This window comes from Cyprinodon tularosa, unplaced genomic scaffold, assembly GCF_016077235.1.
Source record: "Cyprinodon tularosa strain WSP-4 unplaced genomic scaffold, ASM1607723v1 ctg1026, whole genome shotgun sequence".
NCBI lineage: Eukaryota > Metazoa > Chordata > Actinopteri > Cyprinodontiformes > Cyprinodontidae > Cyprinodon > Cyprinodon tularosa.
Window position 1 is genome coordinate 90,612 of NW_024037812.1, and position 72,089 is coordinate 162,700.

The 72,089-nt window shown below is 42.6% G+C and overlaps 1 protein-coding gene across 1 annotated transcript; it reads right to left on the bottom strand.

The window, feature by feature from the left end:
• Positions 1-27,730: 27,730 nt before the first annotated feature.
• On the bottom strand, positions 27,731-58,243 carry dsg2.1 (desmoglein 2, tandem duplicate 1). The gene is made up of 14 exons (XM_038280360.1): positions 58,086-58,243; positions 52,163-52,291; positions 51,791-51,946; positions 44,603-44,744; positions 44,260-44,417; positions 42,503-42,637; positions 42,158-42,343; positions 36,111-36,577; positions 35,873-36,015; positions 34,443-34,664; positions 33,556-33,798; positions 31,637-31,764; positions 30,643-30,915; positions 27,731-30,015 (listed from the first exon to the last, which is right to left on the bottom strand). The coding sequence occupies exons 1-14, from the start codon at positions 58,128-58,130 to the stop codon at positions 28,957-28,959; spliced, it is 3,486 nt and encodes a 1,161-aa protein (XP_038136288.1). The 5' UTR covers positions 58,131-58,243; the 3' UTR covers positions 27,731-28,956.
• Positions 58,244-72,089: the final 13,846 nt, after the last annotated feature.

The window sequence follows — 72,089 nt, forward strand, 5'->3', positions numbered from 1 at the left end:
TGCTGCTTCCTTCAAGTGTGTGAGGTGATTTAGAAAACTAGCAACCCAGCATCAACACTCCAAAGCAGAGAATAACAGCTTACTAGCATAGACAATTGAGAGCAGAGAATCAACTTATTCGTCTGATAGACAGCAGGAGAGCAGAGTGGTCAGTGATGATCGAATCAAGAAAATGTCTAAATGGCAAGGGAACAGACTGATTTGTACTGAGGAGAAAGAGAGAGAGAGCCAATTACAGTGAAATATATTCCAAAAGAGCCAAGTGACTAGCTGAAGGCAGGGACAAATGCCTTGGAGTGAACAACAAGAGTGCAAAGTACCAAATGGCAAAATGTGGGAAGACCAACAGGCAGATCTGCTTTTACCACTTATCTTCACAACCAAAAAGTCGCTAAATGATGTTTTTAGTTGCTAGCCAGGTATGGCCAAAAGACACGAAATCTAGCGGCAAACTCGGTCAATCACACTGACAGTGAAACAAATATTTTGAAAAGATAATAATTGTACAACTTTGTGCACTTTTGTCTTCTATCTAAATATTTTCACAAAGGACACCAAAATGTTGCTATCTGCAGGCAGCTTGCTAGCTATGATGGCAGCAACGATGTCTGCCAGACAGGAGAGAGTGGTCAGTGACGATCGAATCGAGAAAATGACAAAATGGGTCAAAGACCAAAAAGTTATTAACTGACAGCAGTGACAAATGTCAGACTGTAAACTTTTTCGAAAGAAAAAGACAAAATGGGAAGATGCTGATAGTAACAGCAAAATGGAAAATATAAGAATTTCCAAGTAATGCTCAACTCAAGTGTGTGTGTGTGTGTGCGCGCGTTAAACTTCTTGTTGAATGATTTCAAATTATCTCTGAGTCTGAACTGAGGGAAAGGAAACCAAATTTTGAGCAGTCTCTCACGAGTTCAAAATACCAAATGAGGAGATTCTAAAAGAACAGACCGGTTTATGAAAGACTCGATGGGGGAGGGGCACAGCTAAGAATACTTGAGTGAGATTCTTTGATCCAAATTCGAGATAGAGCTTTTTGATAATGATAATTTGTCAGAGTAAGGTTGTGTAATCAAAATTTGAGAATGAGCTTTGTCAATCAATCAAGAATATTTGCATTATGTTCTGTGATCAAAATTCAGAAACAACCTTTAATAATTGATAAAGAATATGTGAGTGAGGTTGTATGATCCATCCAATTTGAGAATTAGCTTTGATAATAATGATTGAGAGCCTCTGGCCCTCTGTGGATCATGGCCGCGGGGCCAATTTTGCCTGGCCCCTTGGGGCCTCTGTGGGTCGTGGCCGCGGGGCCAAGTTGGCCTGGCCCCTTGGGGCCTCTGACCCTCTATGGATCGGGGCCAAGTTGGCCTGACCCCTCGGGGCCTCTGGCCCTCTATGGATCATGGCCGCGGGGCCAAGTTGGCCTGACCCCTTACGACCTCAGGCCCTCTGTGGGTCACGGCCGCGGGGCCAAGTTGACCTTGCCCCTTGGGGCCTCTGACTGTCTGTGGCTTGCGGCCGCGGGGCCAAGTTGGCCTGGCCCTTTGGGGCCTCTGGCCTTCTGTGGGTCGTGGCCGCGGGGCCAAGTTGGCCTGGCCCCTTGGGGCCTCTGGCCCCTTGGGGCTCTGGCCTTCTGTGGCTTGCGGCCGCGGGGCCAAGTTGGCCTGGCCCTTTGGGGCCTCTGGCCTTCTGTGGGTCGTGGCCGCGGGGCCAAGTTGGCCTGGCCCCTTGGGGCCTCTGACCGTCTATGGATCGTGGCCGCGGGGCCAAGTTGACCTGGCCCCTGGGGCCTCTGACCCTCTATGGATCGTGGCCGCGGGGCCAAGTTGGCCTGGCACCTTGGGGCCTCTGACCGTCTATGGATCGTGGCCGCGGGGCCAAGTTGGCCTGGCCCCTTGGGGCCTCTGACCGTCTATGGATCATGGCCGCGGGGCCATGTTGGCCTGACCCCTTGGGACCTCTTACCCTCTATGGATCATGGCTGCGGGGCCAAGTTGGCCTGACCCCTTAGGACCTCAGGCCCTCTGTGGGTCGTGGCCGCGGGGTCAAGTTGACCTGGCCACTTGGGGCCTCTGGCCTTCTGTGGCTTGCGGCCGCGGGGCCAAGTTGGCCTGGCCCTTTGGGGCCTCTGGCCTTCTGTGGGTCGTGGCCGCGGGGCCAAGTTGGCCTGGCCCCTTGGGGCCTCTGACCGTCTATGGATCGTGGCCGCGGGGCCAAGTTGACCTGGCCCCCTGGGGCCTCTGACCCTCTATGGATCGTGGCCGCGGGGCCATGTTGGCCTGACCCCTTGGGGCCTCTTACCGTCTATGGATCATGGCCGCGGAGCCAAGTTGACCTGGTCCCTTGGGGCCTCTTACCCTCTATGGATCATGGCCCCTTGGGGCCTCTTACCCTCTATGGATCGTGGCCGCGGGGCCAAGTTGGCCTGGCCCCTTGGGGCCTAAGATTATTATTTTTGCAAAAGTAGTTTTGCTTGGGTCGCGGCCGCGGGGCCATGTTGGCCTGGCCCCTTGGGGCCTCTGGCCCCCTGGGCCTGGGCCCGGTAGGCCCGGTCATTAATCCACCTATGGCCGTAGGGATGACTTGCTGTGGATCCATCAAAAATCATTCTGGTTTTTCCTTTGTTTCTGGCGGTCAGTCTGAGTCCCTAAGAGCACCAGTTCTCATCTTCACCAGTCCCTCCAAGGAAGCGCCTACTAACCAGGACGCTAAGGGATTGGGTTAGGTTGGTTTCTTCACCAGCGTTAAGATGAAAAGCTCTAAACTGCTCAACCCCTTTGCAGCTGGGCTTCCCCACAGATCCCTACCTTAGTCGTTGGGTCCCTGTGAAGGTGACTGGGCTTCTTGCTGAGGAAAATCTTTAATCAGCTTACAACGACTCTGGTGGATCCAAGTGTCTCTCTCTTGGATCTTCACAGCGGTTGGAGTTGCTAGTTGCACAATGTAGGGTCCTTCACACCTTGGAGCTGCCCAATTTTCCCCTTGATGATTTTAATCAGCACTCGGTCTCCAGGCTTCAGGCTTTCCTGTGGGGAAACAAAAGGAGCTCTGGGCAGATTACATGTTCTTCAAAACATGTAAGACATGCTCTGCAAAAATTTTTAAAGTAGTTATTTAATCCTGCAGTTGGATTAAATACTTGTTGTACTATACTCAATTCCCCTCCTCTGGAGACATGATAAACTCATGGCTCAAGATAGCTGCTGCTTTCAATCAGAATCAGAAAACTTTAATAATCCCAGAGGGAAATTACTTGTGTTACATGCTCAAGTTACAGATTTATATATATATATATATATATATATATATATATATATATATATATATATATATATATATATATATATATATGTCATGATTGGTTACAGAGTAAACCCAATATGCAGAACACACACGGAGGCTGATGAAAAGTTTAACAATGTTTATTGACAACACAAGCACAAGAATATTGCACTGGAACTGGTTCGGGCCTGGGGGCAGGTTCACTGGAGTCTGCAGGGATGTCAGTTCATTTAGCACATGGACTGATGAGTTATGAGTCTTAGATCAACTAGATCAACACTGCGGCGTTGAGGCAAGGTCTGAAGGCAGGTTAAATAGTGGTTGGTCCTCTGATGATGAGATGGGCCACAGGTGTGTTGGAGGCTCAGCTCAGGAGGACCCACGGCGCACTCTGCTGGAGGAAGGTGGTACAGCTCCAGATCCCAACAGTACCCCCCCCTCAACGACCGCCTCTTGGCGGTCCAGAAGAAGTCGACGGGAGGGAGCGCTCGTAATCCTCTATCAGAGACGGATTGAGGATGTAGGAGCCAGGAACCCATTGGCGATCCTCCGGACCGTAGCCCTCCCAATCGACGTGGTACTGCCATCCGCGACCTCGCCGACGGGAGTCCACGATCCGGCGGACGGTGAAAGCAGTATGTCCATCGACATCCAGGGTGGGTGGAGGGGAGTCGGATGGAGGGCACAAAGGGCTAGAAACAACTGGTTTTATCTGGGAGACATGGAACGTGGGATGAATGCGGAGACTCGAAGGAAGGTGCAGGCGTACGGCAGAGGGGTTTATAACCTGTGCAATCTTGTAAGGGCCAATGAATCTGGGAGACAACTTACGAGACATTCCCTTGAGGGGAATGTCCCAAGTGGAAAGCCATACCTCCTGACCAATGATGTACTCTGGGGCAGGGCGTCTCTTAGAGTCCGCAAAGCGCTTGGAAGTCACCGATGAGCGGTTGAGAGCGGCGATGGTGTCCCTCCAGACTCGTTGACAGCGACGGATGTGGTGATTGACAGATTGAACCGAAATCTCTCTCTCGTCTGCTGGAAAAAGAGGAGGCTGATATCCGTGACTAACCTGAAATGGAGATTGACCGGTGGAAGCAGACTTGAGGGAGTTGTGGGCATATTCGATCCATGTGAGGTATTGACTCCAGTCAGTGGGGTTGTTGGAGGTCAGACAGCGGAGAGTCGATTCGAGCTGTTGGTTCATTCTCTCTGTCTGACCGTTGGACTGTGGATGATAACCAGAAGTAAGTGATGACTTACAATTCAGGGCTGCGCAGAAAGCCTTCCAGACTTGGGAGATAAACTGTGGTCCGCGGTCGGAGAGTATTTCCTGGGGTATCCCATGGAGCCGGAAAACATGCTTGACTAGGAGCTGTGCAGTCTGAAAGGCCGTGGGAAGTTTCCTGAGAGGAATCAGATGACATGACTTCGAAAACCGGCCGACGATGGTAAAAATAGTTGACATACCTCTGGAGATTGGGAGACCAGTGACAAAATCTATGGCGATGTGAGACCAGGGACGAGTAGGAACAGGAAGGGGATGCAACAGGCCAGAGGGCGGTTGATGTGAGGTTTTGTTTCTGGCGCATATGGAGCAAGCCAAAACATACTCCTTCACATCCTTGTGCAACGTAGGCCACCAGAAACGTCTAGAAATCAAGGCGATAGTTCGACTCACCCCCGGGTGAGCGGAAAACTTGGCTGTGTGCATCCATTGAATCAGGCGGGATCTGACAGATGAAGGGACATAGGTTCTGTTAGGAGGACTGTTACCTGGGTCAGGTTCAGAAGCCAGGGCAGAGTTTATGAGATCGGAGATCTCCCAGGAAACCACTCCAACAGTACAGGAGGCAGGAAGAACGGGTTCAGGCGTCTCGGATTGATCAACAAAGTATAGACGAGAGAGAGAATCGGGTTTGATGTTCTTGGATCCAGGTCTGTAAGATATAATGAGGTTGAACCGAGAGAAAAACAGAGACCATCTTGACTGACGAGGGTTAGCTTGTTTGGCGGACTGGATGTATGCAAGGTTTTTGTGATTAGTCCAGACTAAGACTGGGTGTTCAGCCCCCTCGAGCCAGTGTCTCCACTCCTCCAATGCGAGTTTGATGGCCAGAAGTTCTCGGTCCCCAACGTCGTAGTTTTGTTCCGCCGGTGAGAGTCTACGGGAGAAAAATGCACAGGGGTGAATCCTTTGATCAGAGTCGAGTTGTTGGGATAACACGGCACCAACACCAGAGTCAGAGGCGTCCAATTCGAGGATAAACTGCTTGGCAGGATGAGGCTGGATTAACACAGGAGCTCTGGAAAACAAAGTCTTTAGTTTTTCAAATGCATCTTGTGCCTCTGGAGTCCATTGGAAAGTCTTTTTGACTGAGGTTAGGGTTGTGAGAGGAAGAGCTGTCTGACTATAATTCCTGATGAAGCGACGGTAGAAGTTGGCAAAACCCAGGAATCTATGCAGCTGTCTTCGGATGGCTTAACCTGCCCGCCCTCGAGCACAAACCCTAAAAAGGTGACAGAAGGTTGATGAAACTCGCATTTTTCAGCCTTTACAAAAAGCTTGTTCTCCAACAATCTTTGCAGGACCAGGCGGACATGTTTTTTATGCTCGGAAAGGTTCTTTGAATAGATCAAAATGTCGTCAATGTATACAAACACGAAGATATTCAAAAAGTCTCTGAGGACATCGTTGACGAGGGCTTGGAAACATGCAGGAGCGTTAGTGAGACCAAAAGGCATGACCAGATATTCAAACTGGCTCAAAGGGGTTTTAAAGGCTGTCTTCCATTCGTCACCTTCTCTTATCCTGAGAAGGTGATATGCGTTTCTTAAGTCGAACTTGTTGAAGACAGTAGCCCCTTGTACTGGCTCAAAGGCTGATGCTAGTAACGGAAGTGGGTATTTATTTTTAACAGTTATTTGGTTAAGGCCTCTGTTGTCTATACAAGGTCTTAGGGAACCATCCTTTTTGCCCACAAAAAAGAAACCAGCACCCAACGGAGAAGAAGATGGACGGATTATTCCAGCAGCAAGGTACTCATTTATATATTTTTCCATGGTTTCTCGTTCTGGTTTGGAAATGTTGTAAAGTCTACTGCTGGGCAGGGGAGCTCCTGGTAATAGCTCAATCGCACAGTCATATGGTCTGTGAGGTGGAAGGGACGTAGCACTGACCTTACTGAAGACAGGAGCCAGATCATGGTACTCGGAAGGGACAGAAGTAAGGTCAGGAGAGTCCATCTCCCCCCTACCCCTAGGAGACTGTACAGCGGGAGCTGCAGAACGAAGGCATGTTTCATGACAGGAGGTCGACCACGACTCAATGTGGCGTTCAGCCCAGTTGATATGGGGATTATGTCGTTCCAGCCACTCAAAACCAAGCACCAAGGGAGAACATGTAGAGAGAAAAACAAAAAATGTCAGAGTTTCACGATTATTACCTGAGATCAAAAGCTCTAGAGGTTGTGTTTGATGGGTAACCTGATGGAGTCTCTTCCCATCAATAGCAGAGACACTAAGTGGTTTGGTTAAAGGGACAGTTTCGATCTGTAGCTGCAGAACCAGGTTAGAGTCTATTAGATTACACTCACATCCAGAGTCGATAAAAGCTGACAATGTGAGATTCTGGTTAGAGAAAAATAAGGTGGCTGGAAGCATCAAATGAGGAGATTTTTCAGTTTTCAAATGGCCCGTCAGACTCCTCAGTTCCTCTGACAGGCCTTGGCTTTTGACTTAGCTGGGCATGAAGCAATGAAATGGCCAGTCTCACCACAGTATATGCACAATTTGCCCCTGAAACGTCTTAGCCTTTCCTTAGGGGTTAGCCTTGTGTGTCCAACCTGCATGGGTTCGGCTTCCGTCTCAACAGAGTGAGAGACCTGGACAGGCATAGAGAGAGACTGGGTCTTAGGCCTCGGCTTGGTAACGGGTTCTGTGGGTCCAGAAAAAACAGAAGCATTATTCAATGCAGGGGCTGATACGAAAAAACTGACTCTTTTGTCTTGAGCTGTTTCTAGCACGAAGTCTGTTGTCCAACCTAATTGTTAGGCGGATTAAATCCTCCAGACTAGCTGGTTCATCAAGAGTTGCAAGTTCATCTTTGATATTGTCATTCAATGCCTTAAAATATGCACTTTTAGGAGCACATTCGTTCCATCCGGAAGCTGCGGCTTTGACCCGGAAGTTGATGGAAAAATCTGCTACTGAGGACTTTCCCTGTCTTAGATTCAGCAGAGCTCGAGAGTCAATTGTTTGATCAGAATCTTGATTAAACACCTGGGAGAATTCAGAAAAAAACTCTGAAAAAGTTTGTCTGAAACTGGTGTCGGAAGTAAATCTGGCCTCCGCCCACTCGAGGGCTCGCCCAGTGAGTTGGGACAAAATAAAAGTTATTTTCTTTTTATCCGTAGGGAAACTGCCAGGAGAGTTCTCAAAAATAAGACGGCATTGAAACAAAAAACCTTTACAGTCTTTCTGATTACCTGAGAACTTTTCAGGGAGACTAGGACGGAACTCAGGAGATGACGTCACCGCCGGTGACCCTAGAGGCGGAAGTGGATCCGGAACTTGACGTGCCGCCGACGCGGCATTATCACTGCCCATATAGCTAGCATAGTTTTGGAGCATTAGGTTTTGGTAATCAACCATGGTATGCAACTCACGGAGGGTTTGAGATTGTCCATGGATCTGGGCTTCTTGTTCCTCAAGCCTTCGATTGAGGTGATCTGCTGGGCTTAGTGTTTGGCCGCAGTGTTCTGTCATGATTGGTTACAGAGTAAACCCAATATGCAGAACATACACGGAGGCTGATGAAAAGTTTAACAATGTTTATTGACAACACAAGCACAAGAATATTGCACTGGAACTGGTTCGGGCCTGGGGGCAGGTTCACTGGAGTCTGCAGGGATGTCAGTTCAGTTAGCACATGGACTGATGAGTTATGAGTCTTAGAGTTTGCTGAGGAATACCTTGAAGGAGTCCGGGTTTCTCTTTGAGAGAGGAAACTGTTGGGTCCAGAGACTGTTTGTTCAGCAGAGTGCAATAACTGCTTCAGCGTCTTACTTCTGACTTTGAGGGCAGACCTTGATTTGGGTTTCCAGCTCTTAATCAAGAGCTGCAGGGGAATCCAGAGAAGAGTCTTCAGGTTTGGCTCACGAGGGCAGGCTAGGCAGGTTAAGCTCATCCAGAGCTTCAAGGAGAGACAGGATTCCTGTGAGGCAAAAACAAGGAAGAGTTAGAATCTTATCTCAACTGGAGATAGCAAAGATTCTCAGGTTTACCAGGCTCAGGTTGCTAACAAAACTAGATCAACACTGCGGCGTTGAGGCAAGGTCTGAAGGCAGGTTAAATAGTGGTGGGTCTTCTGATGATGAGATGGGCCACAGGTGTGTTGGAGGCTCAGCTCAGGCAGACCCACGGCGCACTCTGCTGGAGGAAGGTGGTACAGCTCCAGATCCCAACAATATATATACATATATATATATATATATATACACTATATTGCCAAAAGTATTTGCTCACCCATCCAAATTATTGGAATCAGGTGTTCCAATCACTTCCATGGCCACAGGTGTATAAATTCAAGCACCTAGGCATGCAGACTGTTTTTACAAACATTTGTGAAAGAATGGGTCGCTCTCAGGAGCTCAGTGAATTCCAGCGTGGAACTGTGATAGGATGCCACCTGTGCAACAAATCCAGTCGTGAAATTTCCTCGCTCCTAAATATTCCACAGTCAACTGTCAGCTGTATTATAAGAAAATGGAAGTGTTTGGGAACGACAGCAACTCAGCCACGAAGTGGTAGGCCACGTAAACTGACGGAGCGGGGTCAGCGGATGCTGACGCGCATAGTGCGAAGAGGTCGCCAACTTTCTGCAGAGTCAATCACTACAGACCTCCAAACTTCATGTGGCCTTCAGATTAGCTCAAGAACAGTGCGCAGAGAGCTTCATGGAATGGGTTTCCATGGTCGAGCAGCTGCATCCAAGCCATACATCACCAAGTGCAATGCAAAGCGTCGGATGCGGTGGTGTAAAGCACGCCGCCACTGGACTCTAGAGCAGTGGAGACGCGTTCTCTGGAGTGACGAATCGCGCTTCTCCATCTGGCAATCTGATGGACGGGTCTGGGTTTGGCGGTTGCCAGGAGAACGGTACTTGTCTGACTGCATTGTGCCAAGTGTAAAGTTTGGTGGAGGGGGGATTATGGTGTGGGGTTGTTTTTCAGGAGCTGGGCTTGGCCCCTTAGTTCCAGTGAAAGGAACTCTGAATGCTTCAGCATCCCAAGACATTTTGGACAATTCCATGCTCCCAACTTTGTGGGAACAGTTTGGAGCTGGCCCCTTCCTCTTCCAACATGACTGTGCACCAGTGCACAAAGCAAGGTCCATAAAGACATGGATGACAGAGTCTGGTGTGGATGAACTTGACTGGCCCGCACAGAGTCCTGACCTCAACCCGATAGAACACCTTTGGGATGAATTAGAGCGGAGACTGAGAGCCAGGCCTTCTCGTCCAACATCAGTGTGCAACCTCACAAATGCGCTTCTGGAAGAATGGTCAAAAATTCCCATAAACACACTCCTAAACCTTGTGGACAGCCTTCCCAGAAGAGTTGAAGCTGTTCTAGCTGCAAAGGGTGGACCGACGTCATATTGAACCCTATGGATTAGGAACGGGATGTCACTTAAGCTCATATGTGAGTCAAGGCAGGTGAGCAAATACTTTTGGCAATATAGTGTATATATATATATATATCCAACTACACAATATAATAAAGATAAAAAATAAGAATATGGGGAGCTTCTGTTTCCACGGGTTCTCTTTAACCCTTAAGAGTAGAAAACTACAGGTATGAGCTTATCACCATGATGCTGCAAACACAGAGGTCATATAACTTGCTTTACCGTCAACTGTTTGGATGAACGTTTTTTGATTATTTTGCAGAGCTAAGACAGTTGCTGAGAAAAGCTCTACTTTTAGCTTTGTGAATTGGTGTTCTGCTTCTCTGACATAGCTACTAGTGTGTCATAAATAAAACTTAAGAAAAGCTGAGTTTTTTTTTCATAATGTGGAATCTAAGCCCTGCAGTAATTGCACAATTCTAAAAAGACATTCTTTTAGGTTTTTACCTTCTTCTGAAATAACATGGCTCAAGCAACAAACTTGTTTCTGCACCCGCCAAAATTTTTATAACTAATTTTATACTGTCCTTTGCTTCACATTTTAGCAGATATTGTTTTATCCTTAGCCTGAATTAGGAACTATTTAATCTGAATCTACAGTTGTCAACAGCCCAATATCAATTCTTCCTGTAGACCACAAAGAATTTGTAATATCTTTGAAATCATTTTCATCAAATTGTGATCGCAAAGAATGCTGAATTATTTTAACAAATGCTAAATCTTGAACCTGGGGTTTTACATCGAACAGAACTTTATAAAGCTGTTTCCATAGTTGGAAAAATAGACATGGAGCAGAAATACTAAGCATGTAGCATAAAACACAGAAAGATTTAGTTGCAATGCCATTACATGTATTATTCATACAGCCTTCATTCCCCCCAGCGTGGGGAAAATTGCAATGCCTAATTTTCCATCAAGTCTCACTTTAACAGATTAATGGGGTGAGTTGGTGATATTACTACAAAAACATGCAACCTTGCAACCTTTTTCCTGTTTGAAGGTCTTCTATTTCTATTGCCCTTGACATACATTCCTAGGATGTTTGACCATTTGCTGATTTTACAAAAATTAGCCTTTTAGTTGGTTTTAGCATTTACATTATCTTTAACACAAGTATTACAGGCTCCTTAATCGCATATAAGTCTAACTGCCTGTCCATTAATTGCTAGAACTATTCATGTTTTTTCTTTTAATGCATTTAATATCCCCCATGCTCCATACACCTCTACAATTGCAAAACCAACTAATTTCTTTCCGGAAGCTGACCCATCCACATACACATAGCTGCACAATCCACTTATTTAACCCCTCTATTTTTTTATTCCCTGTATGTAGCTTGCATGGCTAAAATAATTTTCTGGCGGGTTATCTATTTTTAATTTTTTGGTTCCGAACCTAATAGTTTCGGAGACCCTGCAGGCGCATTAGGAAGGCTGTCAGTTGGATCAGTGCTGCAGTCACCGTTCCACTGACATCCCCCCCGCTGCTGCAGATTCCCTCTAAACTGTGTTTCATTATATTTTGGACGCACAAACAACTTAAAAAACCCACAAACATAACTTTAAAGACAGAAACACATAACATTAAAAGATGGACAAACACAACATTAGATATATTTATTTAATTTTAAAAAATAACATATCTACTTTGCACATGTATTTTACCAACACCTCGCCATTTGGAGCTCATTTATTTATTTATCTATCTATTTATTTATTTATCTATTTATTTATAAATTTTTTATTTATCTATTTTTGCACTAGTGTTGTTTCTAGCTGGCACATAACATTTCTCCATTGATCTACTTCCACACACCATCTATTTCATACTTTTACTTCCACTTCAACAAGTATTGGATCAATCTGACACAAACTTTCCATACCCCTTATAATCTTCTCTATACCCTTTCCTAAACCCATCCTTTTTTATTCTTTTACCTCCCTGGCTCACTTTAGTTATTTTATCATTTATTTCTTATTATTTTTGGAATAGAGGCGTCCCTAAAACCCAATTTTTTTTTTCAAAACCATATATTCAACTGTTTAATATTTGTTGGATCATGCGCTTCTACAAACTTCTAATCGTAGATTTTAAATTATCTCTAAATTTATTTTGACCTTTACCCATTTTAAAGAATTTAGTCCGTTACAAACACCTAGAGTATTCTACGCACTGGATGTTTATTCAGCAGGACAGTACCCAAAAACTGTTGTGGAAATATCTGCTTCTAACTTTTCAGGTGAGAAATTCTTGCCTCTGCATCCACAAGAGCTGTGCTGTATTAAACCCCTGCTTTTTTAGTATGAAACAACAGAACCTGACAGGTTCGATTGTTTCCTCACACACTCTCACACAGTCACATCTATTTTAAGGGCTATTATATATATTTTTTATTTTAACCAATATAGACGCAAAATACCTATCGTTACTCGTACACTTTGGAGTCTGAAACTCCAGGCCCTCGCATGCACCGGATACCTAGATGCTTTATCTGTCAACAAAACTTGGTTTCGTCAAATATGCCTGCTGCGGCAGCTGCAAACCTTACTATCTCGAGAGCAACACAGAGTCCCAAACTCTAACGCACAGAATACCCAGATGCCATATCCGTCAACAAGACTTGGTCTCGTCAAATATTCTTGCGATTACAGCTGTAACTTAAATGGTCCCAGACCAACTTTTGATCAAAAGCTTTAGGCCTACCCTTTGTTGTTTAGATCAGTTCCTCTGGAGTCGTCACCGAGATGCCCAGGGCAGGGCTGAACCAAACTGGCTCCATCCAGCGAAGGGGGGACGGCTGTCAACAGATTCTTGGCCTTGGTCCCACACAGTCCTGGACAATTGGATTTTGACTCCCGGGTTTCGGCACCAAAAATGTTAGGTTCAGAAAATGTCGGTTTGTAAAAGAAGAACTGAAATACACAGTAAGGGATTTTCAAACAACAGCTCCTGCAAGAGCTGAGAGAAAAGGCCCAACCCAACTTCAAGCTTTCTTTCTCCGAATCCTCTCCTGCAGCCGTCTTTTATTAACAGAACATAACACATGATTACAAAACAGTATTACAGGACACCAGAGGGACCTGAGGCTAGACAGGGGACAACAGAGGGACCTGAGGCTAGAGAGGGGACAATAGAGGGACCTCAGGTTAGAGAGGGGACACCAGAGGGACCTGAGGCTAGAGAGGAGACAATAGAGGGACCTGAGGGACCTGAGGCTAGAGAGGAGACAATAGAGGGACCTGAGGCTAGAGAGGGGACACCAGAGGGATCTGAGGATAGAGAGGAGACAATAGAGGGACCTGAGGTTAGAGAGGGGACACCAGAGGGACCTGAGGCTAGAGAGGAGACAATAGAGGGACCTGAGGCTAGAGAGGAGACAATAGAGGGACCTGAGGCTAGAGAGGGGACACCAGAAGGATCTGAGGATAGAGAGGAGACAATAGAGGGACCTCAGGTTAGAGAGGGGACACCAGAGGGACCTGAGGCTAGAGAGGAGACAATAGAGGGACCTGAGGGACCTGAGGCTAGAGAGGAGACAATAGAGGGACCTGAGGCTAGAGAGGGGACACCAGAGGGATCTGAGGATAGAGAGGAGACAATAGAGGGACCTGAGGTTAGAGAGGGGACAATAGAGGGACCTGAGGGACCTGAGGCTAGAGAGCAGACAATAGAGGGACCTGAGGCTAGAGAGGGGACACCAGAGGGACCTGAGGATAGAGAGGAGACAATAGAGGGACCTGAGGCTAGAGAGGAGACAATAGAGGGACATGAGGCTAGAGAGGAGACAATAGAGGGACATTAGGCTAGAGAGGAGACAATAGAGGGACCTGAGGCTAGAGAAGAGACAATAGAGGGACCTGAGGCTAGAGAGGGGACACCAGTGGGACCTGAGGATAGAGAGGGGACACCAGTGGGACCTGAGGATAGAGAGGAGACAATAGAGGGACCTGAGGTTAGAGAGGGGACACCAGAGGGACCTGAGGCTAGAGAGGAGACAATAGAGGGACCTGAGGGACCTGAGGCTAGAGAGGAGACATTAGAGGGACCTGAGGCTAGGGAGGGGACACCAGAGGGACCTGAGGCTAGAGAGGAGACAATAGAGGGACCTGAGGGACCTGAGGCTAGAGAGGAGACATTAGAGGGACCTGAGGCTAGAGAGGGGACACCAGAGGGACCTGAGGATAGAGAGGAGACAATAGAGGGACCTGAGGTTAGAGAGGGGACACCAGAGGGACCTGAGGCTAGAGAGGAGACAATAGAGGGACCTGAGGGACCTGAGGTTAGCGAGGAGACAATAGACGGACCTGAGGTTAGAAAGGGAAGGCTAGAGGGAACTAAACCTGGAGAGGGAAAACTAATCTGGTTGGTTGGTGGAGAGAGGCTAGGAGAAGTCACTCCTAAGCTTCCTGTTGTCTCGGCTCATCTCTGATCTGTAGCTTGTTTGGAAACCACTCTCTGTGAACTCCTCCTATCCTGGAAAGATCTCTTTTTTTGTGGACCAGGATCTTTTTGTCTTTTTGCCCTGTTTTTAAACTTGACTCTGGAGGGAGGAACTTCTTTTCCCTCCAAATCTAAGCATCTTCCTGGTTCTGCCTGAATCTCTACCCTTGCTGGGGTAGATACGATTCCCATGTTATCTGAGCATACCTCCTGATCTCCTACATGGAAAGGATTGTACTTCCTCAGTACATGGAGACTGAAAACAGGCTGTTCGCTGACGTCGTTACTATTCATTGTGTGCTTCATTCTTTTTCTGCTGGACTCTTAGAGCACCAAGCATTATGGAGGCCGGATCTGCATACACTAAATTCCTCTCTCAAAGTAAACCTTACTCTTGTGGGGTATCACTTGAGTAAAGTTTCCATTATCTTTGAATAATTTTTTTTGTGTTTCCTTTTTTATTGTTTCAGTTAATATTAAAATCAGCAAATTACTTTCCGTTAAAAATTACAATTATTTAAATTAGTGTTAAGTTAATCATAAAAAACATCTTAGATTAGTTTGTCTCTTGGAACAACAAAACAAAAACGTCTTCAGATGATCTGTAGAAGCAGTTTTATTGTCCTATATCAGATCAGAATCAGAATATATCCTACAACATGGCCCTATACTTACTTAACAACAAAACTTAAAGGTCAGTTTTGAGTCTTAGTAACACCATGGTCTCCAAGGCTGCATGAGGGGGTTTGGCAAAAACAGAGAATAGCTGTATAAACATTTCTTGAGGGTCGTAGTGACTTTGACGCAAATCAGCACACGTGAATTCCAGTAAGATGTCGACACAATATTCCTGTGCATGTGCAGTTACGTAATGCGATGTGGAAACTAGGGATGCACGATATTGGAATTTTGGCAGATATCCGATATGCCGATATTTTAAAATGCATGCGGCCGATAACCGATACCGATATTAAAACTGAAAAATAAATCATGTAATATTCATTCCTTGTGCAAAATTAGAAAAATACTCCAACTTGTGTTATGTATAACAAGTCAAATTCAATGACAGTTAAGATGTGCTGACAGACAATCACTTAAATTCAAAATAGACTGAAAACAAGCTGATTATGTAGGTACAAATTAGAAATTACTAACTCAAATTAGTAAATCTGCTCAGTGCAAACAAAATGCAAAAAAAAAAATGCAAAAAAAATGCAAAAAATTTTGTCAGCTTCAGTTCTTTGTCCAGTTCAGTCTTCACAGCACTATTTCAGCTCCAAACATTGCATAACAGAGTAGGTGATGTGCAAATAACATGTGCAAAAATGTAAATAAGTAACATACATTAGTTACAGTTGTTTTAACAAAACAAATAGGATATGTGCGTTTTATCCTAGAACAACCTGATTTTCTTTTCACTGAGAAAAAAACTTAACCCAAAAACAGGGATATTTGGTTATTACACAAATGATTGTGTATAAACTCTGTCCACACTGAACATGGAGAGAAGTGCATTGTATAAGTATTCTGCAAACACAAATAAAACAACAGATATCTCTGATAGTGAATCTATATCAGTTTGTGGCCAGATGTGCTGGACAGACAATCACTTGAATTCAAAATAGACTGAAAACAAAGCTGATTATGCAGGTACAAATTAAAAATTACTAACTCAAATCCTAAATCTGCTCAGTGCAAACAAACTCAAAAGTGCAAAAAATGTAGTCAGCTTCAATTCTTTGTCCAGTTCAGTGTTCACAGCACTATTTTAACTCCAAACATTGCATAACAGAGTAGGTGATGTGCAAATAACGTGCAAACATGTAAATAAGTAACATACACTAGTAACAGTTTTGGTCCTCCATAACAACACATACTGCCCTTTTAAAGTCCATAGAAAAATACTAAAAGACAGATAGGCAAATGTAAGTATTTTAAAAGTCAAGAGTGAGAGGCAGGTTTTTTTGGACAAAAATAAGCATCTCTGCCTTTTCACAAGCTATGGGGTTTCTTTTTTCATCAATGATATGTGAAACAGCACTGAACAGCCGTTCGCTGTCAACACTAGAGCTGGGGGCACTGAGGTACTTGCATGCAACCTGAGCAAGAGCTGGGAAGCTGGCCTGGTTGGAATTCCAGTACTCCAAAAGACTGGCGGTTCTGGAAATGGTGGGTTCACCCAGGTATATGTGTACCTTTTAAAACAAAAAAAGAAAGCAAATATGAAATTTTATTGCAAGCACAAACAGTACAATAAAGTGCAAATCTTTTTTTTGCATTTATTTAACTTTACATTAGTAATTATTCTTAGTTTTTTCACCTGTGATGCTGTCTCGCTTGTGGAGGCATGCTCTGGGGAAATGCTCTCTTCGATGATTTCGTCGTACATGTCCAACAGTGATCCAGTTCGGGCCTTCTTCTTTGGTGGGAGGTCATCTGTACTGGCATCTCCGTGCTCACTACAATCTCTGACACTGTGACCCATTTCTTTGATGGCGCTTAGTAACAGGTTGTGCGCTCCCTCCTTCATTTCTCTGTTGAAGTAACGATCTTTAAATCTTGCATCCAGCATGGTTGCGACAGCATAAATTGCTTTTCTTTGCACACCATCAAAGCGAGCACAGACAGCTTCCAGCAGAGTACTTTTGGCTGTCTGCACACCTCTGTCTGACTCACTTGTCTTGCTCAGCAGCCGAATCAATGCCACTACGGCTGGGATGACCTCTGAAACAGATGCCTGTGCAGAACTGATCTCTCTGGTCAGTTGCTCGAAGGGTGCAAGTAGGCTGATCATATTTTCAAGAATTCCCCACTGGTTTGCTGTCAGAGTCACTGGGAGGTCAAAATCAGCAGCAAAGCTCTCTTCTGCTCCACCAGGCTCTGCATCATGTAAAAAGTCGAATTCCACCGCGTGGACACGTCTTGTTGAAGCCTTTTAATTGGCATCCCAAGCTCATTCTGTACATCTTCAAGTCGACTGCAGGCTAGTTGTGAATGTTTGAAGTGCCCAAATATTTTCTTAGCCACGGCTACAACGTCTGAGATGCTGCGCTGAGACAGCACGCCTTCATTCACGGCGAGCTGCAAGCTATGTGCCATGCACGGCAAACTTGGTACACCCAAATCCATCAATGCCTTAGTCACATTATGCGCATTGTCCCTCACAACAACGTGCACATTCTCCTTTGAAATTTTCCACTTTTCAAGCATGCCTTCAAAAGCAGATGTGAGCGCAGCTGCGGTGTGGGATCCTCTGCACTCTTGCGCATGAAGAACAGCCTTTTTAAGCTCGAAGTTTTTGTTAATCCATTGTGCTGTAAGGCTTAGCATGCTTACAGGGCTAACACTTGATGTCCAGATGTCTGTGGTGAAACTCACCCAATTGCAATCGGCAATTAGCTTCTCAATGCGGGTGAAAATTTCCGCTTCCAACTCTGGCAAGGCTACATCCGAAAAATACCTCCGACTTGGGACCATGTAGCAAGGTTCAACGTATTCCAAAAATCTCCTGAATCCAACGTCTTCAACGAATGAAAAAGGCTGGTTATCCAGAGCAATACACTCCATCAGTTTCTGAGAGATGCCTTTTGCCCTTGGGTGATCGCGGCTGAATTTCTTGGATTTATTCAAGGCTTGATGGAGAGACTGCTGCTGGAGAAGCTTCGATACGCCGCCGCTGGTAACCTGCTTCTCTTTTTCCTTTCTTGCCGCCAAGAACTCGGTGTAACGGTGGTCAGGATGATGGCTCTTGAGATGGTTAATCAGGTTAGTGGTGTTGAAAGACTTTTTTTTAAAATCCTCCACGCATCACTGATGCTGAGCAGTCATTGCAGATAGCAGTTTTGCTATCAGTTTCCGAAACCTTAAAAAACATCCACACCGCCGACATTTTGTTTTCATCTGCTACAGTAGCTGCCCAGACGTGATAAAGGTGCGCCGGTGAACACAGCGTTGTGACGTTTGTATCCTTGCGCGGGAGGGGTGTGGGCAGCAGAGGAATGAGGACAGGGGAAAAAACATACAGCAGGTTCATTACCAAACAGCGACCTGATCGGTTAAATATCGGTGGGGTGGCCGATGTCCGATATTCAGTTTTAAGGCCGATATAGGCCGAAACCGATAGGGGGCCGATTATATCGTGCATCCCTAGTGAGTACTATAAAGGCTGGTTCAGGTGGACTGAAGGTTGGGGGAATTATAACAGATGTGACAATGCATTGCTGAATGTATGAAGTTTTAAGACAGCTGTATGAATTCGGTTTTGTAAATAAATGTCCCCCCCTCCAGATGATGGAATGGTGTGAATCGTTGGCCTTCTTTCTGTCATAAGGGAATTCTACCAATGAGCTTCCATTAAAAAAACACTGAATAAAAACAGGCTTTACAACTGGAAAAGCACCTTAAGAATTGAATTCAGGAATATTATGTAAATGTGAGATTATGTGATCCAAGTGCATACACTGTCCAATAAATCTTAGATCTAGATGTCTTTAGAAATGTTGTTATATAGCACAGAAAGTCAGAATGCAGATTGTATTTACAAATAATGTAGGATGACACTCAACTTGCTTCCAGAGGAAAAAGGGTTTTTGCTTATATTCTCATTATTACTATACTGCTATAAACTTTACTACTTCTTACTACTCTTGTGCATGAAAACCCTGGTTAACAAAATTTGGGAAAAAAGGCTAAGATAATAAGTGACAATATTTTCAGTGTTTAAATTTTTGGGGCAAAGATCACCAAATTGCCCCCAGATGATGCCTCCACCCTGTGACAAAATGGCTGAGCCTCGGTATGCTGTGGAGCCTGAGAAGAACGCCTGAGAGCTGAGAGCGGTTTGACTATATTATTTATTGTCTTTCCTTTCATAATCTAATTCCCATGTAAGAGGAACCTGTTTAAGGGTCGCATTGTAAATTCAAATTATTATTTTACCCATGTTTTTCTTTCCTTGTGTCGTTAACATATAATTGGGGATTGATGCATTTCGAGGAAAAGGACCCAGGAACTCTGTAATGAGAAGGACCTTACAGAGGAATAGAAAAGGTGATGAAGTTTGACTGTATTTATCTCACACTTAGCTGTGTTAACAAGTATTTAAATTGCAAGATTCCTGAAATAATTGTGGAGCGATTTTAAGATGTAACACCGATTGCACAGTAGGATTGGACTGCCATTTTCTTTGAGTAAAGTTTTTGTTATCTTAGGAAGGTAAGATGATTGTAATTTATTCCATGTTTCTTTAAACAGTTAAGATGATTCAACAAATGATAGACTTTTTATTTGTTGTTTTGGCCTGAGGTCCAATCTGAAGTCCTACAATCATGTTACATGACTTATTTCATTATTATCAGAAAGGTTAATTCTATGAGATTTAAATTTTACAGATTATTGGAGGATATTTGGAAATATTAATAATAGCAGATAAGAGAGAAGATACACCAAGAGACAATAGGACATTACTGCAACAATCAAAAGTTCTCTTATTTTAATTTGAACATTAATTACAGAAACTGGACTCATGAAAAACAGGATGTGTTACATCTCTAGATTTAATTTCAAGATACTGGTCATTTTTTTCTTTCCTCTCAGGATCACATCTGATAGTGAGATTTAAGGACACTGGGACAAGGACTGCCCTCACTCTGGATCAGCATCAGCCATGGACACATGAACGATATGCGAGGCCCAGGGGAGCAGACAACCAAGGAGCAGACTGACTGAACTAAAATATTAAGGGAGGTACATCATAGAGTAATGAAAGGACAAGAGGACCAGCGAACTCTAGCTACACGTCGAAAGAATGCAACTCCAAGCATAGGTGGATTAATGACCGGGCCCCAAGGGGCCAGGCCAACTTGGCCCCGCGGCCGCGATCCATAGAGGGTAAGAGGCCCCAAGGGGCCATGATCCATAGAGGGTAAGAGGCCCCAAGGGGCCAGGTCAACTTGGCCCCGCGGCCACGACCCACAGAGGGCCTGAGGTCCTAAGGGGTCAGGCCAACTTGGCCCCGCGGCCATGATCCATAGAGGGTAAGAGGCCCCAAGGGGTCAGGCCAACATGGCCCCATGGCCATGATCCATAGACGGTCAGAGGCCCCAAGGGGCCAGGCCAACTTGGCCCCGCGGCCACGATCCATAGACGGTCAGAGGCCCCAAGGGGCCAGGCAAACTTGGCCCCGCGGCCACGATCCATAAAGGGTCAGAGGCCCCAGGGGGCCAGGTCAACTTGGCCCCGCGGCCACGATCCATAGACGGTCAGAGGCCCCAAGGGGCCAGGCCAACTTGGCCCCGCGGCCACGACCCACAGAAGGCCAGAGGCCCCAAAGGGCCAGGCCAACTTGGCCCCGCGGCCACAAGCCACAGAAGGCCAGAGGCCCCAAGGGGCCAGGTCAACTTGCCCCCGCGGCCACGATCCATAGAGGGTAAGAGGCCCCAAGGGGCAAGGTCAACTTGGCCCCGCGGCCGTGACCCACAGAGGGCCTGAGGTCCTAAGGGGTCAGGCCAACTTGGCCCCCCGGCCATAATCCATAGAGGGCCAGAGGCCCCGAGGGGTCAGGCCAACTTGGCCCCGATCCATAGAGGGTCAGAGGCCCCAAGGGGCCAGGCCAACTTGGCCCCGCGGCCACGACCCACAGAGGCCCCAAGGGGCTGGGCAAAATTGGCCCCGCGGCCATGATCCACAGAGGGCCAGAGGCTCTCAATCATTATTATCAAAGCTCATTCTCAAATTTTGATTACACAACCTTACTCTGACAAATTATCATTATCAAAAAGCTCTATCTCGAATTTGGATCACAGAATCTCACTCAAGTATTCTTAGCTGTGCCCCTCCCCCATCAAGTCTTTCATAAACCGGTCTGTTCTTTTAGAATCTCCTCATTTGGTATTTTGAACTCGTGAGAGACTGCTCAAAATTTGGTTTCCTTTCCCTCAGTTCAGACTCAGAGATAATTTGAAATCATTCAACAAGAAGTTTAACGCGCGCACACACACACACACACACACTTGAGTTGAGCATTACTTGGAAATTCTTATATTTTCCATTTTGCTGTTACTATCAGCATCTTCCCATTTTGTCCTTTTCTTTTGAAAAAGTTTACAGTCTGACATTTGTCACTGCTGTCAGTTAATAACTTTTTGGTCTTTGACCCATTTTGTCATTTTCTCGATTCGATCGTCACTGACCACTCTCTCCTGTCTGGCAGACATCGTTGCTGCCATCATAGCTAGCAAGCTGCCTGCAGATAGCAACATTTTGGTGTCCTTTGTGAAAATATTTAGATAGAAGACAAAAGTGCACAAAGTTGTACAATTATTATCTTCTCAAAATATTTGTTTCACTGTCAGTGTGATTGACCGACTTTGCCGCTAGATTTCGTGTCTTTTGGCCATACCTGGCTAGCGACTAAAAATCATTTAGCGACTTTTTGGTTGTGAAGATAAGTGGTAAAAGCAGATCTGCCTGTTGGTCTTCCCACATTTTGCCATTTGGTACTTTGCACTCTTGTTGGTCACTCCAAGGCATTTGTCCCTGCCTTCAGCTAGTCACTTGGCTCTTTTGGAATATATTTCACTGTAATTGGCTCTCTCTCTCTTTCTCCTCAGTACAAATCAGTCTGTTCCCTTGCCATTTAGACATTTTCTTGATTCGATCATCACTGACCACTCTGCTCTCCTGCTGTCTATCAGACGAATAAGTTGATTCTCTGCTCTCAATTGTCTATGCTAGTAAGCTGTTATTCTCTGCTTTGGAGTGTTGATGCTGGGTTGCTAGTTTTCTAAATCACCTCACACACTTGAAGGAAGCAGCACCGATCATAAACACACAAACAAACTCACACACACACACACACACACACACACACACACACACATAGTTGGTTTATCTGTTGTGATAGGCAAAGAGCCAATGTGCAAAGAAAGAAGGGAAATATGGATCATAAACGTTTAAGTGGAGGAGCTAGAAAAAAAGTTCAGCAAGAAAAGAAAAAAAAGGAATCAGTTTTACTTGAGAGTGTTCCAAATATCTCCAGCTTCTTCAGTACAAAGACATCTGCTGAAAGCAATTTTATAAATGCTACTGCAAATTCAGCTAAGGTTAGCAATGCACCTGAGCTAGCATGTAGCTCCCAAGATCCTGAGACCACTACAAGTGTAGACACTGAACCAAATGCTTCTGATGCTTATGATTCAACCAATTCAGCAGTAGCCAGTTGCTCGGATGAATGTGAGGTCACTGCGCCTCTGGACAGCATAGAAAATGAGCTGAATCTTTCTTCAACACCATCTACAGTGACAACTCTACCTAGTGATCCCGCTAAATGGGCTGAGACCCTCACTTAGTCAATGAAGGAAGTTCTTATTCAAAGAGGTGCAAAATCATTTCACAACCGTCACAGCCATTATCCAGCTTCTGTGAGGAACAGTGGGCTAGGAGGCAAAACCCGATGCCTAAACAATGAACATTTTACTTCACACTTGCCCAATGGACGAGTACAAAGAGAGTGGCTGATGTACTCTCCCTCTACTGGTAATGTTTACTGCTTTGCATGCAAACTGTTTTCCCCAAAAACGCATTCTTTTGTGACAGGCTATTGTGATTGGAAACACTCAGAAAGATTTGGTGAACATGAGCGAAGTGCTGAGCACATAACCTGCATGCAAGCAGTCTTGAACCGCGCCAAAGGTGCCACAGTTGATACAGACCTGTTCAAACAGTTTCAGGCAGAGAGCAGCTATTGGAGGCAGGTGTTACAAAGAGTTGTTGCAGTCATTAAATTCCTTGCAGAAAGGGGCCTTGCATTTAGGGGTAAAAATGAATCGTTAGGGTCTCCTCTCAATGGGAACTACCTTGGTATTCTGGAGGTCCTGGCTGAATTTGATCCCTTTCTAAAGGATCACATCAGAAAGTTTGGGCAGATGGGTCGAGGTAATACCTCATATCTGTCCTCCACCATTTGTGAGGAATTCATTGAATTGATGGGTGCAAAAACCAAACAGGCTATAGCAGAGGAACTGCAAGCAAGCAAATACTACTCTATCATTGTGGATTCAACCCCAGATTTATCTCATGTGGACCAATTGACATTCATATTCCGTTTTGTTAGCAAAGAGGGCAGTGTTGTTGAACACTTTGTGGGTTTGGAGCCCATTACTAGCCATACAGGTGAAAGTTTGGCTAACTGTGTCATGTCTGTGTTGGAAAATCTAGGGTTAGAGCTGTCAAATTGCAGGGGGCAGGCTTATGATAATGCCAGCAACATGTCAGGGAGGTATAATGGGTTGCAGGCTCACTTAAAGAAAAGCAACCCATTAATACACTATATTCCATGTGCAGCTCACTCTTTGAATTTGGTGGGAGTCAACAGCATTGACAGATGTGGAAATGAAGTCTCTAAGTATTTTGACTTGATTCAGTCTATTTACAACTTCACAACTGCATCCACACACCGATGGGACAGGGTATTTGGCAATTCCAACATAGATCTCACACTTAAAGCTTTATCCAACACACGTTGGAGTTGCCGTGCAGAATCTACCAAAGCACTGTGGCAGAACTACAGTAAAATAAAAGCAGCACTACAGGTTATTTCCACTGATGACACAGAGAAACGAGACACACGAACTGAAGCTGACAGTCTAGTGCGGAAGCTGGATTCACTTGAGATGGCCTTCATGGCAGGCTTTTGGGACACTGTTCTGTCCAGATTTCAGGCCACAAGTCTGCAACTTCAAAAAGCAGACATGGACCTTGGTACAGCAGTTAGATTGCTGGAATCTCTGCGCACCTTTGTTCTCTCCCAAAGAGATATTTGATCATTTTGAGCAGAAAGCCTTAAACATGTTGGGTGGCACCCCATCTTACAGGGCTGAACGGACGAGGAAACGTAAAAAGTTTGCTGATGAATCAGCATCCCCAGATGTTGTGCTTGAGGGAAGGCAACTGTTTCAAATAGAGACATTTATTGCCTCTATTGATCAACTGAGTTCAAGCCTTAATCACCGTCTGGATGCCTACAAACATCTGAACAATTGGTTCAGTGTCCTTTTCTCTTTGGATACAGAGTCCAATGCTTCAGTCCTTCACAAGGCCAAGATTCTCACTGAATCATACCCATCTGACCTCAATGAAAGTCTTGGACAGGAGCTTATACAGTTCAAATCTTTTATACAGCTCAACAACACTGATGAGGAGAGGACCCCTTCAGGACTGCTCAAAACAATAATACATTTTGGACACAGCCTACGTTTCCTAATACATACATTGCGCTACAGATTTTTCTCACTCTACCGGTCAGTAACTGTGAGGGAGAACGCTCATTCTCTCTTTTGTCAAGAGTAAAAAATGAGCTGCGCACAAGAATGACTCAGAAAAGATTAAATGCGTTATCTCTAATGGCAATTGAGAGTGATCTGACAAGAGAGTTGGACTTCAATGATGTGGAGGATGAAAGCACGAAAGAAACCCCTTGCTTAAAGGTGCACTGTGTAAGATTTTTAGGTTATTTCCAGAATTCACCCATTCACTAATGTTAGGCTACCTGTTTTCATGAATACTTACCACCACCATAAAATTCTAAGTATCCATTATGACTTGGAGAATTGCACTTTTGCCATTTCTGGGAAGTGTCACCTGGATTGTGAAGATAGGATTGACTTTAGGCAGAAGCTTGGTGCTTTCTCTGGCAAACTGAACCTCAAGCTTCATTCTCTGCAGCTTTGCATTCTTGTGCAGACTTTCATCCACAAGGAACTTTTCAACTTCCCCACTATCGTGAAGGGGCCATCAAAAGATTTCAGTGTGTCCAGCATGTCTAGTCTCTTACTCTCCTTTCTTTGAGCCATCTCTTGTTTCTCATCTGCCCTACTCTCGAATTTTGCCTTCATGGATTTACTCCAGTTGAGTTCAACCTCCCTTTTTGCTTGTGCTGCTGCCTTGAAACCTCTGAAGCTCCTGGCACTTCTGTAAAATTATTGACCTATTGACTGCGTTCAGTGTGCCCAACTTCTTCAGTTTGTAGTCCACCTTGCCACATTGTCTCTCCATCCCAATGTTGTGCACAGGGGTGCCATCAATGTTACTAGCCTGTTCACTGACAGGGTCCATTGGGAAGGTCTCCTCATCCATCCTCTGCCTGGCCAGGACAGTCTTCAGATGGGGCAGCATGAGATCTGTCAGCTGCTTCACTTCATCCAAGTATTCGGCAGCCAAGTCTGACACTGAGTTCAGGACATGTCCAGTGCCTGTCCAGCCACTATAGCATTCTTGGAAATGGGCTATCTTGACCTGCATGCAGCCCTTGTACCATGAACTGGCCTACACCTTTCTTTGTGGTGCTCTCCGATGCATGTTATCATTTTACCTTTCTCCTTCTCCTCAAGCTTAACCACAAATAGATACAGACTTTGAGCCTCAATTTGCTGCACAGCTGCCGTTATGCCAAAGTGTTTTCCTAAGATATTATTTTATTTTTAATGATAGAAGGGAGGAAAAGGGGGCAAAAATCATGTCCGATTTAGTTTTTTGGGTGGGGTGGGGGGTTTATTTCATGATAGCTACCAACTTCCAATACATAATATCTCTCAAATGACCCAATGAACCATCACTGAAGTGGGCATAATCATTTTCCAAAATGTTTATTTTTAGGCCATTTATCCCCTCCCCCTGTGTCTGTGTGAAACCTGTGCTTGTCAGTGTCTGTGTGGAATACCTAATAGTGTGTGTGCAGTATGTGCACTCTTCTGTACAGGACAGTGTGCATGTCTGTTCACAGTATACAGTATTTCTTGCATAGTGCGTGCCTGTGTGTGCGCCCGCACGCGCGGGGGGTTGAGGGGCCAAGTCCATGTCAGGCCCAGGGGGCCAAAATTTCTTAATCTGCCCCTGACTCCAAGGAGCGACCAGCAGATGGATGACCGAGAGGACCAGATGTGATGAAAGCATCACAGGAGGGAATGGGATCCTTCTCCAATTGAATTAGATAAGTCCAACACTACGTACTACAATAGGATTGGAATAATATGAATATTATTTTCTGTGATTAGTTGATATTTGCTGATAAGAACACTAATTGTGGTTTTTCTGTCTTACTCATTTTGAGGGGATGGATTGTAAAGACCGGTGAGCCCAGGCATAAGACTGCAAACCTTCGACTTCCGCCTGCAAAATACTAAAGGAACCGCTGATCTGTGTTCATGCCTTTAAAAGCCAAGGACAGAGCCTTGATTTTTTTTCAACAGGAAAGAAGACAACACAAGTATCGATTATTCTTGTATTCTGCAAATATAAACCTGATGATTGTAACATGCCATTGCTTTGCATAATAACCTGTATTACTGTTTTATTATGTCACGTTTCATGTTGTGACTGACTTATGACTGACTTTTATTATTAATTATGATACTTAGTAATGGTTAGTTAATGGTTTCATTTAAAGGTTTATATCCCCCAACTTCCATCCATATCAGGCTGTGTCCGTAATGTTAAAATTTTGTTTTTTTCACTTAAACTTCACACACATGTAAGTGCACTTAGTCACGTAGTATTCACATCACCATGTAACATCACAAAGTATTTCATCTGCAATGAACTACAGGGGGGAATATGTAGAAGCAGTTTTATTGTCCTATATCAGATCAGAATCAGAATATATCCTACAACATGGCCCTATACTTACTTAGCAACAAAACTTAAAGGTGAGTTTTGAGTCTTAGTAACACCATGGTCTCCAAGGCTGCATGAGGGGGTTTGGCAAAAACAGAGAATAGCTGTATAAACATTTCTTGAGGGTTGCAGTGACTTTGACGCAAATCAGCACACGTGAATTCCAGTAAGATGTCGACACAATATTCCTGTGCATGTGCAGTTACGTAATGCGATGTGGAATTTATAAAGGCTGGTTCAGGTGGACTGAAGGTTGGGGGAATTATAACAGACGTGACGATGCATTGCTGAATGTATGGAGTTTTAGGACAGCTGTATGAATTCGGTTTTGTAAATAAATGTTCCCCCCTCCAGATGATGGAATGGTGTGAATCGTTGGCCTTCTTTCTGTCATAAGAGAATTCTACCAATGAGCTTCCATAGATCAGAATAATATTTAGACTGATTATATAACATATCACTATGCTCTAGCTGAGGAAACAATTATTAAAGAAAAACCACATCTAAACAGAAGAATAATATTTATTTATTATCACACTTGTTCTTTAGCTGCAACTAGAAATAGCAGACATACAAGTCTTTCTTTAAGCAACAACATTTACCAATACTTTTTGACAATAAAAAAAAACAAACCAAAAAAACATTTCCAGAATTTTAAGTGTTTAATAGGATGGCAAGAATTTTTACACCCAAGGAAATAATCTTGTCACCAGTGAACAAGAGACAGATCTCAGTATTTTAGTCAGCATAATAAAAAAAGTAATTTTAAAGAAAATACCCTGACCAACATGAAACCTTATTTAAGTGAGTGTGTAGGTGTGTGGGTGTGTGTGTGTGTATGTATGTGTTACCCTGTCCCAGATATATCCTATATTTTGGGGACTCATATATACTTGTGGGAACCAATGGCTGATCCCTATGGGGAGAAGTTCTCTTTTAGGGGCGGGGCTTAGGTTTAGTTTGGGTTATTGTTAAGGTTAGGGATGTGCTGGTGAGGGTTAGGCCACAGGAATACATGCAATATGAACGGATGTCAATGAAAAGTCCCTGCCAGGATATTGTGACACAGCATGTGAGTGTGTATCAGTTATCTTAACCATGCTAAGCTACAGAGTGACAGCATAGATATCTGTAGACGGTGACAGCGTTCCATTTCCTCGAAGCAAATATCAGACAGTATCTGTGATAAAAGAATATAATCTCCCCTACGTTTACACGGCTTAAGCAGCTGGAATCAGCTCTTTACAGTTACCTTTATTTTCAGCAGGAATACATAAGAGTATTTCTAAAACCTGCCGGGTGTTTAATAAGGTGCACAACAGACAAAGCTTTAATTTGATCAGTAATAAACTCAGCTACCTGGGGGGGTTTAATATGTCTCGTTACTTTGTGCTAGAAGTTGCATTTTTGCCTAAAGCTAAATATGACACATTATTTCAGGATTTTAGGCAAGATTACGGTTTACTTTTTAATGCAATTTAAATCTTAAAACTCAAGAAGAGCCTACATTACAGTTTAACTTTTGTCCCATATGAGATCCACTCAGGATGTTGTATAGTTGTTAATATGATTGGCTGTTAGTATCTATACATTCTGGATCTATCTACTTTAGGTAAGGGAAATTTAAGGGCCATAGTAGAAACTTCTCATTACTTTTAAATTCCAGGCATCTTTAGGCTATGGAAACATAGAAGCTATTCCCAAACAAAGCCTGTGCAGTTTCAGCTAACTTTACAGGACATAAGAACAAAGGTAACTGCGCTACAACCTTTGGGCACTATTGCTTAACCCAAACACCTGCTTTAGATAAGCTCCCATCACCCTAGACCACACCATAGGTGATTTTTGCCTGCAGTAGACGCAGCGTCTCTAGTTCATTACTCTGTTCTTCTGCCCAACAACTACTCCATTGTTGGTGGATGTAGTAAGGGTGTAGGAAGAGGTGCTTCCCTCAGAGCCGCCGGATGCACCACTGATCACATGAACCCTTTGACCACGCGAGACTTCAGACTTTTGGAAAGAACCTTTTCCACCCTGACTCTGCTGCCCTCTGCTGTTTGACTCCCGCTTCTTAATGATTGTCTGAGATCCTGATAACTCGTTTAGTGTCGCACCACCCTGAGCAAGGCTAACCTGGTTACCGTTTAGTACTCTCACAGATCCAGCAGGGACATTGCTTTCAACAAACATCATGTTTTGGGAGCCAGAGATCAGGTTCCCAGTGGTTCCCTGGTTCCCCCTGCTGTCAACCAGCACTGCCCCAAGGCTCTGGGTTTGTACATTGGGCATCATTGTCTGACCTTGAACAATAACTCCCTGGGATGAGGCGATATCAGTGCCATTAACCATTACCATGTGCTGAAGACTGGAGGCAGGTGCCTCAGCTAGTATCACTGCATTCTGAAGGGGCTGCTGAACAACATAGTGCATGGGCTGCATCATAGGCGCGGTGGTAAAGTAGACGGGTTGCTGTTGGTTTAGAACTACCATCTGGTTCTGGTGCGCCATCCCTGCCTGCACTGAGGTCATCCCTTCCTTCACTGCGGCCTTGCTCTCCCTGATCTCAGACTGCTCCCTTCTTTCACTGGCTAACCTCTGCTCGGTTCTGGAGTTGGCCGACTGCACAATGGACATATGGGACAACTCTTGGCTGGTCAACAAATCTGGCTCTGACACTCGAACGTTGCTCACAGGAACATTAGGTAGAGGAGTCTCCGTTTGTGTCGTCATCTCAGATTGGACTATTTTGCCACCACATATTTCAGCAAGCTTTTTAAACCTCGGTCCAAAATCATCAAGGAAACTCAGGTCATTGTCTGAATCCAGAAGACTGCAGCATCCCACGGAGCCAGCAGGGGAGCCCTCTCCCTCATAGTCGTACACCAGCTGGTTATCTGTTATCTTAACGTTCTCATCTCCACTGGTCTTCTGTTGTTGAAAGAAGAGTTAGTCAGTTATCAGAATAAAGCAAAAAAAAAGAATAACAAAGATTTACTCTAAAATAGTTCCTTAATGACGAAGCCATCTTTAACATTAGTTAAAAACAGAGATTGGGGGAACGATTGTTTTCATCTGTCACTCAACTAACAGAAAATAAATCTCTATTGGGATCAATCTGCTTATTTACTTTTCCTATAGTTTGTCTCTTAATTCAATCCTAATTTTTCTGATAATTGTGATCCTACATTATTTGTATAAATAAAATGGCAATTAATTCCCTGGTAACAGCTTGTTTAATAAGTACCTTGATTAGCAGACTCCTCTGATCTTTAACCTTCCAGCAAATGAAAATCAAATGCTGCTAAATGGTAAATGCTCTTATATATTTATACAGCGCCTTTAAAGGCCAGGAGACTCAAAAGCACTTTACAGTTACAGTTACCTCTGTGCTCAGCTACCAAAGCCACTAAGTTTCATGAATGAACACAGCTTCCATTACAATGGCTGCATTGATATAACAGAAACACCACATGTTGGACCAAAGCAGCAGAGAATGCACAAATATTTCAATCAAACTGACATGATTTATATTTTCAATAGAAAATGAGGTTTCACCTGGATGTAGTAGAGTGAAAGGAAGCTGTCTGGTAAAGCCAAGTCATGATATCCTCTTGACTCTCGAGTTTCGGACTCAAAGCCACTGCCTTCCCACATGTTCATCCCCATTTCGTCTCTGAAGCCATTTGAGGACACACCTTGGAACATGCCCTGATTCATGGAAGCCACCGATTGCTGCATTTCAAATCCAGCCCCTGGCAGAGCTTCTACATATTGTAGATCCACACCCTTTATATTCTGTGTTGGAAAGTTCAGCAAAGCAGCAGCTTCCTGCAAAAGATCAACGCAACAATTATTGGAGCAAAATCTTTATGTTTTCTGTCAAATCGGGTAATAATAATAATAATGAGTGTTACACCGATGCCATTTATTGGCCCGGATACCCGATACTTGGCTGTGCAGTATCAGCCGATACCAATACCATTTGTTTGAAACTGATGTGTGTGTATCTATGAAGAACTGCAGACTACTTGGATGTAAAATAATCACCATCATGGCTTTGTTAAGCTGCTGCCTACCTTTGTGAAGCAGGAAACAGACTAATACAAAGTGAATCCAGTATAACTTTTTATTGTCTACCTGGAATGGGTGACAATAGTTGAAGAAACTTTTGGCTCTTAAAATGGTATCGGTGTCCTATTTGTTGGTACTCGCCGATACCGATACCACCATTGCAGTGCTGGATCAGGGCCCGCCTGATACTAGTATCGGTGCAACACTAATAATAATGTAACGTTATTGATCTCACATTTGAGAAATTCACTCTTCATTTAACCGCTCCCATTGGGGAGCAGTGGGCTGCCATTGTGCGGCACCCGGGGAGCAGTGTGGGGTTAAGGGTCTTATTCCGGGACCCAGAGAGGGAGTGGGGCTCAAAATTTAGAACCTCAGGATTCCAAGCTCTATGCCCTAACCACTATGCCACCACCCCCCATATCATTAACTTAGATCATAAATATCTTTCAAAAATATCTAAGAATGTTTGTCTCACCACATTGTCTCCGGGGGCTTCAGTGTCGTAGTGAATGAGATGAGATTTTGTCGAAGGCACATCAGTAAAGAGGTCCTTATATTTAGCCGCACTTCCACACTGGCAGAGGATCATCAACAAAGGAATGACTGGAAGAAAAGTAATTTAACATAATTAACTGAGAGAAAACTAACAGCTTACTAGTTTATAGGATCATGTTGCCTCTCTGCCCAGCTTACTGACATTACAAACAGAGAGAGATGTAAAGAGAGCTCGGCAGTAACACAGAGGGGGGAAGCCAGGACATGATATTGAAGGATATCAAACTGTGAGATTTCATCCATACTACTTAACAAAAGAGCTCGCCAACACTATTCTGGCTAATGTTCACATTCTTTCGTCAGCTATTGCTGACAATGCAAGTGATGTAATTAGATTAGATCATTAATCTTCAGACACCAGTGCTTTTTTCTAGCATATGGTGATGTTAGCCATGCCTCTGCTACAATCCAAGTGTTGCTAAGAGTTTGTCAGATTTTTATTTGCATCCAGTAAAATGGTTGCATGGTGGAGCAGAGCCAGACGGTCCTGGGTTCGATTCCCAGCCTAGGGTGTTTCTTCATGGTGTTTGCATGTTCTTCATGTTTTTTCCCCCTCTGTTTAAAAAAACATGTATTTTGGGTTAATTGATGTCTCTAAATTGACCTGTAATAGACTGGCAAGCTGTCCAGTGTTGACCCCACCAAAAGACTGCTGGAGAAAGGCAACAGTCCCAATGTGACCCTGACATATGAGCAGGAGAAGAAGGTCAGACATGCATGAGGCTTAAAACTTTTCTGTTTGATAAAGCTTCTAGTTAGAGTGGTTCAGGTTATCCTGATCTATCTCTATAGTTCTGCTGCTATAGGCTTAGACTGCTGGAGGACATAGGGACCCCTTTTCCATCATTCTGCTTCATTCTATCTCTGTTCTCCCACTCTGCAGAATCTGTTAGTTCAATCTCTAACGTTCTGCTCTCTCTGCTTTTTCTCATAGTAGCTTCATCTGGTCTGTTCCTGTTTGGCTGTGACTCCATCCTGGAGAGAAATATCAGCTGTGCTGCTGCCATCAACACCTTTGTTTCTAGATGTTGGAGCTTGGCCTGTTTTCCAGTGTAGTCCTGTTTCTCTGACTGTGACTAACTGGATGTGCTCTCTTCATCCTCTGACATGGGAGCTGGCTCGGAGCTCGTCTGCCTGGCTGTGTGTTTCCTGGACGGGGTCGCCTGTGGAGCTGGTTGACAGTTGCCTTTTGTATCTATGCTTCTTTTTCTATGTCTGCTTCTGTCTCCTTGAACCCCAGTGGGCCTCAGCAGATGGCCGCTCACACTGAGCCTGGTTCTGCTGGAGGTTTCTTCCTGTTCAGAGGGAGTTTTTCCTCTCCACTGTCGCTACAAGCATGCTTAGTGTGAGGGATTGCTGAAGAGTCAATGAGTCGATGCAATCAGCTGGTTTTCCTTTGATAGAAAATTTTGAACCAATTTCATTGGATGATCTGGTGAACTGTAAAGTGCTTTGGATGACATGATGTACATTGGTGCTATAGAAATAAATTGAATTGAATGGAATGTACATAGCAACATAGCAACACCCTGTTTTAGCCACCATGTATAAACAAGCTGTCCAGAGGCCACTTGTGCCAAAAAGAAATGCACCAAGATCAGAAGAGGGAGCTGAGTCAGCCCTGTTAGGTTGTTTTAAGGTTCTTCCAACCATGTGGAAAGGACACCAATATCAGTAGTGACTGTACCCAGCTCAGTGTGGGCAAATCATCATCGTCCTACTAACTAAAGCTAGATCACCAGTGGCTTTAAGGAAAGGCTTAAAAAGATAATGGGGACTGAGAGCTGCTAAAGGGTAAAAGTATGATCCTTAAAGTAGTTTAAACTCCACCATACTTACGCAGTAAAAGCAACAGTCCCAGAAAAAGCAGGCCGATGGCTGCAGCTCCAAGCTCCGACAGTTTCTCAGTCCCACCCATGTAGGCTCGGTTTGCACAGACAACTCCATCCTCGCAGACACAGACATGGACATCCAACTTTTGTGGGGTTTCACAAGACTTTCCCTGCTGGTCTTTCACCTCCACCATCAGTTTATAGACACCAGGCCAAAGCTCCTCCTCCACCCTCAAAATAGCTGCACTCTCTGTTGGATCCAACAATGATTTGATCATCGGAGTTCATGAGAGATTAAAGAGAAATTTGCTTTTCTTTAAAAAAATCATACATTAGAGAGGGTCATATCAAAATAGAAGCTATTTAAAAAAATAAAACTAATTTTAATATGTCAGAAACATCTTGAATCACAAATTTCTTCCAATAGGGATAACAACATTTATAATTTTTTTTAATTAATTTTTGTAAATTTTTAAGTGCTATGCATTTCAGGCAGACAAAGTAAAAGACATAGCAGGAAAAATATATCCCCCTTTTGAATGCAAAATGTGAAGTTATAAAGAGCATCTTTTGCTGTACTGCAAACCAGCGACCCCCTACCGGGGAGGCCTGCCCCACGCCGGTGCCCCAGGAGACAATGGATGTTTTGAAAGAAATTAAAATAGTATTACACAAGATTTTAATTTAAAGGAGAAACAAGAAAACTTCTTGTTTGTTTTTTTCTGTTTTTTTTGCATTTAAATATCAAGAATTTGTTCCTGGAAGTAAAATCAGGTAAAACAATCAAGCACTAGGTGAAAGTCACAAAAATCTGAAACTCTAAAAACACAAACTGTTTGTCAGTGTTATTAATAATTCATTCAGATTTTCTCTGCAAATGACATATTGTGTTACCGTTGTAGCGCTCCACGTGCCATTTTCCCTCTGTGCCTTTTGGGTTGATGATAAACTCAAACGGCGCTGCATTAGGAAATGCATCTTCATCTTGGGCATTAACAATGACGCTGTCTTTGGTTGTGCACATGGACTGGACTTCACTGGTCAGCGTGGGGCAGTGGTCGTTAAAATCCTCTACTTGGATGGCAATAGTGCCAGTTGCTGTTTTATCTGGCATATCTGCCATGGTGAAGCAAAAACAGTCCATCATTTACAGTGTAGGTTCGGACTTTAATCTCAGAGACGGAGGAAAGGACAGAGTATTACATTTTTATACTTCATTGAAAATACTTAGGTTATCCTGAGCTATTTTCTGCATTTTTGCTGCTATATGCTTAGACTGCTGGAGGGAGTAGGGACCCCTTTTCATCATCTTGGACAGGGCCGCCTGTGGAGCTGATTAACAGTTGCCTTTTGTATCTATGCTTCTTTTTCTATGTCTGCTTCTGTCTCCTTGAACCCCAGCCGGCCTCAGCAGATGGCCGCTCAAACTGAGCCTGGTTCTGCTGGAGGTTTCTACCTTTTTATAGGGAGTTTTTCCTCTCCACTGTCGCTACAAGCATTCTTAGTGTGAGGAATTGCTGAGGCCTTGAGATGACATGTGTTGTGAATTGGCGCTATAGAAATAAACTGAATTGAATAAAATTTCTCCTATAAAGAATGTTCTTAAGCAGATTTTTCACATTTTAGATCCACATTTAGCACATTAGCTCGGTAACTTGATGGCTAAAAAAAACAATATGCAGCGCAAGAGTTTTCGCTCTCCAGCAGCAGACTGGGGGGCGGGGTCTTGCACATGTGATGTCATGCTTCAACATGCCCATAGATGCCCCGTTAGAATTGAAAGACAATTGTTAAACTCCTAAAGGTGATGCTTTATCCAGAGCTAAAGTGTAACAGTTCTGTCAGTATTAGAAATGAAACTTTATCTTCTGTTTCTAACAAATGTAAAACCCTTAGAGGAAATAGTGTTTGCCTTGTTGCTATAGATATATTGTGGCATATTAGATTATATAGTGGCAGGAATTGTGCTATAATTATTGTTCACAGATTGTTCACACTTCTATAGAAGTAGTGATTAAAAGAAGTTACATGAAATATCAGGGGTTTCTAAATGAAGCTAAATGATTATAATGATTCTAACCTAACATTTAACCAATCTGATGGTTGAATAACCTAAATAATTTATTAAATACAAGAAAAAATGGATAGTTTTTTATAAATTAGATTGTGATCATTACAGAGCCTGTAATTGGGATTTAAAAATGTAATAATGTTCTACCACTAGTTGATATAATTGTTGAGTAGTTGTGTAAATGTTAGGGCAAACACCAACCTAGTTTTTTTTTTAGTCTTAATAAATTCGGACTCTGATAATAAAACTGTACCTTCTGAAATGCAGAGAATTTCAGCAAAATATGTTCCGTTAACCAGCAATGGAGATTCCCTGTCAGGCACCTTCATCAGTTTTATTTCCGCTGTCTCAGGGTCAATGGTAATCCAGTTGTTAGGGTCGTTTCCTTTTAAGTATCTAAACACAATATATAGAAAATATTATATAAGTCAATGTGACAAAAGGAGCTTTTATTACATTTTCTAAGGTCTTAGATTTGTTTAATCACTGACTTGACGTTCTCTGCTGGTTTCTTAGTGTCTTTATCCATTGCAGGATAACTGGAGATGACTTGACCAATGGTGAAGGACTCGCTTCCTTCTGTGACTGGAATAGCTTTGACTGCTGGTTCAAAATGTGGTCCTTCTGCCTGGTTCTTCACATTGATTTTGATTGGATAGGTTTTGAATTTTCCACCGGATCCACCGGTTCCAGAGGAGCTGCTGGAGCCACTGGAGCTGCTGGCGCCGCTGGCGCCAGAGGCACCACTGGCTCCAGTGGCGCCGCCGGAGCTGCTGGAGCCGCTGGCACCGCTGGCACCAGAGGCACCACTGGCACCACTGGCACCACTGGCACCACTGGGACCTCCTCCAAAACCAATACTAGCTCCACCATTGGGAATAGATCCGTCAAACATGGGGGCCTTGTTGCGCACCGCTAGCCCTAGGTCCAGGTTTTTTACATCCTCAAAGTCCACAGCCTGGAAAATAACAGAGAGAAACAAAAACTTGTGGAGTATTTACACTGTGGCATGTAGAAATAAACGCATTTGGCCTTGTAGTATCGATTCTGGCATCTGTACACCCTGGAGGCCAAGACCTGCTCTCCACCAAATCATTTTTGAAAGGCAAGTTACACAATGCTAACATGGGGAGAAACAGCGCAGATGCAGATTATCACTTTTTTGTTATAAGTTTAATGAAATCTTATGTCTATTTGCAGTTTTATAGGATGTTCTTGATTCTGGGAATAGACATTCCAGACAATCCATCAAAAATGAAAAGACTTGAACCTGAAGAGTAAAGAAACTATACCCTTTCTCTTCTTTAAAACCAAATTTTTTCAAAGTTTTCCTCCTCCTTAAGTGTTTTGCCCTCTTCTATTGATAAAGGAAGAGTAAGCAAGGCAATAAACATTGATGAAGCCCTATAATAATTTGTACTTTCAATGCATCTGATGTCAGAAATTTTTAGTCTATTGCTTTTGTTTTTAAAGTTGATTTTAGATTTAAAGGGGGAAAGATAATGTTTGAAGCCAAGTTGTCCTAAAATTTGTCAAGTATCTACTAGCGCTGGTTTCCAGTTTCACAATATTACTCAGTATGAAAAAGTAGTTGTTTAAAAACTGCAGATTTTTGTAATACCATCAATAAGAGAAAGTGGTTAGACTTCTTATACCCCTGTTTAAACCCAGGAACATCCAGCTGTTAGGTACAGTGGGAATTGCTCACTGACTGGTTTCGACCGGGTCAAACGACTCGGAAAACAACCTGGGCTAAAATCGCCTTCAAACAGGTCAGCTCCATTTGGGATACAGTGGGAGCACCAGACCCAGGTCCATCCGCTAATTTATGTGATACCACTGAGCGCAACGAGCCTAAGTCAAAACTTTCAGTCAGTTGCGTCCGATATAGCAAGGCGAAACAACTCTGCTAGCATTCGATAAACATGAAGTAAGAGAGATTAGGAGGGACAAAAGAGCCAAATAATACAGCACACTTAAAATACCCTAGCTTCCTTAAGCAGGGCATACACTGTGTGAGTTTTTGCCCTTTTTGGGCCAATTCTCCAGTCCTGCGAGAATTTTTGGGATCGGGCAGGGTTTCGGCCTCATCGTTCATCCTGTAATTAGCCTCTCACGGCCACCTCCCAATCGGGAATCTTAGGCCGCCCTCGTGAGGAGTTCATGGGCTATTGAAGCAGAGCTATGAGTGTCTAAGAGCTGATTTACCAGAACTTTGCGTATTGCGCATGTGCAAACGAGGGAATTCTTCATCTTTTAGATTGCCGAGAGCGACCAACTCAATCTCTCGGCGCTGAGTTGAACGTCTATTTTTTGGACGTAAAGTGTGTGCAGGTAGATCACATCACAGCATGGGGTTGTATAGGTTAAGAACAGTCGGAGGAGTGTTGACCTAGTGGTTAGAGCAGTGGGCTGTGCTCTGAGACGGTTGTAAGAAGGTTGTAAGTAGTTCGATCCCCAAAGACTGCCACTCTGGGTCCCTGAGCAAGACCATTAACCCCACACTGCTACCCTGGTGCCGCACAATGGCAGCCCACTGCTCCCCAAGGGGAGGGATTAGATGCAGAGTGAATTTCTCCATTGTGAAATCAACCAAGTTCAATTTCTATTTCTAACAGATTTTGTGAGCCGTGAACTTGTGGTTTCGTTGTACAGTTTGAGCTGTAGCCAAGTAGAACGATTTAAAATATTGTACAGTGTATGCCCGGCCTTACACATTGCTCTCCATTGTTCACTTTCCTGATTTCTGTCAAACTAATGACATCATCAATGTTAAACCGTCGTGATGTTGTCTCCAGATGCTAGGGCATCTAGGGACCTAACCCTCACTGTTTGCCGAATTGAAGGTGCAGTTTAGCTATGGTATCTTAAAATGAACGACTACCTTTGGCATCAGGCATTAGTGAAACTAATTCTACTGTAGTAGACAGCTTGGTGATTGTTAAAGTCGCAAGTTGCAGCCATGCTATTTTTCCTCCCTCGTTCATACTTGTTTCCGCTGTTTTTTGCATACTTGTGCAATTTATAAATGTTTTTATCAATGCTGCTTTCCTTACCAAGGCTGCACTTTAAAAAAATGAAATAGTCTAGAGAGCTGTACTAAACTAAATTTCTTTCTGTTTATACTTGTGTGCACAAAATAACAAATAAAATCTGTCTAAGCCTATGTCTAAAAAATATTCTTCCTGTAAGAATGGAGAAAAAAACAAGGGATCAGCTGGATGGTAAAATATAGGTCAGGTCACACATCGGAAACAGATGTGAGCCTCCTTGCTAAATATTTAGACCAAGATTGGGATTTAAAAAGCAAATGTCTTCAAACTGCATTCTTTTCAGAAGATCATATAAGGTAGAGCATTATAAGCCTGATCCGGTGGTGGAGAATTACAGTCCAGACAGATGTTACTACTGGGCCTTTATTGTGGCTCTACCTTTCTTACACCTCATACAATATATTTAAGCTATCGAGCTATTTTCTATGTTGGTGCTGCTATATGATTGTGCTGCTGCAGGACATAGGAACCTCCTTTCTTGTTTCTCTGACTGTGACTAACTGGATGTGTTCTCTTCATCCTCTGACATGGGAGCTGGCTCGGAGCTTGGCTGCCTGGCTGTGTGTTTTCTGTGGAGCTGGTTGACAGTTGCCTTTTGTATCTATGCTTCTTTTTCTATGTCTGCTTCTGTCTCCTTGAACCCCAGTGGGCCTCAGCAGATGAGCCTGGTTCTGCTGGAGTTTTTTTCCTGTTCAAAGGGAGTTTTTCTTTCCACTATCGCTACATGCATGCTCAATGTGAGGGATTCAGTGACAAAATGTAAGCCAAGGTCATCGATGCAGGGTCATCCAGGAGGAGCATGTCTTGCAAGACAACAATTGGATGCAATAAAATGTTTTTTCTAACCAATCTGTATTCTCTCTGTAAAGTGCCTTGAGTTGACATGTGTTAGGGTAGTAACAGTAATTTCTGCTAGACTGAGAGAAATACATGCATGAAAGCGGCCTCAGTGAATATAGACAGATTTGCATCAGGACTGAGAGTGATGGTGAAGGCTAGCCTCGTGAGACCATCCTGATCTCGCGAGCTTTCAAGGTTTCACTCGCAGATCAGTCCGGAGACTCTCCGTTAAAGAAAATTTGGAGCCGTTCACCAAACGAACGTCCAATCAGCGTTGGCTTTGAGGCGGGTTGAGGAGTGACGCAACGAGAAGCGCGACAGTTTAGTCTAAAGAACATGGCGGCTTCAGCCAATGAAACTAGCGTTAGCGTGGCTATCGAGCAAGTTTTATGGGAATTACAGAGTATTTCTTCACTGAAAGAAGAGCAAAACACTGCTCTGGAGGCTTTTCTCAGAGGAAAAGATGTTTTTGCTCTTCTCCCGACTGGTTTCGGCAAGAGTAGCCTGGCTTGTGTTTTCGTCGTCGCTCTGTTAGTACGTCATATGCTTCGTTGATCTGATTGGTTTATTTGGCCAGTCTATCACCAACATAGGCCAATCAGCTAACCAGTATTTTCGCCCCTTCCCAAAATTACTTCAACGGAAGATTTCCAGATGGATATGCGGAGCAAATCCATCTGGCGGAGTCAGGTTAGGTGAAGGCCTCATCCCTCAATAACTGCACTCGACTGCAGTGCTTTGGGTATCACCTTTACTCGACTTTTGGTAAGCAGAATTAGTAAGTACCAATCTTATTATTAGTATTATCTTAGTTAGTAATTCTAAGGGTCTTTTCGTGCTTGCCCTTTCAAAAACTTGTATAATGTATTTGTAAATATAAATCGAAACTGGAGACAAAAAATCAGGAACATAAAATGTCCTGTCAGATTACTTCTTCATATGTTTCATTTATTTCTCAGAGCAGGCAAGAAAAGACAAGCGGGTAGAACAAACTTTGGTTGTGGTGGAGAAGAAGTGGTTTCCTTCAGTTTTTCTTGAAAGAAAAAGAGAGACTTTGTTGTTTCTCAGGAACAGTTTTCCCCACCCCAACACAAGCTGGTGACAGTCACCCATTGGGTAGGGGTCACACCATTAAAAAGGTTTGGTGGTATCGGGACAGCGCCAAGACATCTCTGATTACTCTGGGCCAGTAACACCTCAAGGTGCTTTGTTCTTTCCTGGTAAGGCCGAGAGGTGTTGGAGTGTATGCATGAGGTCCTCTGTCCGCTACTGGAGGTCCCAGATTGACTCTCTGGTGAGTGTGTCATACCTTAGATGATGCTCCACTTCCTCAGAACTCAGATTCTGAAAATATCTGATGATGAAACAGAACTCAAAAAGACATGAAGGAGACATTCATGGCATACATGGATGAAAACTATGCTGACCATGAAACAGATGATCTGCTGGATGTTGCAACAATGATGGACCCATGGTTTAAAGGACAGCATATGAAGCAGGGAAAGATTGATGCCATGAAAATGAGGGGCGTGTCTAAGATGTTCGAGGAAACCAGAACCTTTCCATTTCAGCCACAACCCAGGGAGCAAGAGATAAGGAGACAGAAGCTGCTACAGTGGCCCCCGCCAAAATGAAACAGGGAAAATCCTTTAGGGCTTTTGTTAAGAAATCATGCCCCTCACACCAGCACAGAACTCACTGACAAAGAAATGGTAGAAATGGAGTTGGACAACCACATCCTGGCACTGAAACTCATCGACTGCTGTGATGCAAAAACACCTCCCAAGCAGGAACTGCCTAGCAAAGCGCTACTTGTGCATCCCAGCAACCAGAAGCCCCTCTGAGAGGGTAATTAGGACAGAGGGTCATCCTGCAAACTGCCACAGCGCACTTTCTTAGTTTTTTGAGGAGTTGTTTATTTTGGACAATAGGTGACAGGAAAGGCGGTATGAGAATGAGGGAGAGACATGCGACAAAGGTACACGAGTGGGATCGAATCTGGGTCGCCCGCGTCGAGGACTGAGGCCTCCATGCATGAGTCATGCGCGCTAACCACTGGGCCACTGAAGCATGCCTACATGGCGGTTTTAAAGGCAGAAGCAGTAGATAAACGCGTCTTCCTTGCCTGGAACCCGTAATATCTGGCTTTGGTTGACGCACTGAGGCAGGATTCGATTATCAGGGCAAGAAAGTTTATTTCATTCATTTAATTTTTTGCCTTGAAAGCTGTTGAAGTTTGCACAGTCCCCATTGCTTTTTTTAAAGTAGCAACAGTGGCTCTTTCACTGTTACGATTCTAGATAATTGCTTTGGCTGTTTTGTATTTTTTTTATCAAACTATATTCTTAAAGCACTAAATGCACCTTTCTTCTTCATCTTAAATTATTGTAATATTCAACATGTTTCCTCTTTTTAAAATAATATTTTTTATCCTAAATAAGATTAAAAAGGCCTCGTCTTCTGCAACAAGTCAGTTAGACAGAAAACTTTTAGCTAATCTGACTGGATGATAATTGATTATTCTCTGGTAGGTGCCTTGAGATTACAAGTTGTGTAATCAGCTGAACTGAAATATCAGAAGAGGAGGAATCCTTTGGGGCCCAACCACACACCCTAAGATGTAGAGAAAAAGAATAGCAGGATACCTTATCAAGCATTAAGATGCCTTCGCCGGTTATGGGATCTTTTTTTATGCTGAAATATCCGGCCTCGTTCCCTTTGACGATTTCATAAACAACATCCCAGTTGTCTGTGTTCTCTTCATCCAGGTCTCCTGCTTTGAGCCTCATCACCTCAACATTGTGTGTGTTCTCCAAAATGGTTGCCTCATACTGCGAAGAAGGCACAGAGGGTAAAAGGATGCATTACGGTAATATTCATTCAAACAGGACATTTGTTCATCAAAATTCTTTGACTTGAAGATGTTGCCAAGTTCTACAGCCAATAAAAGCAGTGACATCAACACACAAACGCTGCATGAAGCAACTTACTTCAGATTTTTCTAGAGTTGGAGGATTGTCATTGACATCTTGGATTTTGATAGTGACGGTGCCTGTTGTAATGTGTCCACCTGGCTCACCGTATAGATCTCCAGCAGTCACTGTTAGAATGTATGTATCTTCTTCCTGAAAGGAAAATAGCAGTTAGAGCTAGCCTAACGGTGGCAAGGCCAGTTCCTTTTCTACACCCCATTTTCGGACACTTTCAGGTGATGGTAAAGCTATAAATAACAACCTGGCTTCATCATCGGCTCTTGTTCTCTACTTTCGAGACCTTCCTTCATCTACTCCACTGTCCAACGTGTGGTTTTTAAATGTACAGTGTGAGCAGGTAGATCCATCAGAGCGTTGGGTCTTACAGTCAAAGAACAAACATCTTGAGCCGTGAACTTTTAAAGCCTGCGGTTTCGTCATACAGTTTGACCTGTAGCAATGTACAACGATTGAAAACATTGTACGCAATTGTATTGTATGCAATAACCCTCTGTTTGCGTGTTCCAGTGGAGGGTCCACCACTTTGAGGGCCATCCCAAATCACATAGTAGTAGAAAAGGCAAATGGACCTTTAATTAGCCATTAATTAGTGAGCCTGCATCAGTGTAGATTGGCTGGAATTTGGCAGAGGGTCTAACTGCAATTTAATGGAGGTGAAAACATTCAAATCTAAGTTCTGTCGATTTGCTGCATCTTCGTTACATTGATAGAAAATCACAAGTTAGGGTAAAAGACATCTGGATCCAATTAAAAAGTGTATGATTTCATGTAATCCTGCACCAGAGAGCCAAGCATGTCACTACCCGACCCATACCAATAGCACGACCCCTACCGGTAGCACGACCCATACCGGTAGCACGACCCATGCCGGTAGCACGACCCATACCGGTAGCATGACCATACCATCAGCTCATTGCCGCAACTAGATATACTTTTGGGGCAATGTCAATTTTACTTTGTAAAAAAAGTGTACTGAACTATAATGTGTTAAAGGGTTATAATGTATTTCCTGAGAAAATAAATGCATTTAAATCCTTTCTTTTTTATCACTAGTTTGAGACTGAAATGGGATGCTACGCTACTTTCAGGAGCTAACTTTATCAGCTTCGGATTTAAACATAAGTCTAGTCTTTTTGAGTTTTATGTTTTCCTTTCATGTTAACATTATGGTATAGAGTGCGTAATCTAAAGAAAGAAACAACTAAAATGCAGATAAACATGGTTTAATCATATCTGGCTGGACTGCTCTGAGCATGTTCCATGATGACATCAGAGAAGCAGTTTAACAGAGAAAATGCAAAAAACATTAATTTTCTCAGAAAAATCATAAAAAATGTGATTGAAGGATTGAAATAAGTTCTTTTAGTACAAGGATTACATTATTTATGGCGAACTGGAGGAATTTAAGTAATTTCCCTCTGGGATTATTAGAGTATTTCTGATTCTGGATATCTGATTGCACATGGGCAAATAAGCCGATGGTACGGATCGAATAGGCAAATTGTTGCCATAGCAATGACTGCTTCCCATATCCAGCAGAGAGAAGAGGTGATTGGTCCATTAGTTCTGGTAACGCAGGTCTAAGGGCTTAACATCCTGAGTCCTTCAGCAGCTACTTCCAAATGTTTTCCTCTACAAAGGCAGATTTTACAAAGGCAGATTTTCTTGGAACCAACTAGCTTTTTAATGGCTTTTGTAAAAATACAGTTTGTTTGATAAAACCTTAATTATGTTTATAAACAAAAAAATCATACTTCTCTGTCCAAGTTAGGATTGCTGACATAGATCAAGCCGTCCTTGCTAATGCCAAAGTCTTTGTGGGGTTTCTGGTTTATGATGGAGTAGGCGATCTTAGCGTTGGCTGTTTCTGGATCATCTCTATCAGTGGCAGTGATTTTAATAACTGAAGTTCCTGCCAATCAAACCACAGTGGAAAAAAAATTCACTCAGCTAAAAGTTTAGTGTAAAATGTGACAATAAATCCATCTGTAATGGATTTCAAGATGCCATTCAAATCTGGATCACTTTAAACAGAGCAATTTTTTAGTCCTCAGAGATACCAGCATCTTTACTCTTTTATATATTTGCACCACTGACCTGGAGGGCTGAGTTCATACACTTTAGCTTCCATCTTTGAAGGAAATACTGGAGGATTGTCATTTGCATCCATGACCTTAATTCGCAGGTCAATACGTTCCTCTGCTTCACTTCCATTTTGAAAATGAGCAACACCTGAAAGCTGAAAAGGATAAATCTGAATTATATTTTTGCCATGTTTACAGAACAGAAATTATGCGAGCAAAATATATTAAAATGAATGTAGCAAGTGCAGATATTGTTAGAATAGACAGGCTGCTGCCTTTAAAGGCCACCCTAAAACCAGGGCTGAGGTTCTTCTGGAGACGACTCACTTTATACACCGGGCTACATGAGGATAAATCTTTATGAGAATACAAACAGTGACATTGATTAAGAATTTATTTATTTATTCCCCAAAAGAAACAAAACTTTCCACTAAATGGAACCTTCCACATTTCTTCCGGAAGAAAGTAGAAGAAACTGGCATTTAACCCCTCCCCTTGGGGAGCAGTGGGCTGCCATTGTGCGGCGCTAGGCACTGCATGAAAAGAGGGATTTTCTTCAATATGCGGCACTGTAGATTGTCGTGGAAGTTCAGGTTAGCGGCAGTTTACGGCAATTTGCAGGCTTCGCCGAAAACTCCCGTAAATTGTCACAAATTGACGTAGACTTTCTTAGGCGGTGTTCCCCCCATGCCTCCCCCCCATGGAATTCTAGGGGAGGCTTTAACATGTAAATGAACATGCTGTGAGCTATACAAATGCAAATCAGGGTTGCAGGGGGGGTTTTACCCCAAGTGACATTTTTCTAAAAGGTAAGAAAATCTCTGATACAAAGAGATCAGGCTCAGTATAGCCTCTTACATTTTAGCTTGAATTGATTTATTTAATTAAAGTATAGAGACCAAAACAGATCTTTAGCTGACAGAGCAATACATTTAGAGCAGTAATTATTTTAAAAAAAATTTGCATTTAAGATAAAAAATAAAATATGCTCAATTCACAATTACTTAAGTGGAAAAGTTTCAAGAAATGAGTCTGAGATGATTCACTTTATAACATGGCGCATTATCCTGCTGGAAGTAGCCATCAGAAGATTGGTACACTGTGGTCATAAGGTCATAAGGTCAGCGACAATGCTGAGGTAGGCTGCCTCATTTATTTGATGCTAAATTGGTATTAAGTGGCCCAAAATGTGGTAATAAATATCCCCCAAATAGATGGTACAAATAGATCAGGCTCAGTATGACCTAATTATAGACTCTTACATTTTAGCTTGAATTGATTTATTTAATTAAAGTACACTAGATTACTGTGTATGCCATTAGCAATGGCAAATGTTATGTAAAAAAATACACAAAATAATTTATTTCAAAAATTAGCTTTAATCAGAATCAGCAAGGTAAAATGTGCATTCCTTGCACAGTGCTCCTTGGGATTTTTAAAGCTTGGGAAATCTTTTTGTTTCCAAATCCAGCTTTAAACTTCTCCACACCAGTGTCTCGGACCTGTCTGATGTGTTCCTTGTTCTTCATGATGCTCTCTGCACTTTAAACAGACCTCTGAGGCGATCACAGAGCAGGTGCATTTATCGGGAGACTTGATTACACACAGGTGGATTCTATTTAGTATCATTTAGGTCGACATTGGATCATTCAGAGATCCTCACTGAACTTCTGGGGAGAGTTTGCTGCACTGAAAGTAAAAGGGGCCGATTCATTTTGCACACCCCACTCTTCAGTTTTTTATTTGTTAAAAAAGTTAAAAATATCCAATATATTTAATTACACTTCATGATTGGGTAAAACTAGTTGTTGATTCTTCACTAAAAAATTTTTATGTTCGATGCCTGAAATGTGGCAAGAGTTTGAGATTTTCAAGAGAGCAGATTATTTTTGCAGGGAAAACTGTAACTGGGCTGATATCTAAGGAGAGCTCTGACAGGGTTTCACTTGCCAATAACATACATTTATAACATAAGTTTTAGTGGTTGTAGAAGTAATAGAAAACACAGATCTGGGAACTGGAATTCTAGCAGCACTCCTACATTATTCTCTACATTTTCTCTCCGTTGGCCTTTCTTTCACAGTAAATGGTATCGGCATCTCAGATATGTTAGATCTGTTTACCAAGCTTTCCTGTCTGACCCTTCAAAACAATCTACCATCAACAGCATTGTGTTGTAGAAGCTTTTATGCAAGAGCCTTTTTTTGGGAGTTTTTACAGCACATTTTGGAGTTTTTACGGCACTAGTGTCTCGTTTTTTGGCAGTAGGCTGGCAGGAAAGGAGGTATGAGAGAGGGAGAGACATGCGGCCAAGGATTCGAACCCGGGTCATCCATGTCGAGGACTAAGGAATCTTTCTGTACTTGGGTTTTGTGCGCTAAACACTGGGCAAGCAAAGCACGCCCTTATGCAACAAACTTTTAAACAATTTTCCCAACATTTATGAAGAACAGCAAAGTTGCTCTTTTGTAGTTTTTATTATTTTCACCTATAAACATAGAAAAAGTCAGCAGCCTTTTGAAATGTTCTGTAGTATGGTATAAATCAAGATTCTCCAGAACATATCTCCAAAGCCTGCTATTTTCTGTAACACAAGTTGTGCTACCCACAGTAATTGCTGATAAAAAGTCTAAAGACTGTTTTAGAGTTTTCATATTTCTTTATGCTATTACTAGTTTTAAATCTGTGGTAAACTATTGTTTTACAGCAACTCCTCTCTCACATATACAATATTGCATCTTCTAATATGTTTCCTTAAAGACTGTTTAGGACAGGAAGCTACAAAGTTAAATGACCATAAACTCCATGTAAACCCCTAGCTATTATTATTTTATGTTTGTTTTATTTATTTATTTTATTTTTATTTTTTTTATTTAACCTTTATTTAACCAGGAAAGTCCCATTGAGTTAAAGTAACTCTTCTTCAGGGAGTCCTGGCCAAGAAGGCGGCTTAAAAAGTTACATTAACATAAAACCACAGAAGACAAGACAACCACAGCTACATATCATCTAGGCAAAATTAAACACAACACAACAAGATTGGGCATACACATACAACCAAAAAGCAATTTGGCAATTAATTAATAATAGAAATATAGCAATTAAGCAATATTTGTTTATTTATTTATATGTTTGTTTCCCTTGTTTTATTTTTATTTATTTTTTACATTATATGTCTCATTATTTTTAAGTTATAATGTCACCAACTGCTGTGTATCTTTGTTTGATGTTTGAATTACTCTGTATTGTTACACGGAATTGCCAATAAAGCAAAATAAAACATGATAGATGCAGCTGTTCTTGCGAGTCCTTCCGTATAACAATGATTGGAGGAGCTATACTCAGAAGAACTTTATCTCCAGTTCCTTTGTTTGGATTTTGCTGATACGTGATCAATGGCTGGACGACGTCCCCCGTTCAACTCGCCTTCAACTCCTCTTGGACGCGATGGCGACTCTGCAGTCGAACAACTGTGCGGGAGAGACGAACTCAAAGAAGAGAAGCTAGCGGTAAATATATGTTCGATTACTGCTAGCTAAGCTAAAAGCTAAAGCTACGGCTAATAGTAGCCTTGCAAGAACAAGCTTTATTAAAGTGTATTTTTTGTGATTCACAGGAAGCAGTACGCCGTCTTAACAACTCGGAGACAAATTGCAGGCGCTATGAACCGGAGCAAGGGTAAGATTTAAAGAATATGCTTTCATTCTGCGGTAAAAGGAAATAGATACGGATGGATACCGATCATCAGTGTTGGGAAAGTTCTCTTTCTACGTGAACTAGTTCAAAGTTCAGTTCACACATTTTAAAATGAACTAGTTCAGTTCATAGTTCATAATTCAAAACCAAAAAATGAACTAGTTCATAGTTCTTTTTTTTTCATATATTGCTCATTTACACCATAGCCTACTGTAGAACCACAGACAGCAATTATTTTATCAGTTGTAACTCTGAAACTGTGTGTCAGATTTCATCTTCATATCCAGTTTTGAATCCTTATCCAACCAGGGTTTCCATTAGCATTGAGGGGACAGCATTTCCCCATTGTTGCTTTAACGCTTTGTTGCTGTCCATTCACTTCACACTAGTAGCAGCTGCAGCTTTCACCCCTACAGTATATTCTCAAAAACATCAGGAAAAATGTGCTGCTTGAATGGTCTTTTTTATGAGGAATTATTAAAAGAAAAACAGGAAAGTAGTCTTTAAGGTGCAAATGTTTTTTTTTATTTTAATAATTTTTTTCCATTTGAAATTCCATTTCAATACATACTAAAAAGGAATCCTGGAAAATTATACCAGGCAGGTTTAACAAACAAGTTACATGGATAGTAAAACCCTCAAGAACAGGGGTCTTCTATGTTTTCCAGACCAAGGACCCCCAAACTGATGGCGAGATGGAGCGGGGACCCCCTAACTATATATATTGTATGAAATTGTGTCCTATAGTCACTCTATTACAGATGGAGTAATGTAAAGAAATTAATTTCTCCCTGGGATTATTAAAGTTTTTCTGATTCTGATTCCTGGTTGTTGTGAAGGAAACGGTGCCCAGCTTGAAAGAGCTCCTGTGTGTCGCTGAATGTGAGCATTGATGACTGAAAGACATCTTCTGCCTCCATTTATCTGTTTACTACAGTGTGTTGATTTCATGTTAATGAGTATTTAAAGACATTTCAATTAGTGGGGGGAAAATTGCAGGGGGGGAATATAAAAATATCAACTAACCATGCAGACCCTCATGCAGTACCTCCGTAGACCCCTAGGGGTCGCGGATCCCCTGTTGAAGACCTCCGCTCAAGAAGATTTTACTAACACAAACTGAGGGACCAGGCTGAGGTAGGAATTTAAGGTTACTGAAGTGCGGATTTTTTTACTGAAAGCCGGCGGGCAAACTTGTTGCCATCATCCTCACCGACCACCTGGTCATAAAACTGTTTTAAGTGATCATACTGCTGCTTTGTCGCCTCCGTGCTGCTGTGGCTTCCACGCTGCATTTTGTTTTGATGACGCACGCGGCTGTAGGCTACGACGCTGGTAGCTGGTGTTGCCAGATTGGGTGTTTTTCCCGCTACATATTAAGGCCTGTTTACGGTGTGATTTAGCCGGGGTTTCGGCTGGAGGACTCTATAGAAATCTGGCAAACTGAGAGAGCGTGCCGTTCACAGACACCAGAATGAACGAGTTCACAATAACGTTCATCAGGCAATAATGCAGTACGGTCAGTTCACGTTCGCCCAAAATATGAACGAGTTCATGAACTTTCGTTCAATGAACGCGTTCAGGCACAACAATGCCGATCATAGCTGTACATTTTGTTTTCACAGACTAATCTCGCCTCATAATGAGGTGGTGACCTCCTATTATTCATACCACTCTCATTTAATTGTTTTCCAGCTGCCTGTAAGACGTATTATGAGACGGTACGCAAGAGCTTCAGATATACGCAGCCAGAGAACACGTTGCGCGCGGAAGCTGCCAAGCATTCAGAAAAGAGAGTAAGACTTTATTTGGTGACTGTTTTTCAGGTGCATTGATAGATGTGTTGTGTCCATACGCAGTGCATCCCATCGCATAGTGCTGATTCATTTTTTTTTTTTTTTTTTTTTACAGCTGGTGGAATCGAGGCAGAGTGTGCTAGCTCATGAGGAAGTGGAACTCTGGAAGTCCGCCACCGTCGACCTCATGTCTGACGAAGAAGATGGCGTCGTTGGCGGATGGATTGTATGGCCGCCGCCATTTCGTAGGGCGGATCTCCCTGAACTCTGTGTTAAGCTGCAGTCCCGGTTAGAAGCGATGCCGAAGTACAGGGCCACGCACAGTAGGCGTCTGCACATCGGACCTGCCTCGGAGGGAATGCTGCCAGTTACCTCCAACCCCGAGGAAGCAAACGGACCGTTCACGGACTTTTAATTTTTGGATACGCATGTGTGGGCAGATCCTCACGTTGTATATAGTTGTGTTTGTTTTAATAAAGCTCTTTCTTTGCATAAACAGCTTCCTGGCAAATGTTCATTTCCTGTATAAATTCATTCATGTCCTTGATGGTAGCCTAATAATTGTGTAGTAGTGTAGGATAACATAAATACACAGCATATGAATAAATAAATATATGAATGAATAAATATATGAATAAATAATAAAAAAATAAAAAAAAAAAAATAAATATATATATATATATATATATATATATATATATAAATGTTTTCTCACCCCTCGTGGGGTGGTATGTGTCATCCTCAAGCTCGGGTCCTCTACCAGAGGCCTGGGAGTTTGAGGGTTCTGCGCAGTATCTTAGCTGTTCCTAGGACTGCGCTCTTCTGGACAGAGACCTCTGATGTTTTACCTGGAATCTGCTGTAGCCACTCTCCCAGTTTGGGGAACACAGCCCCCAGTGCTCCAATTACCACTGGCACCACTGCTGCTCTCACTTTCCACATCTTTTCTAGTATATATATATATATATATATATATATATATATATATATATATATATATATATATATATATATATATATATATATATATATATATATATATATATATGCGTTGTTTAAAAAGAAGTGGTTCCGTCCAATACTCAGTAAGAAAATTAAAGCCTGGCGTGGCCACGTGTGGTTTTGCTGCCAATCACGAGCGATTTCATTTGTTTGAGAATAGTGGTTTCAGCCAATACTGAGAAGGTTATTCAAGCCAGACCTGGCCAGCCGCGCGAGTTCGCTGCATTCATATGCTAATTAGGGCCATTAGTACAGCTGATCGCTCTACACATACATCAGAGTCCGTTTCCGACAATTTGTGGCACGACAAACGCGGACAAGCACGGGTTGCAAATTGTCGGAAACTGACGAAAATCAGGGAGATCTGCGGGAGTTTACGGGACGAAAATCTCACTTTTCATGCAGTGCGGGGAGCAGTGTGGGGTTAAGGGTCTTGCTCAGGGACCCAGAGTGGCAGGCTGTATGGAGGCAGGGGTTGCTAGTTAGAGTGCCCGCTCCGTCTGTCTCTGTCATTCTGTCCTTGAAGAAGAGACAGGCCTGAAATCTGTACAACAGCCTGACTTTGTCATTATCCCAGAGCAGCTGAGGCTGCGGCATAGCTCACCTCTCTCAGTGTGGGGATGTCAGAGTAAAGTGCTTTGGACTGTATTAGAACAGGCCAGTTACCATTTCTCCTTTTGAGTTTGCCGTAGCAACCGGGAACTTACGTGGTATAGGGCGATGTCCTCCCTGTCAAGGATTTTGGTCACGCGGACGTCTCCAGTATGAGGGTCAACCACAAACACATGAAAAGGGTACTGATTTGCTCCGATGCCCTCTAAGGAATAAGTAATTTTTTCCGACCCTGCATAGTCCGATCGGATCTGAAACAGAAGGGGACTCTGATTTAGTGAAGGAAACCATCTGAAGCCATGCTGCAATGCTCCACCAGGTGAAGGAGCCGTTCGAACTGTCGTCACTGTCAGAAAGTTAATTTTTTTTAAAACAAAACAGGCAAAGCAACAGAAATAAACCTAGAGGAGATTCTGTCTCCCTTCTTCCACCAAATCCAGGATTTGTTTGCCAGTGAAGTCCCTCACCTTGGCAATAGACAACTTGTGGGTGTGGTCCTCATTCTCCTTCAGGGGTTTAGGAGGGACCACCCACTCTCTTTTGTGACGCACCAGATGCTCTCTGGAATAAGCTGAAACCAAAACAGCAGCCTGAATCTGTGAAGACAGGAAAGGTCATGTTAAGGTCAGATTTAACAGAAAACAGATGTTCCCTTTAATTAAAAAAAATGATCTCTGTTTTATTTGGTTCTCATGCAGAAGAAACAATTTAGTTGCAGCAAAATGAATGAATCATTATAATAATGAAATAATTACACCAGATCGTCTGTAAACTGAACTTTCATATTATTTTGGCGTTGCTGCCGAGCCTGCAGGCCAAGCAGGTTAACCGTGGCAGTGCAGGCTGACGCAGGACTAGCTGCTGCTTTCACACCTGTTGTTCAGAATCCACCATTTCATCTTTGGAGGAGAATCAGCAAGATTCAAACTGGAGGCTGTTCTTTCTTTCACCCCCCTTATTGACTAAAGCCAGACTTTGTTCACCCCTTCTGCTGAACGTCCAACTGTTTCCCAAACAGATACGAAGGGAGCAGTTTCAACCCGAGGGCGACGCATTATCAGTCTGACGCTGAAGGATGATAAAAGTCATGTTTTTGAATAATACTGCCTGGACTTTTTAATGAGAACTTTAAAGGATTTACCTCAAAATGAGAGGAACGCAGCTTCAGATCGGACTGTGTTCGTTTTCAGTCCACCGCTCTCCGTACCCGACTTAATTAAAAACAATTTAACACTTAAATCATTAAGCACCAGAGTATCTACCTTCAAAACAACAAACAGACATTATATTGATTCTTATTCTAGAGTAAAACCAAATAAAATGGCTTTATTACTTCAGCTAAGGATGAATATAGGGACTGAAAAAGGACACAGTCATTTCTGTGGCATGGTTAGACTAAGAGACCCTTATGGAGAGGCCTGCAAGGGGACATACAGTTGGAGTAGAGCTAAGAGACTTCGGTGCACAAATTTCTCTCCACTTTTGCAAAATCTTGTGAACCTTACACTGTGTCTGTCTGGTCTTACTTTTTATAGGTTAAAAAGTTAAGCTCAGAGGGTCTTAGGAGCAAATTCCACCTGAAATTAAATATGTGAATTAAAGCAAGTTCAGCTATAAATTGGAAATTAAATTGTTTGTATTTGTGTGACAGAAAGGCATTGAGGAATATTTTAAGGTGAAACCAATATTTTAAATGTCAACGTGTTTGATTTATAGGTGATTAAACAAAGGAAAAAACTGGAGAAAAAAAAAATGAGCTCGCAAATTTTTTTCCAAAATAAAAACTGCAAAACACTGTGAAAGCTTATTTGAAGCTCTGGATGAACCCTCAGACTTTATAGATCAACATCTTGACTAAAAATCAATCTAACTTGAACTGAATAAGTTGAAGCATGTTTGTTCCACAAAGGTTTTAGTGGGCAGGGAGCCAGGCAGAAATGGGATTTTTTTCCCACTCATAAAAGGGAATCTGTTCAGACAAATACCGTAAATCCTCTAATATTGGCCTGTATTCCATTAGCGGCCGGGTCTCTAATAATGGCCGGTCTCGCTGTCGGCAGATGTCAATTATGGCCGGACTCGTATACAGGCAGGGGCTAAAATTAGAACCAACAATGTTCCTGGGCAGTCCTCAACAACCTGTGATAGTAACATACAAGTACCACAGGGGGGCAGTGTTTGCTAACGAATCCAAGCCGTTAGCGTGGGAAGTCCCATCCTTACACTGAGATCGTAGTGGCCTTACACAATCGTTCTGATCTGAAACACACATGATCACCGGTAGGTCTGGTGGTAACCAGGCAGCATTAAAATGACTTCGTTGTTCTGAATTTCCCTTGAAATATACGATACTGGTAGCCTAATTCCACTTAGCCTGCCTCAAATAAAATGTCGTTGTGATGGCAGAACAGTTTCCATAAAATTTTTTTTTACTTTGTTTTGCAAGTAAGTTTGGCCAAGATTCCATTCTGCAGAAACATTGCAGCTGCTGGAAGACGTCTGAATAATGTTCTGTATATCGTTATGGTAACTGTACTTATTCAATAAATGAACCTAGTATTTTATAGGTTCAAAGAGACACAAAATCTCATTGTTATTCATTCCACTGGTCGTCTGTTTGATCAAATAGAAATAGAGGCCTGCCTCTAATTCTGGCCTCCTTCCAATAATGGCCTGGACCAAGATGTACCTCAGTGAAATAAAGGCCCTGGCCTATATTAGATGATTTACGGTATTCTGATTTCCATTATTTGAGACCTTCTGCATGAGGCAAAGTCTTCGCTCCTAAGATAAGTCATTTCATTGAAATTTACCAATAATATCATCAAACTGAATAGAAAAGAAGAATAACAGTTGGATCCGGTACCGGGCCCGCTGGGCTTAACCAATCACCTTACAGGCCATGAGCCGGCGCACTGGGCTGTGCAGACATAAATATGCACACCCAACCAGTTAGAGCAGTGGTTCCCAAACTTTTTGTGCCCAAGGCATACCAAAGGACATGTAAAAATCTCAAGGCGCACTTATTGTGCTAGAGCATTTAAAACCTGTCATCCATCGTGTTTAGCAGAATATTTGTTACAATTATGTAGTAATTCAAAATAAATTGTGACAAGACAACTATATTACTCATGAAATATTTATTAACAAAATATTCCAAAATTTAATTTGAAACTTCATCAAAATAGGCTTCATCAAGGCAGCCACACGCCTATTTAAATCATGGTTCACAAAATTAAAAACGAAGCAAAGAAAACTCAGCAGAAATTAAGCACAAAGAACTGTCAATGCAAGGAAGCTGCACTGTCCATTGTCCTGAACTACAAATAATAAATGTAACATTTTTTTTATCAGCATTGAATCGTGTGCTGTTGTAAATATTTTGTCTGCTTACAAATTAGTGAGACACGTGTGCCTGTCGGTGGGCACCAATTTTTTTTATCCTTGGTGGCACTGAGGAGAGGGCCACACGCAAGTCCTGTTCAACAGAGCGCCGTGACCTCCTGTTGTTCTTCATGTAAACCAGAGTAGAGAACGCCAGCTCACACAGGTAAGTAGTGGGGAAAAGAAGAAGTTGCTCAATTGCGTGGCGTGAGATGTTTGGGTATTCTGATGCAGAAGCCAACCAAAACTGATCCAGTGGGAGCTCACTAAATTTGAGTTTTAATGTGCGGTCCGCACGGAGCTCTGCGCACTCCTCTCTTTCTTTCATTGTCCGTTTTTCTGTTGAAGATTCCTGGTTGAATGGGTCTCGGATCCAGTCGTAATCCTCAACGTCAGCAACATGTGGAAAGTAGCGCTCAAACCTCTCTTTTAAACTCTGAAGGTGTTCGGCATATAATGTGCGCTCCTTTCCTGCCTGCGGCACAGCTGATGCCAGCGGTAACATGTCCATCGTGCCCTGTTCCAAAGCCTTGCGCCACAGGATGATAATTCCTACCTGCGCATCTCCGTGGTCAGGGAGTTCTCCTTGAGGTTTTTTTTTCTTTTTATATTATTTTAATGTAGTTTGCCTCTGTTTTGTGAAAATGAATGCAAAAAAAGTAGTGATATGACCGTATAGGCTTTTTATTTTTCTGTTATTGTATTGCAATAACCATACATGGTTGTCACAAAATTCCACGGCACACCCGCACTTGACTCACGGGACACCATTAGGGAACCTCTGAGTTAGAGTATGGTATAAATATATCCAGGCTGGGTGCGGTGTCTTTTGGTGAAAAATCATGAGATGAGAAAGAGTTTTGTTCTGTACTGGGATTTTTTGGAAAGCATTGGAATACCTTTTTTCCCAGGCTGGCGGGAATGAAAGTGAATCATTTAAGTAACTTGATTTTTGTCCTACCAATAGCTTTTCCATACTGGTAAGTTAAGGGCAGCACCGATCAAGATTCAGCTGAGTTTTCTCACTTAAAGAACTGAGTTAAAGATGTTATCTGAGCCCGATAAAGGAAAGTCATTTTGCTCCAACTTTGTTTGGCTGCAACAACATAAGACAAACAAGGCAAACTTTTCTAAATGGTAAAAGCAAATGAAGCTTCGCATGAGACGATGCAGCGACACAGGAGATGCTGTGGTGGATGTATTGAACCCGTTGGTGGCGCTGTGACAGAAACATGCACAATAATAGACTGTGAAGTTCCCATGGCAACAGCAACCAACAGTTATGCCTGTTTAACGTGGCTGCTGTATGTGTTACTATTTTACAAAATATCCGTTTTCCGTCCTCATAAGGACAGTTTTCTATTTTAATGTTTGATTCATTGTTTTTGCTCCAGTCTGTCCTGCTTACTATAAACGAGATGTGTGACTTTAAAACTGACTGCCCACCGAGCAAAAATTGTGTGAAAAGACAACTTTATTTACGTCCAAATAAGGTCTATATTTGGTTGAAAAGTGAACAACCTTAATTTTCAGATTGTTGAAAAACATTGAAAACTATATCGGTAAAGTCTTTTCTTATTGGACTAAAGTGGGACAAAATCAGAGCTACCAACAACAATTCCTGGACTAAATCCAGACTATGACTGACCGACCAGATTTAGCCTAAAAACCAACGTCTGAATGACGTCTGGTGTTTGGGGACTGATTTCTCTGCGATTTTATTTTGGATTTTCCCCAAAAGTGGATGAGCTTTACTTTGTAACTGCATCTCTCTTCCTGTCAGACCCATTAATTGCTGCTGAATTGCTGCGTAGTCTGCCTAAAATAGAGCTGGGCTCTGTCTCAGTCGGAGCTACGCTGCCCCCTGCAGGAAATCATCCCCATCGAACTTCAACCAGCGCTAAACGCCACGACTTCGTCCGGCACGATGTCGGATCGCACGCAGAATAAGATTGGGTTTGTCTCGGCCTTTAGGACGTTACATGCTTCAAAAGTAAGTGTTTTAGCTCCCACAGCAGCTAAATGTCGTAATCGTTTATTCGTAGCCGTCCCTTGGGGGTCTTGCTGATTTTTTCACAGCTTGTCGGGGAAACAGTGAGCTTATGGCTTGGTCTCTTTTCCCTCATCAATCCAACAGATGCCTGCTGTCCTTTGTGTTGGCGATGTGTTTTCATTTGCGAGGTGAGCTACACTGGACCCGCTTTTCTACATGATTGATAGCTCAGCTTCCCCAAGAGTATAAATACTTTAATACATGACAACAGTTTGAAAACAATTTGCTTTGCCATCTTTTATTTTTTTATTTTTTTTCAAATGAGAACAAAAACAAAAGCCTTTGTATGAAACAAATGTTACATAACCCGCCTTTTGTTTCATAACGATGAACGGACTGAATTGATCTTTTTTGTGGAAACTACACTTTGATGAAATGTGTCGATCTGGTAATAAATTGTAAAATAAAAATATGACAAAGTGCTGTTTGTTTAACCTTAGTGTAAAAAAAAAGTTGGGTGATATGTTTTAACACCACCTGGCCTCCATTTTGCCATTTTTGGGTAATTTTACAAATTTTTTTTTTCTTTATACAGTACAACAAATTGGTTTTATGTAATTAGAATCACTTTCCATAGCTGCACGGCTGACATATAACTAATTGTCACAATGAATTATATGTGATGACAATTGGAAGCAGGCCAAGCGAACATTTGCATCAGGAACTCTGATCTGGTTGCAAAGAGTAAGAGGAAGATAAAGAAACAGAAGAGAAAAACCCCAGAATGTTTGAACCAGAATGGTCTCTAACAATCATTAGTAAAGAAACACAGAACATTTAAGGACATCCAGTTGTTTTTTTTACAGTCAGTAAATACTGCGTGAGCATGGAATTTCACTGAAAGCCGGCCACACCCAGCGCTCTCTAACTAAACATGCACCTTTTTACCTGAGGGAAAAGAGGATTTTGTTTCAAAAAGTAGTTTTAAGCTAAAAAAACTGATCTGGACTCACCCCAAACAGAATTAACAGCAGAAAGGACCTGCTCCGTCGGGTCATAGTCACCCAGAAAAGTCCAGTGGTTTCAGAATACAAACTCAGTCCTGTTGCACTTTTTCCTTGTCTGGTCTGAACAGTTTCAGGAAGGAGGCTTTAAAGCATTGGACAGAATCACACACAGCAGCAAAGAGTCGTCACGCCCCTACGGTGTGGGGTTACCTGAGGCTGGCGTGGGAGAAAACACCTAACCTGCCAGTTCGTGACTTCTTTAGAAGTCAGCTAATTACAGGTTCCCATCACACAGGCTGAAACACGGAGGATCCATAACAGCCGACAGCCAAATTCCACCGAAACCACATCAGCTTTTTATTTTACCCATCAGCCTTTTATAACCAACACTCTGTGTTTTAATATGTTCCAGATAAAGACTCATTATGCAGGATAAAGACATTATTTTTCCACTGCTGTTCTAATCTTTCTGAGGCCCTAACACAGACCATGAACTGCAACCTGCCGGAGTGATCAGGGCAGAAAGTGAAGGTGGTTTATAAAGCAGTCAAAAGGATTTAAGGGCCTTGAAATTAGAAAGCTGATTTACTTTATGATCTAAAACAGGGATCCCCAAAGTGGGTCCTGGAGGGCCGCTGGCCTGCAGGATTTAGAAGTTTCTCTGCTTTAGCACAGCTGATTCTTCTTCTTCTTGGATTTATTAGCACCTACTGGTATGGAGTGTAGTTAGTGATGGACTATCTACTAATAAACATATTTATAATTTCTAAGAAAAAAAATGACATACTTATTGTTCTACCCATCTAACTCATGCACACATTCACCATCTCTATAATCAAATTCTATGAAATAATTTTGTTTTCTTTAAAAATGGAATAATTATTTGTATATGTTTACTCTCCAAATTCTTCCTCAAAATATCTAATAAATGAATCTTTTCATTCAAACTCTCTCCTCGTAGATCTTCTCTCTCTTTCATGTTGATGACATTCCAGTATAAAATGTTCTATTGTTTCATATTTTCCACAGTAATTACATTTTCCAGTAGTTTGCTTTTGATTTTAGAAAAGTGTTTAATTCAATTCAATTCAATTCAGTTTATTTATATAGCGCCAAATTCACAACACATGTCATCTCAAGGCACTTTCCAGTTCACCAGATCATATAGTCAAATAGATTCAAAGTTTTCTATCTAAGGAAAACCAGTTGATTGCATCGACTCATTGACTCAAATACAATCCCCCACACTAAGCATGCTTGTAGCGACAGTGGAGAGGAAAAACTCCCTTTTAACAGGAAGAAACCTCCAGCAGAACCAGGCTCAGTGTGAGCGGCCATCTGCCGAGGCCGACTGGGGTTCAAGGAGACAGAAGCAGAGATACAAAAAGCAGCTGTAAAAGGCGGCCCCGTCCAGGAAACACACAGCCAGGCAGACGAGCTCCAAGGCAGCTCCCATGCCAGAGGACGAAGAGAGCACATCCACTCAGTCACGGTCAGAGAAACAGGACCACACTGGAAAACAGGCCGATCTCCAACATCTATAAACAAGGGTGTTGATAGAAGCAGCACAGCTGATGTTTTTTTCCAGGATGACGTCACAGCCAAACAGGAACAGACGAGGCAAAGCTACTCTGAGGAAAAGCAGAGAGAGCAGAAGGTTAGAGATTGAACTAACAGATTCTGCAGAATAGGAGAACAGAGAGAGAATGAAGCAGAATGATGAAATGGGATGAAATTAAGTCCTATTTGCCCAAATCTTAACCTCGTTATCTCTCCCTCCTCCTTTCTATTCTGCTTCCATTTCTTCTTTTTCTTACTATCTTCTGATTTTTATAAAAACTTCTTCCTGTTTTTTCTTCATGCCATCTTTTTGCCATTTTTCCATCAGTTTTTCTTTATAAAACTCTTTCCCTCTGATTGACTTGTTTTAACTGTAAAACTAACAGGATTATGAATTTCTCTCTTTGCCATTTTATCTGCCCTCTGGTTTCCTTCTACTCCAATATGTGCTGAAACTCTCACAAATACAACTATCAAACACATATTTTTTATTCTGAATAATGTATGAAATATTTTTAATAGAATGGCCATCCTATTATCTGATTATATTTTAAACTTTTTAGATCAGAGCGTGAATCTGAACAAATTTCTGTTATTAATGGTTTTATGTTTTCTGCCGACTGTAAAGCTAATATTATTGCCAACATTTCCCCTGTTAATCCTGATAATCGATCTGAAATTCCTTTTCCTATTTTTATATTGAATTCTGGTATTATAAAAACTATTCCTATTTTCCTTGTTATTTTTGATGCATCTGTATAAATGTGAATATATTGATAATAACTGTCTAAATGGAACTGTACTAAATTAATATCTACCGTGTACGATTTATCTTGTTTCTTTTCCATTAGTAACAGATCTGCTATTGCTTCTGGTAGAATCCATGGTGGTAGAACTGATATTGCTGTCCGAGTGATTTCTAAATTTCTCATTTTAAATTCTTTTATTTTGTTTTCAATTGTCCATCCAAAACTCCTAATTTCTTTCTTTTCTTTTTCCCAACATGGATTTAAAATTTCCCGAGTTGGATGATCAGAGTTATTACCTTCTACATTTAACCAATAATGTATTTCTAGTTTTGTTCTTCTTAAATCTAATGGCATTTCTCCCATTTCTCCTTGCGTTGCTGCTATTGATGTGGTTTTAAACGCTCCAGTACATAATTTTAATGCCTGATGTTGGATAATTTAGCCAGATGTGTTTTAGCTTAACTTTAGTTTAACTATTCAACCAAAGTCTATATTAGATCTTATCATACCTGTATAAATCTGTTTTAGTGATTGTTTATCTGCTCACCAGTCACTGCCAGCCAAGCAGCTCAAAATATTTAAGACTTTTTTACATTTATCAACATTTTTTTTTAATATGTATATTCCATTTTAGTTTCTCATCAAACAATAGTCCTAAAAATGTTGTTATACACTTTACTTGCTCTAATTGTTGGTTATATAATTTTAATTTTATGTCCTTTTTTATTTTTTTCTGATATCATCACTTTTGTTCTTTCCACTGAAACCCATTGCAATGCCCATTTCTCAATTTCCATAATAATCTCTTTTAATTTCTTTACAATAAAATCTAAATTTTTCCCTCTTTTCCAAACACAGCTGATTCTGATGATTGCAGCTGCTGGAAACCTGTAAAACCTGCAGGACAGCAGCCCTACAGGACCCACTTAGTAATGTTGGATCTAAAAAGTCCAATCATTACGTCCCACTAATGTCTTAAATCTATTCACATCATTGGGACCACGGATCCAGACTTCCCTCCCTCCAGAAACACCTTTGCTCTAATTCCTAAATATCTCAGCTGCATTTTATTGTCTGATCTTTTGCCACTAGTTCTGAAGCTGTTTGCAGCCTTTTATTTAAACATTGCAGAATAGCAGGTCCTGGATGAATGGAGATGGTGACACCTGCAGTGCAAAAACTATCTAGAAATAAGAAAAAAAATCTTAAATTAAGTGTATTTACCATAATTTGACTAGCTAAAACATCTGATCAGCCAAGGAAGGAGTATCTTTTCTCTTGAAATAATATAAATAGATAATATGCACTTGAAATAGGACAATGCTATTATATTTTTTGTTCTGTAAAATGTAAATTTTCTTCTTCCATCAAGAAAGTGTCTCACCTCCTCAATTCAAGAAAAAAAATCCCTTATTTTCAGAGAAATTGACTCATTTAGGGATTTTTTTTTGCATTTTTTGCAGCGTGCTAAAGAGGAGGCTCAATTCAGAATCAGTGATGTCATTATTTCAGCCTTGATCAACATTTCACTCCCTGCAGAGACCAAATGAGCTGAGAACCTCTTCACTCGTCTAAAGCCTTTACTTGGACGGGCTGGACCCGTTTGTCCGTTTCTATTTGTATGTTTTCTGAACCAAAACAAGGCTTGTTGGGCTGCTGGATAAAACCTGGAACTAAATGCTAACATTTTGCATTGGAAAACCTTCAAAGTCCAGTGGATTGTTTTGAAGCTTTTTGAGATGACTATAACCCAGATGACTGAGAATCTTCACCAGCAGATTTCTACTTTGTCCTCCCCTGCAGTTCCTCCTGGTTGATTTTTCTCTGGATCCTTGGCCTAGTCTCTACCTGAGTCTTGTGCTCGCTGCTCCATCTTCCCTCCTGCAAACACTCACCTGAAAGCTCCTCAGATCCTTCACCTGCCTGTCCACCTTCCAATGGCTTTTACTGCTGGAACAGCCAGCTGCCACATCTAAACCATCTGATCAATTTATCTGTTAGCAGAGCTCTAACACGTCCACTCTTCTAGAGCAGAACCGGACTCCCTACCCCGATCAGCTGTCTCCTGTCACTCATCTTCAATAAACATTTTCTAACCTCTTTCTGCTCTGTTATAGCTGCTTTTGGGACTCAACACTAATTATGACAACAATCAATATAATCAAAGAGAAAACAAACCCGTATTATTAACTGAAAGGGAAATGAGCATTTCTTTATTGGGTTTTTATAATCATAGAACGTCTTGTTTTGTAATGAAACCTTTGTTTTGATTTGTTGGATTTATTTTCCTTAAATGTCGACCATGCAAGAAACAATACTCTCTCTTCCATCACAACAATAAATCTCTACAGGGGAAAAGGAGCAAATCTCCATGTGTCACTCCCATCCCTAAAGTGCCACATTACAGTATATAAAACACTAAATGAGTCCTTCAGGTTCACTGGAAAGTTTCACTGAACAAACATTTCTAACTCATTCTTGATTGACCTGGAAACTCATTGAAACAGTAAATACAGTAAACATGTGTACATTTATAGATAGCTTACTCGTGTACATATAAATCATTAATTTGGTTTAAAGCATGGAGAAACAAGTATGGCTTTCCTTCCCAGTAAATGTGACTGTCATGAGTCCCCCTCCCTGCATTGGGACAGAATCATCTCCTTCAAATTGTTTTCAACGTCTCATATCCGTGTATTCCCTCCGCTCCACATTTAAAGCGTTCCATAAACCAGAACATAAAGCCTCTTCCAGGTCACGAGTGTCCCTCCATTTTTATGTTCCAACCTACCTCTTAATTATTAACCCCTTCTCTTTCAGTAACTGATTATATTTTGCTCTATAAACTGTTAAAATGGTTAAATGTTGAACCAGATCTGAAAATGTAAAATTTAGGACCGTAGAAAGGATGTATTTGTGTGACACCTAGAGCCCACATTATGAATGATCCTTGTTGTGATCTAGTAAAGAGGCCAGCCTTGCTGGAGTCCCACCAGCACCACGAACAGATGCATCTACTGTCCGGTGATTTTTGGTTATTTGGGGATATTTGAGAGCTCTTGAAAGCAGCACAGGGTCCAGAAAAACACCCCCCTCTCCTCATCTGTCTGTGACAAAGGTTTCTCTTATATTGCTATAAATCTATGCAACAAATGATCTTTACACATCAGAGAAGCCCAAGATTCATTATGTTGTGGGTTATTTTTTATCATCTGCTGTTTTTTAAACTATCTACTCTTTATGTAGCTTTTTTTATTGATATTTCCCCTTTACTGATGACAGCCAGATGTATGTCCCCCTCAAAAAGGCTGATTCCTACTCTGTTGAACCACTGTTAAAGTGTTTACACGACCTTAAAGCTTGGATGTCTTTAAATTTTCTGAATTTTAATGAAAAAAAGACAGAAGTCATGGTCTTTGGTGGCACATCTGTGACCCCCCCCCCCCCCCCCCCCCCCCCCTAGTTGATCTCGGTTCTCTAGCGCAATACAGTAAACCAATTGTAAGAAACCTCGGGGTAAAAGTGGACTAGGACCTTAAATTTGACAGCCAGATAAAAGCTGTAATGAAATCTAGCTTTTTCCAGCTAAGGCAGCTGGCAAAGATCAAACCAGTCCTTCAGAGACGGCACTTTGAGACAGTAATCCACGCCTTTGTGACCACTCGGCTGGATTACTGTAATGCACTTTATGTGGGGATTGCTGGGTCCTCAATTGCTCGTCTTCAACTGGTTCAAAATGCTGCTGCACGTCTTTTAACTGGCACACGCAAGTACGAGCACATTTCACCTGTTTTAGCTTCACTCCACTGGCTGCCCATCCATTTTAGGATTCATTTTAAAATTCTTTTATTTACTTTTAAAGCCTTGAATGGCCTTGCCCCAATTTACCTCTCTGAGCTGCTGCACCCCGACACTCCAAGCCGATCTCTCAGGTCAGCTGATCAGCTGCTCCTGACGGTGCCTAAAGCAAGGCTTAAGCTCAGAGGGGATCGAGCATTTTCTGTTGCAGCTCCAAAACTTTGGAATGGATTGCCGCTGCACATTAGACAGGCCACCTCTCTGTCTCATTTTAAAACTCTTCTTAAAACCCACCTCTTTTCGTTGGCTTTTAACACCATGTAGAGTATTGATTTTATGTACACATGTTGATTTTATGTACACATGTTGATTTTATGTACACGTTGATTTTATGTATATACATGCATATTTTTATCCTGTGCGGGCAGTGCTTTTATTTTATTTTATTTTATTTTATTTACTTTTATTTTAGTTATTTTATCTTTTTGTGCAGCACTTTGGAAACCTTGTGTTTATTTAAACCGTGCTATATAAATAAAGTGGATTGGATTGGATTGGATACTGATTTTATCTTCTTACGTTTCAAAGAACTTGCTCTCGGGGCGTGTAAAGCACCTTGGCCATTTGACTTGGGTTAAGAGTGTTGTTGAAATACAGTTGAGTTCAGTTAATCCTGTGAAGGTTTACGCCCTGCAGAGCAATGAAGTCCAACCAGTCTGAGAGAACTAATGAAAGCTGCAGCCATAATAAACAAGCAGTGTTTTGTACACACCTCTTCCAGACTATGACTCACCTTCCAGAGAATCCAGGCAAGTTTCAAACATGTTTTGATTCTGATCAAATAAAGATGAAAGTGTCAGTTAAACTTTTATTCCTGCAGACCAGCTTGAACACATAATTAAAACATAATAAATATAAAGTTAGTTTAGGGAATGCGTGTTAAACATGAACTAACCATCTAAGAGTATTCAGAACTGAAGAGTAGAAGAGAAACAGGCTAGATGGCCTAATAAAAATGAAACCAGACTCTCTGTCTGAATTATGAATCATAATGAAAATTCAGTGAGACACTCGATTCAGAAATTAACATCAGGAGAAACAGGCATTCAGAGAGGAAAACATTATGATATAATGTAAAGAAAATATTTGGATGTTTATAAAAAGGGAGATAAGCTTTTGACATTTTCATGAGTAAATAAGTACATCTACATATAAGGGTATATACTTTTAAGGCTTAAAACTTTCCTTTTTGATAAAGCTTCTAGTTAGAGTGGCTCAGGTTATCCTGAGCTATCTCTATAGTTCTGCTGCTATAGGCTTAGACTGCTGGAGGACATAGGGACCCCTTTTTCATCATTCTGCTTTATTCTATCTCTATTCTCCCACTCTGCAGAATCTGTTAGTTCAATCTCTAACGTTCTGCTCTCTCTGCTTTTTCTCATAGTAGCTTCATCTGGTCTGTTCCTGTTTGGCTGTGACTCCATCCTGGAGAGAAATATCAGCTGTGCTGCTGCCATCAACACCTTTGTTTCTAGATGTTGGAGCTTGGCCTGTTTCTCAGTGTAGTTTCTCTCCGATAGCTCTGGGTTTAGCTTTCACAGGGATTAATACCGTTGTCACACCTTGACAATTTAGCCAGCGTATGCCTACTTGCGAAAAATGTGGCCTATGAGCATGCTGAATTACCCTGAAGCTTGCTGGCACACGTCGACATACAGCAAGTATGTCAAAAATTTGAAACACATTTTCTGTAGTATGACCATATGTTGGCCATAACTTACAATTAAGTTATCTGTTTATTGACACGTGTTAATTTGAATTACTCATAAGTCGTGGTGTCATTATAGGGTGAGCCTGAAGGTGAGTGTGATGGATCCTCCCTGCGTTCACGCCCACCACCAACAAACTTCCTAGCAGACATGACGCTCAATCTGCTGCCACCAACAACATTCTTTCTTTTTATTTTTATTTTTTTCAGCAGCTAGGTTAATACAGCGACTAGACAGTTTAGAGAATTTTTCTTCCTGTGCTTTTTCTGCAGGCCGGGCCCCTCCGGGCGCATTGCTGCCCCTTAAGGACACTGGCTTTTGACATCCTGCGCATTACGCTGCCATGCGGTATGCATAAGTTAGGCTGTCGTTAGACATGAGTTCTGGACTCGTTATGAAAACTCTATGCATACGTCCAAAATGGATCAAATCCATAGAAAGTTCAGCGTTTTAGGAGATTCTGGGACTTTCGGCATATGCTGGATAAATTGTCAAGGTGTCACGGGCCATAAGTCGATGTTCTTTCTTTCATCCGAAAACTGGCTCAGAGCGTCGGATTAACTGTTTGTTTCTCAGAATGAGCATCCTATGGAGGTAGTTTACCATTACCTTTTGTATCATGGAAAGTGTGGCTTCTATGTTCTTTTTCTATGTCTGCCTCTGTCTCCTTGAACCTGTTAGGTTTATTCTTTTATACATGATGTGCATTGTTACTTTGTTACATTGTTGATGTCACTTTGTGTAAGTAGGTCATTTTAATAGGACAGCCTTCTTGTCTTTTAAAGATACACAGGATATGGGCACATCTTGGAGGCCGACTGATAGAGGAGAGCTATCTGTGGTCCTTGGGCATGGATGGCGTGTCAGTTTCTGAAATGGACAGCTAAACATCCACATGATGTCATGATTGGTTACTGAGTAAACCCAATATGTAGAACACACACGGAGGCTGATGAAAAGTTTAACAAGGTTTATTGTTTACACAAGCACATGAATATTGCAACTGGAACTGGTTCAGGCCTGGGGGCAGGTTCACTGGAGTCTGCGGGGATGACAGTTAAGTTAGCACCAGACTGATAAGTTATGAGTCTTAGAGTTTGCTGAGGGATACCTTGAAGGAGTCCGGGTTTCTCTTTGAGAGAGGTAACTGTTGGGTCCAGAGACTGTTTTGTTCAGCAGAGTCCAATAACTGCTTCAGCGTCTTATTTCTGACTTGAGGGCAGACCTTGATTTGGGTTTCCAGTACTTAATCAAGAGCTGCAGGGGAATCCAGAGAAGAGTCTTCAGGTTTGGCTCACGAGGGCAGGCTAGGCAGGTTAAGCTCATCCAGAGCTTCAAGGAGAGACAGGATTCCTGTGAGGCAAAAACAAGGAAGAGTTAGAATCTTATCTCAACTGGAGATAGCAAAGATTCTCAGGTTTACTAGGCTCAGGTTGCTAACCAAACTAGATCAACACTGCGGCGTTGAGGCAAGGTCTGAAGGCAGGTTATATAGCGGTGGATCCTCTGATGATGAGATGGGCCACAGGTGTGTTGGAGGCTCAGCTCAGGAGGACCCACGGCGCACTCTGCTGGAGGAAGGTGGTACACTTCCAGATCCCAACAGTACCCCCCTCTCAACGACCGCCTCTTGGCGGTGCAGAAGAAGTCGATGGGAGGGAGCGCTCGTAATCCTTGATCAGGGACGGATCGAGGATGTAGGAGCCAGGAACCCATTGGCGATCCTCCGGACCGTAGCCCTCCCAATTGACGAGGTACTGCCATCCACAACCTCGCCCACGGGAGTCCACGATCCGGCGGACGGTGAAGGCAGGATGTCCATCGACGTCCAGGGTGGGTGGAGGGGAGTCGGATGGAGGGCACAAAGGACTGGTGACAACTGGTTTTATCTGGGAGACATGGAACGTGGGATGTATGCGGAGACTCGAAGGAAGGTGCAGGCGTACTGCGGAAGGGTTAATAACCTGGGCAATCTTGTATGGGCCAATGAATCTCGGAGACAATTTAGTGGAGAGCCATACCTCCTGACCAATGACATACACTGGGGCAGGGCGTCTCTTGGCGCCGCAAAGTGCTTGGTGGTCACAGAAGATCGGTTGAGAGAGGTGATGGTGTCCCTCCAGACTCGTTGCCAGCGGCGGATGTGGTGATTGACAGATTGAACCGAAATCTCTCTCTCGTCTGCAGGAAAAAGAGGAGGCTGATATCCGAGACTAACCTGGAATGGTGATTGACCGGTGGAAGCAGACTTGAGGGAGTTGTGGGCATATTCGATCCATGTGAGGTATTGACTCCAGTCAGTGGGGTTGTTGGAGGTCAGACAGCGGAGAGTCGATTCGAGCTGTTGGTTCATTCTCTCTGTCTGACCGTTGGACTGTGGATGATAACCAGAAGTAAGTGACGACTTACAATTCAGAGCTGCACAGAAGGCCTTCCAGACTTGGGAGATAAACTGTGGTCCGCGGTCAGAGAGAATTTCCTGGGGAATTCCATGGAGTCGGAAAACGTGCTTGACTAGGAGCTGTGCAGTCTGAAAGGCCGTGGGAAGTTTCCTGAGAGGAATCAGATGACATGACTTTGAAAACCGGTCGACGATGGTAAAAATAGTTGACATACCTCTGGAGATTGGGAGACCAGTAACAAAATCTATGGCGATGTGAGACCAGGGACGAGTTGGAACAGGAAGAGGATGCAACAGGCCAGAAGGCGGTTGATGTGAGGTCTTGTTTCTGGCACATATGAAGCAGGCCAAAACATACTCCTTCACATCCTTGTGTAACGTATGCCACCAGAAACGTCTAGAAATCAAGGTGATTGTTCGGCTCACCCCCGGGTGAGCGGAAAACTTGGCTGTGTGCATCCATTGAATCAGGCGGGATCTGACAGATGAAGGGACATAGGTTCTGTTAGGAGGACCGTAACCTGGGTCAGGTTCAGAAGCCAGGGCAGAGTTTATGAGATCGGAGATCTCCCAGGAAACCACTCCAACAGTACAGGAAGCTGACAGAACGGGTTCAGGCGTCTCGGATTGATCAACAGAGTATAGACGAGAGAGAGAATCGGGTTTGATGTTCTTGGATCCAGGTCTGTAAGATATAATGAGGTTGAACCGGGAGAAAAACAGAGACCACCTTGACTGACGAGGGTTAGCTTGTTTGGCGGAGTGGATGTATGCTAGGTTTTTGTGATCCGTCCAGACTAAGACTGGGTGCTCAGCTCCCTCGAGCCAGTGTCTCCACTCCTCCAATGCGAGTTTGATGGCCAGGAGTTCTCGGTCTCCAACGTCGTAGTTTTGTTCTGCCGGGGAGAGTCTACGGGAGAAAAATGCACAGGGGTGAATTCTTTGATCAGAGTTGTTGGGATAACACGGCACCAACACCAGAGTCATAGGCGTCCACTTCGAGGATGAATTGCTTGGCAGGATCAGGCTGGATTAACACAGGAGCTCTGGAAAATAAAGTCTTTAGTTTATCAAAGGCACCTTGAGCTTCGGGGGTCCACTGGAAGGTCTTTTTGACTGATGTCAGGGTTGTGAGAGGTAGAGCTGTCTGACTATAATTCCTGATAAATCGACGGTAGAAGTTGGCGAAACCCAGGAATCTCTGCAGCTGTTTACGGTTCTCAGGTATCGGCCAATCCAAAACAGCTTTTATCTTTTCTTCAGATGGCTTAACCGGCCCGCCCTCGAGCACAAACCCTAAAAAGGTGACTGAAGGTTGATGAAACTCGCATTTTTCAGCCTTTACAAAAAGTTTCTTCTCCAATAATCTTTGCAGGACCAGGCGGACATGCTTCTTATGCTCGGAAAGGTTCTTTGAATAGATCAGAATGTCGTCAATGTAAACAAACACGAAGATATTCAAAAAGTCTCTGAGGACATCATTGACGAGCGCTTGGAAACATGCAGAGGCGTTAGTGAGACCAAAAGGCATGACCAGATATTCAAACTGGCCCAAAGGGGTTTTAAAGGCTGTCTTCCACTCGTCACCTTCTCTAATCCTGAGAAGGTGATATGCGTTTCTTAAGTCGAGCTTAATGAAGACAGTCGCTCCTTGTACTGGTTCAAAGGCTGATGCTAGTAACGGAAGTGGGTATTTATTTTTAACAGTTTTTTGGTTAAGGCCTCTGTAGTCTATACATGGTCTTAGGGAACCATCCTTTTTGCCCACAAAAAAGAAACCAGCACCCAACGGAGAAGAAGATGGACGGATTATTCCAGCAGCTAGGGACTCATTTATATATTTCTCCATGGTTTCTCGTTCTGGTTTGGAAATATTGTAAAGTCTGCTGCTGGGCAGGGGAGCTCCTGGTAATACCTCAATTGCACAGTCATATGGTCTGTGAGGTGGAAGGGACGTAGCACTGACCTTACTGAAGACGGGAGCCAGATCATGGTACTCGGACGGGACAGAAGAAAGATCAGGAGAGTCCATCTCCCCCCCTCCCTCTAGGAGACCTTACAGCAGGAGCTGCAGAACGAAGGCATGTTTCATGACATGAGGTCGACCACGACTCAATGTGGCGTTCAGCCCAGTTTATATGGGGATTATGTCGTTCCAGCCACTCAAATCCAAGCAACAAGGGAGAACATGCAGAAGGAAGAACAAAAAATGTCAGAGTTTCACGATGATTACCTGAGATCAAAAGCTCCAGAGGTTGCGTTTGATGGGTAACCTGATGAAGTCTCTTCCCATTGTTAAGGAAGAAAATATTCTAAATAGTTAACTTTGGAAAAAGGTTGGGTGTTTCTCTTCCTCTCCCAGGTGCGCTCAGCGAGCTGCGTGTGGCCCCCAAGGAAAACCAGCAAGATATGCGAACGTCACAGAATCACAGAATTTAATCCAACAAAAAACAGCTTATGAGTTAACAACAAAACTGCAGAACAACAGAAACATACATTCAGTTACCTGAGGTAAAGAAAAATAGAAAAAGAGAGGCAAAGACGCGTCTTTGGAGAGAGCTGGTGCAAAAGCAAAAAAGTGGCAGCTATCTGAATTTTTGCCCCTGTGCCCAAAATTTTATAATGTAGATAAGTCCTTCCCTTTAGTATAAGGTCGTCCAGCTTGACCAATTGGAAGCTACTTTGGACACTCAGAAAAACTAATTTACGGCCGGGCCCCCCACTAGATTCTAAGGTCATCTGGCTGTCATGAGATAAAGTTTAACAGAATCGATGTGGAATGTTGAGGGCCCCTTTCCTGCCATAAATTTCAAGAACAAACTTAAATTCAGTATTTTGGTTCAGGGAAAGGATATTTCACAGCCGCACCCCCTCTCCTCTTGCTCTTTTGCCACATCCACCCAAAAGATTGAATCCTGCCTTAAACCACATAGAAATAACCCAGAACATAAATACAATTCTTTTCTCACATATAAAACTTATATATTCTCAATCTAACATATTCAATTACCCCAATAAACTATATCCTGTGAGCAATTTTTCTATTAGTACTGAGTATTAGAGACTATAGCATATCGCACCCTGTGCCCACTTAGGATACTCGCTCATCATATCCACTGCCTTAATGTGTGTGTAAGAGTCTGTGTCGACTATAGCCCCAGATAGACGCTTGTCGAGTCACTTACTAGTCGCACAATCAGTGTCGCAATGCGTGTAGTGCACTCTTGTGTAGTGTTTCATGATGTGTGTAAAAATTTCTAGATGAATGAGTTCATCCCATAATACACCTTGTGCGCGATTACTCAACTAGCCGCACTCACAACCCCCCAGAGAATATATAACCCATACATCCTAGTCCTATCAATGCTCGAACGTGCCCCCGTTTTACTCTACTCGTTCCTACCCACATACGCGTTATTACAGTATTACACTCGCCAATCCCTCAGATGTTTACCGCCCGATAGATAGACCTTCCTGATACATTCTGTAACACTAGGCTCGACCCCTGCTCCCCTGAGGCTCTACTGTTATCCACACACCACAGGTAGATAATGCACTCTTTAGGCCTCCTGTGCCTTTTGATTTCTTATCCCATAGTAGTTTTAAATCATTAACACAGCCTTGTTCAAAATTCAGAAATATGGTCAAAATGAAAGTGTTCAACTTACCTTTTACACCACGCCATAAAGATTAACTGTTTTAAAAACTAAAATAATCATTTTTCTTTAAACAG

What these genes read in the sequence shown, in the direction of transcription:
- dsg2.1 (XM_038280360.1), bottom strand. Translation starts at nt 58,130, where the DNA reads ATGACCCGACGGAGCAGGTCCTTTCTGCTGTTAATTCTGTTTGGG. An exon ending in GTATGAACTCAGCCCTCCAG is followed by an intron (nt 44,418 to 44,602) that starts GTCAGTGGTGCA and finishes TTTGATTGGCAG; the next exon opens with GAACTTCAGTTATTAAAATC. An exon ending in CAACTCTAGAAAAATCTGAA is followed by an intron (nt 42,344 to 42,502) that starts GTAAGTTGCTTC and finishes CCTTCTTCGCAG; the next exon opens with TATGAGGCAACCATTTTGGA.